The sequence below is a fragment of the Cupressus sempervirens genome, chromosome 3, assembly GCF_028749045.1.
Source record: "Cupressus sempervirens isolate cs-2001-9-10 chromosome 3, ASM2874904v1, whole genome shotgun sequence".
Classification (NCBI taxonomy): domain Eukaryota; kingdom Viridiplantae; phylum Streptophyta; class Pinopsida; order Cupressales; family Cupressaceae; genus Cupressus; species Cupressus sempervirens.
Window position 1 is genome coordinate 291183081 of NC_143120.1, and position 72089 is coordinate 291255169.

The window sequence follows — 72089 nt, forward strand, 5'->3', positions numbered from 1 at the left end:
AAGCTTCTAGACATTTACATAGGAATCTCCAATATACTCTATCATATTCCTTTTTGATGTCTAGTTTGATCAACATAATTGGTTTTTTGTTGACTTGGAGAGAGTGTATCACTTCTTGTACTATAATGATTCCATCATAAATACCAAGGACGAAAATAATTTAATTCACACTAATAAGGTTAGGTAAGAGCAACTGAAGCTAGTTAGCCAAAGTCTTGATAAGCAATTTGTATAGTGTATTACAGAGTGATATAGGTTGAAAGTCATCAAAAGACTCTGCTTTATCTTTTTTAGGGATGAGAGTAATAAAGGTATTATTTATTTCTCTCAAAATTTTACCCAAGTTCCTAACTCCTAGAGCATTTGTTATGTCGTCCCCTAAAAATCCGAGTATTTATGAAAGAAGGCTACTGTGAAGCCATCAAGCCCACGCAATTACTTGCATAAGATTTAGTGTTGTATAAATTACTTGCATAATCTACTTTTGCATTAGCTTTTTGTTTTTCTCCTCAGATAAGTTTGGGAATAGAGGCTAAAATATCCTTCATGGCCCTAAGGTTGGAGCTTTCTGTATTATTATAGATGTAATCAAAATATGAGATGGTTGTTGACCTAATAATTTCTTAAGGTTCCCTAATTTGACCTTTAACATCTCTAATGGATGTTATATGGTTAATCATTTTCCTTTGTTTAGTACTATTGTGAAAAAACTTGGTGTTCTTGTCCCCTGCCTCTAACAAGGTTTCCCTAGAATTCTTCCTCTAGAAGAGTTCATCTTAGCTAGGACATTGTCATATTATTCCATGAGCTTCTTCACTTCAAAGAATTCAGGTAAACCATTCCCATGTTCCAAAACCTCTTGGGTGAGTTTGTCCTCAAAGATATTGCCACAGAACTTTCAGTTCCATTATTTCAATTTTCATTTAATAATCTTCAACATACTAACCACCTAAAAATGTTTGGAGCCAAATACTTTGGTTCAATTCCACCATTGCTTAATCAAATTATGGCATTTATCATCCATAAGCCACATTTGTTCGAACTTAAAAGGACAGTTGCTTGGTCTTCCATCCTTAATATTTTTTAGCTCAGCAGGGAAGTGGTTTGATCCTAAAACAAATTTAACTACAGAAACGAATGAAATAGATAAGGCAAATAAATCCCCATGAATGAAGAACCTATCTAGCTTTTCAGCAATACTAATAAAACCCTTCCTCCTATTATTATAGGTGAAGGAATCTGAGGAGCATTCAATTTCAATAGAATAACCCTATGTACCTAAACCACAAAATCTTTGAATGTTGAGGAGAGATGGATGCTACCACCTTATTTCTCTGAAGATCTACGAATAGCATTAAAATCTCCTAAAATAGAAATCTCTAACGCCCCTAGACTAATCTTATATTCCATTTCCTTCCACACCCTTAATTTATCCTGGTTGCTTGTTGTACCATAAATGTTATAAAGTCTAAAAGGGACATCAAATCTAATTCCCTTTACCAACCCACACATCCAATTCCTGTGATACTCCAAGGAAGATATTGAAACATTCCTAGGATCCCACCAAATAGCAAGGTCCCTACCCCCTGAGGCATCATGTGCCAGAGAGTCCTTAATTTCCTTCCAACCCAAAGGTCTTCTAAATGTATCTATCTCTTCCTTAGCTAGTTTGGTTTCTTGGATAAGGATGATGTCTTCTCTAGTCGATAGGATACAGTGTTTTAAAAGACATTATTTGCTAGGTGCATTGAGGCCCCAAATAATCTAGGTTATGATATTCATGATGATGTGGGAAGGATCTTCCCCTTCCCATCATCAAAATAAACATTTTAACTTGGATTGCCCACGATTTGCTCCATCTCTAGATCTAAGCTCCTGAAGATATTTACGACCACACTTCTTTAAGGATTTGGAACAATCCAAGTTGGTTTGGCTTGGTTGGTGGTGTTAGCATGAATGTTGATGATACTACATTGGGGGAGTATCCTGAGCATTGGAGAGTATTTATATGTTGCATTCATGACTGTGTTTGTCATTGATGTCAACATAGCATTGTTTTTGTAAAGACTGGTAGAATAGCAAATAGAGATCTTGATGGTATGGACAATTGTTTGATTGTTTGGTCATGCACAGTTATGGACATGTACAGCACGGTGTCCTGATGACATGGTTAAGTGCGCAGAGTCTAAGTTGATGGCGTATGGAAGTTGTACCTAATTTACAGAGAACAATTCGGAGACAAAGTATTGGGAAAGCAATTCCTGATGATTGTTGTCTATCTCACATCCTAGATGTAATGAAGTGATGCACAATCAGGCACTGACAGAGGACAATCAAGTGATGATGTCATTGAGTGTGCAAGCCTTAGTATCACACGTGTGAAGTTATACATTGTGAGCCGACAGTGGTATTGTAATTAAATTAATTATCTTATTTTAATTAATTGAGAAAGCCTCAAGGTCGATTCAAGGAATTATTATGAAGATATGGTATAAAGGAAAGATGGTACACAAATCAGCGTTGCATTGCGCTCTATCTCTGTGAGTCCTTACAACTCCATGACCATACTTTACAGCTACCACTTCCCAAAAGTCAGACCTAGGCACAACTTATTACAACCTTCTTCTCACCCTTAGCTCTGGCTCGAGGTGTGAAGGGACCATACAATATCCCTAACACAGGTCATTCTAGATCTGTGAGACCCATAGGGGATCTCTCCACCAGCGACACTCCTCTCGTAGCACTCAGCTTCATCACAGGGCCTTTGGTAGCCGCACAGCTTAGTCAATGTTGGACTTTTTCCTTGTGAGGATAAATACCTAATCTTTTATGTGATGTTTCTTGCTTTCTTCTTCTTTTGTTGTACTTGTTCTTTTTTGGACACCGTTTGGTGCTCCGTTTGTCTACTTTCTTCTTAGTTTAAGCTTCCAGTCCCATAAAGCCACATGGTGGTCTTTTGTTGGACATTAATAAAATGATCTTATCTTATTTACAAGTGACTTCCTAACTCTCTTCTTATTTTTAACAATTCTTGGTGTTTCTAATCACACTGTTATTGCTGCCAATCTCAACTGAAACTTTGGTGCCTCATTTTGTCTATCAAGTATAAGATCTACCCTTTTGTTCTCCTCCACCTAGTTCATACCTCAAGTCTTCTTCCATTGATTTGTTGAAGTGTGACATGTCATCATAATTTTATACTTATATGATCTATGAATGTAGGTCGGTGTTTGTTACTTAAAGATTTTCATTTTCTACTAAACCTTCCTTTATGAGTGCAATTTGATCATTTTATTTTCTTGGGCTATTTTTATTGTTTAAATGTATATCCTTGGGAGTTTGACATAAATCATGTCCATCATTTACCACACAATCTACTTTGCCTTTTTTTGTCGCAAGATTATTTGATCCCATTAATCATTGTAAAATAAGGAAATGTCCCCTATTACTTTGTCGATTGTGTTCACATTCTCTTTCACTTCTTCAATGAAGTTGTTCTATTGTTGAAAAATTTTACACTATACTAGCCTTTCTAAATCTTCTTCAATGTTATCAATCTAGATTTCCAACTGAACTTTGGTTATTCCTTTGATATCATTAATGAGATTTTGTATTGCTTCAACCATTGCACTTTTCTTCATTTGTAGTTAACCCATATTTCTACTATGTTATCGAAAGGGTCGAGTGAGACTGGACTAACCTTTCTAAATCTTCTTCAATGTTATCAATCTAAATTTCTAATTGAACTTTGGTTATTCCTTTGATATCATTAATGAGATTTTTTAGTGCTTCAACCATTGCACTTTTCTTCATTTGTAGTTAACCCCTATTTCTACTATGTTATTGAAAGGGTCGAGTGTGACGTGTGTGTGTGTGTGTGTGTGTGTGTGTGTGTGTGTGCGCGTGTGTGTGTGTGCGCGCGCGCGTGTGTGTGTGTGTATTCTTTGTCTTCCTCAACAATTTCCCCTTGGTCAATATCTCACTGTGGGGCATATATTTAGTCAATATCTCACTGTGGAGCATATATTTGACTAGCTAATCAAGCTTGGTCTTCCTCAACAATTTCCCCTTCTCTCTCTTTCATGTGTGTGTGTGTGTGTGTGTGTGTGTGTGTGTGTGTGTGAGAGAGAGAGAGAGAGAGAGAGAGAGAGAGAGAGAGAGTGTGTGCGTGTGTATATATTCTTTGTCTTCCTCAACAATTTCCCCTTGGTCAATATCTCACTGTGGAGCATATATTTAGTCAATATCTCACTGTGGAGCGTATATTTGACTAGCTAATCAAACTTGGTCTTCCTCAACAATTTCCCCTTCTCTCTCTTTCATGTTATTGATTTCCTTTTGTTTAGTCCATGTTGTGTTGTCAATGGATACATCTTATGCAATTTTGAGGTTTTGTGAACAAAGATTATCGTGTCTATATCAATGTTGTTCCTATCTTCCTCCTATAATACTATGTTTTGATTTTATCCTTCATAGAGTTCAAGAGAGAGTAAATAGATGGATTTGTTGGTAATTATTTTAATAGGTTCAATCTTTACTAATATTAACCCTGGGATTAATTAGAAGTTTAACCTCATTAGAATCTAAAGCATTGATTTCCAACCCTTAAAAAAAAACCTAATGCATGACCTATCCATTTGAAAATTTGCCTATGTATTAATTCTATAGCAAGATTCTTAATCAATATCCATGTTGATGTTAACTGTTGGTTTAAACTAGCTCCAAAAAAATTGGGCTTCCAATTCATGAATTTAACACTATACCCTTTGTAAAAACACATTGATCCAATTAAAAGTTCATTTCTAATATTTCTATCTTTACATTGAATGTAACACACATTGATAGCTATGGAAGACCTTATGTGATTAACTAACAGTTTAATGTTAGAATATGATTTTTACAAATAAGGTCAGCATTTTTATTGGCAAATAAGGGGGTTCCAAGTTCATGCACAGGTACTTTTAACTTCCTAGATTTTAATTGTTGCATTATTAAGTTCAACTACTCCAGTTGTTCAAGACCCACAAATTGTTCCAAATAGAGCTCAAAATTTTATGGAATATGTTCTCGAATTTGTTCAAGACTTGGCTAGAACTCAAATTGGCGAAGAAGAATATGGTCCTTGGGTTTCTTTTATAGAAACCATGTTTCTATTTATCTTTGTTTCTAATAAGGAGGGTGCTCTTTTCCCCTGGGGAATTTTTCAATTAGCTCATAGGAAATTAGCCACGCCTACAAATGATATTAATACTACAGTAGGTTCATTATATTGTACAGTCTATAAGTAATATTTTCACAAACGTGCATTGTCCATTTCAAATCCTCTCACTCATAAGATTAACCACTATGACCATCACTAATTCAATGGGTTAGAAGATGGCAATCTCCAATGTAACATTTGTACATATGTGAAAAGCCCTTTCCATGTCAAAATGATTTCATCTAGGTATAAAACACCTCTCTTTGAATCAAGGATTGTACCATCCCAACAAGCATATAGAGAATATCAATATACTATTGGAGAAACTAGAACACATTATGTTCAAATTTGGCAATGTAAAGAAGATCAATGAACCAAGAGCTTATTCTCTTTTGAGAAAAAGGAAATAGTAATTCAACCACAACAAGCTGAAAACATCAAAAGGAATTTTTGATAACAATTGTCACCAAAGATCTCAATAAGTACCAAATGTCATTTAAGTGTACCTTGACATTGAAAAGGGATCAAAATGGTAAGGAAATTATACCTTTCGTGAAAGCTAATTATTTGATTTTGTCTAACCCATATCAAGAACTTTACGAAAAAAAATAGTTCATCTTTTGTGGAATGGTTGATAAGGACAAGCACCATTCCATTTCCAAGTCATGTTATGTATGTTCCAAAGAAAGATGAACACGGAAATGAGATAGCTGAAAAATGTTTAGTCGCTAATTATAAGCCTTTAAATGCTTGTCTAGAAAGCAATCAGCATCCACTATTAAGCATAGATTATATATGGCAGAGAATCCAAGGATTACATCTATTGAGAATTGAGGACAAGATCAATACAAATCATTTTTTTCTATTCCACAAGGCCTCTATGAGTGGAATGTGTTAGAAAGGCCACGGTTGTCGTTGCACCAGAAGATCGACCTGTTAATGCCCAATACAACCAATAGTCTTATAGAACCACATGAGGTAGAAAAGCCATGTCACGAACCCTGCGAGGGATGTTGGCCCACTGCCAACAATCCCCCTCCCAGCGTCACTCATTGTGGCTTGCAGGTGTCAAACCTATGACCAAGCTCTAATACCAATTGTTAGAAAAGTCAGGGTTGCCACCAGATCGACCTGTTAATGCTTGATAAAACCAATAGCCCTATAGAACCACAAGAGGCAGTTAAACCATGTCACGAACACTGCGAAGGATGATGGCCCACTACCAACAAGATGTCCTACTATTCAGTATAAAAACACCATCAATAATTCAAGGTATCATGGATAAGATTTGTGCTCATCATGCTAAACTTATTCAGCCTTATATTGATGATATCTTGATTTTCAATCAAGATCATGGATCTCATTTCGAGCATCTCAAGAATTTTTTGTCAATCCTTCAAACTAATGGTACATGTCTAAATTTTGATTAAGTCGGTAGGCAGAAGTTTGATCTTTATGGGTACTACAATAAAGTAAAATAGAAAAATCCATGTACAAAGACATTTTCTTGAAGCAACCCAAAAGGTTGACATAAAAGATTTTATTAAAGAACTTTGCAACAATTTCTTGGTCTTATCATTTACATTGCATGATACTTTAAGAACATTGTTGAAGCTAGAAAAGAACTTAATAAAGATCTTGAGAAACAATGCACCTCCTTGGTATGATGTGCATAATGAAGTCATTCAACAAATAAAACAACAATGATAAAATCTTTCTCAACTCATAATTCCCAGCAATAGACAAACCAAGAGGATATTATACAAGAACTTAATTGGGTTGCTTTGGGATTGCCAAAACTCAATTTCATTCAATATGCAACCCACAATAGGTTATTTTAGACAAAATCAATTGGGGAGAAGAAATAGAACAACAACAACAAAATCCACAGCGTATCGCAAATTTGAACCATATTCAACATTATCTCCTTATAGAGAGAGATTAATCACAAGAACATGTAATTCATTTTTTAATTGCATGTTCAAATATAATGCCTATAGACATCCTAGAGTAAACAATTGTATGAAGATTGTACAAGAGTTTTTGTTGAAGAATTTACTCATGCACAAGAAGAAGCCCAACACAATGTGATAATGATCAAAGAATGCAAAGAATAAAACAACTTCATTAGTAACATTTTATGGCAAAATAACTTGGAAGATTTCACACTCCTCTTGTATAAGGAACAATGGGATAATCACTTTGAAGCACCATGGAAGTTATTAACAAACTCAATCATCCAATGATTCCCTTGTCAATGTATTGATAAGAGATAAAAGCATATTTACAACACATGGTTACTAGTGCTACATCATTCGAGTGGTCAACTCAAAATCTAAGCAACACATATTCCTAGGCAAGAAAGTTGGATACAAACTAATGCATTAAAAATTATTTCAAGGTAGCCTTCCTAATTACCATCGGCTACAACTAACTACTTGAAATTATAGGCGTTTGTATATAATCAACTTTTTGGCATAAATAGGAATATGTTTGCTTTCCATGGTCCAACACATTTAAAAGAAGGCACTACATAATTTCGTAATCTTCATCAATAGGAAATCTAATTCAATCTTCCCAACATACCAAACGAAGTCTCAACCATATATTAGCAATCTTGATCAACCTCACGCACATGTTTACATGATTTGAAGAATACTCTAGAAGGAAGAAACACTAGAAGAACATTTAGACAGAGTTGCATAGCACATCACTAATGAATACATATGATGAACACTGTAACTAAGTAAAATACACCAAAACATCCTAGACTAGCATATTGATTGTAGTCCGGAGGAAAAATTGGGTGTAAACACAACTACTATTCAAATGGCTTAGCCCAAGACTTGAATAGGGTCCATGGTTACTTGCTCCAAGGTTAAATAAAAGAAAAAACACCATACTCTCTTTTGGGTTTAAAAAGACATGTGGCATGGCGTGACACTACGTCCAAGATGTCTATCTTGGACTCCTTGGTTAGACCTACTATCCTTTATGGTTTAATCATCTGGGGGCCCTCCCTCTTGATCACCCAATGGGCTTTGATGGAGAGAGTCCAGACTCTCTTTCTGCGACACCTCATCATTGGTCAACCGATTACTCCTACCTGTATTATCTTAGCCGAGTTCAATGCTCATCCCTTTAGACTCTACACAAAATTTCATCTAGCTTGGTTACTTCACAGACTTGGGGTTTTGCAAACTCTATAGATGGCAAATATAGTTATTTGTACGTGGCTTATTGTTCCTCAGCTTTGATTGATGCCTCAAATCCAACTAGTCGTGCTCGTTGTCGGTATGCTCAATTATCTAGGCTCCTTATCACTATTGGTATTGATATTGATCACCTTCCCCCTTTTTAGTATTCATTGGACACACCCACTCATCTCCTTCCCCCACAATCGGAGTTGAACGAGATTACCAAGATAGACATCTTCAGGGAAGTATATCCAAGTGACTTGGGTCGACCCACCAAGGGGTCTCCGTCCTCGTATGGCCTTCTCTACAAAGCACTTATCGACAACTAGGATGATATCATTGTTTGTCCTTACTACTCTTTTCGACAACGGCCCCAAGCCTTACCTATACAATTGGGTTCCTTCAGAGCGAGTTCTCACCAGCTCCAAAATTAGACAGATCATCAGACCAGCAAAGTTGAGAAGTTTTGTCAGTGTTGTGACATGGATGCAATCGAAAACAAGATACATTTTATATTCTATTGTCCCATATACTATGAGATTAGAGGGAGGTTCCATTGTTTATTCAAAGTGCAAGTCCTTGTCCTCCTTTTTCAGGTATGAGGACCAACGATGCCTTGCTCTTAATCTAAGGGAGGCTTTCTAGTTTTCAAGATTTCACCCTTCAGGAGCTACCCGCCCCTAGGTTTGTGACTCTTCATCTGCTTATCATTTATTTTTTCACTTTAGTTACCTCTCCTAGGGAAACCAAGCGGCCTTGATGCTCATCCACGGATATTCACACGAAATCAAGGAGACCATTTGCACCACCAGCAACTATGTACCTCCTCTCTCCAGCATCAAGCTCGGATTTCTCTACACACAACTAGTTATCCTTTTATCGTGAGCTACTTTTCCACAATTATGAACTAGTTTTGCGGTTTTGTAACCACCCTTTCGTTGTTTTTCCTCTTTCTTTTCTTCTTGCTCTGCTTGTTTTCATTTTTGTTTGGTTGTACTCGAACACTGTTTGGTGATCTTGCTACCTTCTAGCCCCTATTGTATTCTCAATCCCCTATTTGTGGTCTCATGTTGGACATTAATAAATTAACTTGGCTTATCTTATCCTATCTTCACATTTGTCTATCTTTATGCCATCATGTATTATCATTTATAATTCCCTAGTGTGGATATTGTACAAGATCCCTTGATTATAGGGCTTATGGATAAAAGCCAAAACTCAATGTTCTATAGACATATTTCAAATGCCTTTTCATAGCGATTAGATCAGCCCAAACTCTCCAATAGCACAAAGTCCTTAGAAAGTCAAAGTTTGTTTCAATAACACAATGTAGAGAGTATGCTCTCATCTTTCTAAGAGAATCAAAAATCAAATCCCTTGTATAAATATTGTTTGTAATTAATTTAAGCATTCACACTACAAGGTTTATATTTCACAACATATGATTTAAATGATGATTATTTGTTCGTTGTTGCTATAATGGGTTGCCCTTCACTATTTTCCTTTAATTGCAACCTAGGTCTCTCATATAATAGGATTCCCTAGTAGTTTTCCCTTAATCACATAGCAACAGGGTACCTCTATCACGAGTCTCCCTTAACATGTTCCAGCAATAAGGTGCCCTAACAATTCTCTCTTAATTGTAGCCCTCAAAATGTGCTAGCAATAAGGGGGCCTTAGTGGTTCTTACCAAATTGCAATGTAGTAGACTATCCTTATACTGGTTTTTCCTTACTATCACTTCCATAAGGTGTCCTAGTGATTCTCCCTTAACGATTATTAGCTCAAAAGTATAGCCAGAATTGTGTAAGTCTTGAACGTTTAACAACTTAAAGCCAGAAAGAAAATGTAAATATGCAATAAAGACTACAATATTTAAATGGATGATTCTATTGAAAACGTAAATATGCAATAAAGACTACAATATTTCAACTTATCTCGCAAGTTGAAATAGGGGAAGAACAACTAAATCAAAAGAAAGAAGTTAATGACTAATAAACATATGACCAAGGACTAGAAGATGATTATATGTTGCATATAAAGAGGAGATTATTAAAATTGAGAAGTTATTTAATGGTACAACAAAGAATGTTGCAACAATAGATAATGAAAAGGACCAAGGCAGTGTGAAGGCAATGGTAAAATGATGGAAGGCCACAAATGAAGAAGATGAACATGTAATGAAAACTCGAGTAATGGATGAGCAAGAACTAAAGTTCAATAATGTTGAATTTATTTTTCTTTAAGTAAAAGGATAAAAGTAATACAATGCAATTACATTTTAGCATATGTTTGTTGTGTGTTGAGTGTTTGGTGGAGGTGGTCATTTTTTGGTGAACAAGATTGCACAAACGAGAGGAACATAGATCCATAATTTTAAAAAAGGTGGAAAGAAGACATTTTGTGGAGGAGATTAGCAAGTGTTCTAAGTGCTAGAAGAGGTGAAGGAAGAACACATTAATGTAGGTAAAGCAATAGTAGTTTGTTGTAGGTTGATACCAACCTAGAATAGTAGTTTGACTTCTTAAGCTCATTTTATGAGCCTCTACTCCCAATTTTTTTATCTGACATGTATGATACAAGAGCAACATAAATTCATCCCTTGATGTTCAATTCTAGCCCTACAAAATAGGTTGTCAAATACAACCATACTACATATCTAGTTGGTATTTTCTCTCCCCTTTTCTATAGGGAAATGGTTCCAAAATGTGGAGATTGAAGAAGAGAAGTGTAGTGCTACATGTTAGAGGAAAGAGGGAAAAGTTGAAAGGGGGGACATCATGGGAGCTCAGGAAAGTAAGGAACACAGCCAAGAAAGAGGTGAGGTTACAAAGAGAGGGGAGCAAGTGATTTCCATAAGAAAAAAGACACCACCTTATAAATAATGTTACTTGTCAATGTTAGGGACAAAGAATGGGCGAAGTCCCATAATGTGATGTTGGTAAAAAGGTTGTGTTTGTAGGAAAGTCTACTAAGTGAAGTGTTGATTACTCTACTTACTTGTGATACTTGTGAAAAAACAGTCTAAGACAATTATTTAATATCCAATATTTGTTTTTTATTAAGGAAAACAGGTTTTGACGGGTTCCTAAAAACTTTTTACAAATCATAAAATTTTCAATGAAGCCCAAACCAAACAAACCAACAATCCAAAGGTGAAACAAGTCAACAACCAATATGTTGTGACCAAGGTGGCCACGCGGAAATCAACCACCCTCATAAACAAGTTTTTAACAAGCACCTGAAACCCCATGGTAAAAAGGAGCTTAAACAATAAGACCCTTACCATGTCTGACAATAAAAAACATAAGGCCAAAAGTACCAGGAGAACCAGAAATGGGGCAGCCACAACCTCAAGCTTTCCCTTTTGCTTCTGTCTTATGAGATCGTAATACCATTTCAAAAGGAGTGGAAGGCTTGACCATTTTACCTTTTACTTTGATCCATCCATCCTCCACCAAACCAGCAGCCTTCTGTCATGCAAAAGTCATCAATATCTAGTATTTGTTATTATTAAATATTATCAACAAACACAAAATTAAGAAGATTTTATAGATGTAAAAATCAAACAAAATTATGACTAACATTTTGGGCTAAGAAATACACTCTATCTTTATGAGATTCAAAACCATTCCTCTCTTCCTCAATGCAAGAAAGTCAATGTTATGAGACCCTTATCATTTCATGGGATAATACAATTACTCCATATAATAAGAGGTAGTTTTTGCCAACCGTTCCAAACTTCGTTCATGTCTAAAACCGTTCAACAAAATCGTGATAAGTTTATTCTCTTCTAGTTAAACAATGAGGTAGTTACATAGGAAAACCACTTATAACACAAAATATCCTCTAATCAATTAAGATAAAATATATAAGAAAAGAGAGCTATGATGTTTGTATATAGAAAATTTAAAACTCTAAAAAAGGCTTTGCATGCAAAATTAGTTAGCAAAATACTTGCAAAGGTAAATCTAAAATATACAAAGATATTATAAGTACTAAATTTAAACTACTTATATAGATTAGACAAAACTAAAATCCCAAAAGAAGACTTCTATCTAAAATTTCACCTCAAACTATGAAGGGCTAACCAGTAATATCCCCACTTAGGAAATTAAAACAATAGGAAGATCCTATTTGGGATGAGATTTGTATGAGAAATATGGTTCTAATACATTTATCAAAAATGGGTGAGAACAGCTATATATTAAAACTTATTAAGACACACATGACGAACTATTTATGAGAGTTAATTATGAGGGATTTTAGGAGAGGCATTGGAATAGACTCCAAGGCTTACTCATTTAAGCGAATAAAAAAATCATTGTTAAAGAAGGTTTAACTATGGAAACTATGCCCTAAGATAGAGCAAGAACTAGGTTTGAAGATGTAAATTTAACAATAAAAAAAAAAAGTAAAAAATTAGAAATATTAAATCACAAATGAATTGTTCAGCAAATTTGGGGCTTGAAAATGTAGGGCAATCAGGGTATGTAACCTAGTTTTGAGGGTGCCTACTATAGATAACCCAAACAAATGCAAAAAAAGATGTCTCACTAATCATCTTCGTAATATTTTGTTTAAAAAAATGTCAAACTATGTGGCTAACCTACAATCTCCATGTTGTTTTACCTTTTCAAGTTTTGAATACATCTCCAATCTTTTTCTTATGTTTGACATCATACATCAATCCCTAGCTAGGTATAACATACCCAATAATGATGATGTATATAGGAGAGCTTGCTCTGAAAGGTGCTAAATTTGATGTAAGTCTTGCCCTCGCAAGTGCTAAATTTGATGTAAGACATTGAAATGAAAATGGCATGCCCTTGTGAATCCTCAAATGTTGCCTTTAAGTTGTGTGATTCAAAAAATGACGATGTGATGATTGATTATATACCTAACCTCACTAAAAGTGCAGATAATTTCAAAGAAGGCCAACATTGTCGACCCTTATGACTAAGCTATGGAGAAGAATATCACAACGCTATATCCTAGTCAATAAGGAGTATAACACAAACCACCAACTCCAAACTCAAAATCCAAGTGCAATCAAATTAAGGATATAATTGAGAAAGCACATTCATAAATGAGCATGAAATATTACAATACAAATCAACACATTATAAAGATATCCTTGATTTTTTTCAAATTTTGGTCTTATCTTCATGGCAAGTCTTTGATATTGTATTTTGTATTAAAACTAGCACAATATTTTAACACATAAATGACAATTAAAAATAAATTAAACAAGTCAGAAACAACCTAACACTACACCTTTCTCATTTACACCCATATTCATGCCACAAAAAATGTTTATGCTTTTGGATCCCCATTAATTGATGAAGTTACTCTCTCACAAGTCAAGTTGTCATTGCTCTCTATTTATCACTTGTCTTTGTTGCCCCTAAATGATAAAAAAGAGCACACCCTTGAATTAAATGCATTGTATAACAAGTGTTTGATATGGTCCCACACAGAGGCATATTACAACAATAGATAAGCTCCTATTATTAGTTAATGGTAATCTATTTGTAATACTACTATAAATATTAGAATGTTTCTATTATTTAGTTTGTTGTAATTCTCTGTTAGCTTTTTTAGCTATATTTTAGCTAGAATAGACTGTTTCTATTCTTTACAATCATTTCCTAAGGAAACATCTTTTTATTCTTTTGAATATATCTCTCGTTTTATTCTTTTGTATATATTGACCACTCAGAGTCTATTAATATTAAGCAAATATTTACCAATTCGTTTGTAATAAGACATTCCAAGAGATCTAGCACCCAATATAGCCTTGTCATTTCCTAAGGGTAGTTATTTGACTACATAAAAGAATATTCAATTGTCCAAATATTAATTAATTAAGATGTACACTAAAATAAGATGTCCAAAACCAAGAGGGTTACCCATGAAGAACAACACAAGGAAAATGGATATGGCCCTATAACTAGTTAGGCTAGAACAAATTGCAATATTTGCTCTACTCGATATTTAAATCGAGAGAGAGGACCTTCTCTAGATATGAAGCGCTCATGGGTAATAATTGGCCACTTGTTCATTTCCCTAAAGATTTGAACTATATTATTAACTTTATTCCAACAAGATAGGGGAGAATTATAGGTTTGAAAGCAAAAGAGTTAGTGTGGATTAAACCAACTACTAGATAGGAATCTATTACCAGTGACCCTCTTGAATTACCCAAAATTATTAAATGGAGGCCAACTAATCAAAGGAAGTAAACAATGTTGAACATATCTATTTGAACACAATTAGTTGATATGCATGCCCACCTTATGTAAGAGCTAACAAATCCAAATAGTGGATAGTGTGATTCAATCCTTATTCCTCAATATTATTAATTCGCTATAACAACTGTGAAATAATGAATTCAATCAAGGAATAGAGCCAACCCTTTATTTTAATTCATATCTTAACCACCACCATTGCAACGATTTGAGGGTTGTAAGTAAAATTAGAGGTGATCAAACATAATCTCATTGCATTTAAAAATTTGTTATTCCTACAAGGATGTAGCTTGAGAACAACAATGAATTGACGTCCCATCAATCCTTATTTCCAAAAGAATTATAAGAGGGTACTATAGTGCTAAATGAGTCATATTATCATCCACTTGTCAATATACCTCAGTGTAGATGCCTAATTAGGCCCTCTTCAAGAACTAAAATACTAAAATTAGACACTCCCCAAGCATTTACTAGCAAATTATTCCTCAATATCATCAAACCTCAACAAAAAAAAATTGTTGACTAATACTGGGATAATTGATAATGGCATAGAACAAAAGAGTTTCCTTAGTGGGAGTGATCAAAATGACTTAATATACAACAAAAGAAGTTGTAGAAAAGAAAGGTGGGTTGCCAACAATAACCAAAAATGAGAGCTTCCTTATTGGGAGAGATCAAAATGACTTAATATACAACAAAAGTTGTAAAGAAAGGTGTGCTACCAACAACCAAAAATGACTCCCTTTGAAAATGTGTGGGTACTCAAGCGAACCAATGCACCCTTAAGGGGTCATCTACTACCATTATCAAGAAATAAACCACATTGAAGAACAACCATCATGTCCAAGTTCTAGCTACCCACAAAGCAAATCACAATACAAATAATAAGGCCCTAGGTGTGAGGAAGGACTACAATTGATCATTAAATATTGACCTTCACAAAGACAATAGTTCCTCATTATTTAAAAGAAAGATTGTCTTTTCCAAACAAAGCCCAAATTTTCAACTTACACAACAAAGATAATGTTTAAAATTTCAACAAACAAATAAGTTGAAGCATGACTAATCTTCACAAAAGAATATTGCTTGGTGCCAACCTCAAGAGCACATTAGCATTACATCCTCATAAGATGCGTCTTAGAAAAAAATGTAAACAATTAGCATCCATGTTGTAAATCTATCCTCATTTGGTCCAACTACTTGGCAAAAAAATATCTATGGGAAGGCATATGTGTGTTACCAACTCTAAAAACATGTCAAATAACTACCACTATCCACCAATGGCGACATAACAAGTCATTACCTAATTAATGAATTTAGGAACATGATGTTGAATATGCAATGTCTGTAATGTCATTCACAAACACTACATATATTTTTACTTAAGTCTACCCTTATAATTAGGCCCTCACTTTTCCCAACAAAACTACATAACATCACATCTCACCCTTTCTACTAGCATGGCAAGTTAAACAATAACATATTGTTATTTTCCACTTGTAACAAACCTCTCTTGATTAAGGTTTTGCCTCATGAAGTTCAACAACTTACATCTAAACCTAGTAAAACCTTCCATTTTTAATTAATTTGTTGAAACAAGTTTTTCATGATTATATTTTTGTTACACTTCTTCCCTCAATATTTCCAACTCACCATGCTAAGCTTACAACTCCTCATACATCCACCATTGCTTTCATCGAGTTCAATAGTGTCACTCGCAGCGTCTAACAATCTTGAGCTAGGATATTTAGGTCTCAAACGTTCAAAAGCTATTTGCAAACTTGCAGCTTCATAACCCTAAAGAATAGTGGTTGATATGTTTGATATAACAACATCTCTTCTTTGATCTACCTCAATGTACTTTGCATTAAATTTTTCATTGATTCAATGGACAAGTAATAAATGTAACACTATTTAGTTAATAGCACCTCTTGGCAAAAATCTCATAATTGTTTTTAAAAGATCATTTTCAATAGTCTTCATGGACAATTTGAACCTTCTGAAACAATTATAGTCCACGAACAATATACAAATTTTACAAAATTCTCCAAGTCATTTAACATGACCACATTTCTTCTTATCGTTGTTGATATATTCCTTCTTGGAATGCCTAGATTTTGAAGCACTCACAAAACTGGAATTACATGCACTCAAATTTGTAAAATACTATGCTAAGTTTTTAATAAGAAAAATAGGTTTTGAAGGGAGCCTAAAACCCTTTACAAATCATAAAACTTTCAAAGAAGCCCAAACCAAACAAAACTACAATCCAAAGGTGAAAAAGGTCACCCAACAGGACACAATGACCAAAGTGGCATCGCAAATAACACAGTACTCATCAACCACACAAATAGGTTTTGAACGAGCACCTGAAACCCCATGGTAAAAAAGAAGAATAGACAATAGGTCCCTTACCATGTCAAACAACAAGCCAAAAGCGCCAAGAAAACCAAATAAAGGGGCAACCACAATCAAGCTTTCCCTTTCATTCCCAACTTTTGAGAACGTAATGCCATATCAAAAAGAGTGGAGGGCCTAACCGTTTTACCTTTCAGTGTGGTCCATCCCTCCTCCACCAAACCAATTGCCCTCTGCCCTGCAAAGTCAACAACACCACAACCATCCCCTAAAACCCCCGCAACCTGGGAATGAACCACATCAGAAGAATCAACGTCCAAAGATGGGCAGCAAAATCCAGAGACGAGGCCACAGGTGTGGCAACAATCAAATCGCCAGACAAAATCCGAAAGAAGGTGATCAGAAGAGGCCACCATCGTAGGGATAGTCATGTCATTAGAAACAACAGTCGAGTCTGCCACCACTATGTCCTAAGAAGAGTCGCCACTCCCATTAGAAGAATCTTTCTCAACCGTGTAGTGATCATCCAAGACCCCCTTCCACCAAGGAGACTTCTTCGGTCTAGATTTTTCAAGAGCAACGAGCAGCAAGAGGGTTGGTCTTGTGGCATATCCTGCATCGGAAGAGGATGTCCTCATAATCAAAAGGTTGAATCCAAGGGCCATGCAAAGATTTCAACGTAATCATTTCAAGGAGTCCCTTGGAGACATCAATCTCAACCAAGATGCAAGCATACATCATCCTAAACACATTGGAAGATGTAGTATCTACCATCAAGAAGTCCCCAAGGGCTTCCCCCACTGCCTCCAAGACAGAATCCACCCAAAGGTGAAGGGGGAGATGCAACAGCATGACCCACAAAGGAATCTTATTTAAAGATTTCATCGCCGAGTCAAACTCCTTATACCAAGGTTTAGCCATCAAAAGAAACTTCTCCCTCCACGAGAAACCACGACGCAAGATTGCCTTTCTGTCTTCTAAAGTTTCAAATTTCACAATGAAAAAACCCCTTGTCACAGGGTATATCTGAGTTGTACTTGAAATGAAGGGCTTCAAACACAAGTGATCCAGGCATGCAGCTCCAACCAAGAGGGCCAAGAACCCTTAAAACAAAAGATAGCAGCATTGGACAAGATATCATCCACATAAACAAAGACCTCAGCAACAATATCGACCACAAAATCAATCATTATCGAGTTACTAATTGCAACTGACACAACATCACACGGCCCTAGACCCACAGCTTGACCACCAAGACCAACCTCATAAGCAACCACATCAACATAAGAAATAGCCAAACTACCCATAACTACTGGGGAACAAATATCCCTACTAGGATCAAGAGAAGCCCTAGCTCGAAAAGCAGCAAAAGTCAAAGCAAAAGCCCTAGCTTGCAAAGTAGCAAAAGCTAGAGTCGGGACGGAAGCCAAAGCCACTGCCATAAAGTCGAACGAGATGCAGGAGTCGAAGTCGAACACGGGAGCCGAAGCCAAACGCAAGAGCCAAAGCCGTTTTAAAAATTTATTGACCCTTGGTTGTAAGCACTACAAGCAAAAAGCCCCACTATTTCACCAAGGGTCAATATTTTGCTACAATTGTTAGAAAGTAACAATTCAAATGATAAGTTAGGTTCAGCACTACATTATTTATTCAGATCTCTTTCTCATTTCTTTTTTTTTATCTCTTACTGTCTCATTCACACCTTCTCACTTTCACTTTCCACTTAAGTCTTCTTTGATCTTCTCTCTGCTCTTCTTGGTCTCCTTGCTTCTTTTATCTTCTTATTTTCCTTCAATAATTTGTATCCATTCAACATTCAACCATTGACTTCATCAGCAAATTTTATTAATCCTTGGTTGTAAGCACTATAGGCAAAAAGCCCCACTATTTCACCAAGGGCCAATGGAAAACATTCTCAATTAAGATCCACAATAGAGAATGGCCTTATCGGGACTTGAACCTTGGTTGTAGGCCCTACAGGCAAGAAGGCCCACCATTTCACCAAAGGGACAAGCTTGAAAAACTATGCTATGTTGTGATGAGATAAAAGTTCAAGATCTTCTAACTATCAAAGAATCATGGGGTGGGAGTTGTATGGCAATTATAAACATTGTGAGCATCTCCTTGACTTCTACTTGAACTTGGCCATGGTGGTGAAACATAATAAAAAATGGTCTCTTTTTGGGATATACGAACTACTTGACTTTAGATAACATTCTTTATCAAACTTTTAGGAAAGAGACTCACCACTGCATCCAATTCATACATTTGATGTATTGAAAATCTAGGTTAAAAAATCAAACTTATGCTCGATGTTCTTCCCGTGGGTTTTACCGCTCTCTACAAGGTCGTTCCTATCTCATTTTCAGTAGGATTAAATTAAAAAAACTAAAATTTTTATCCAACAAATTATTTACGCTTTCCCAAAGAATCCGATTTTTCCAGCTGTATTGTATTTTAGTAATTTTAACTACTGAAGTTTGATATAAATTCAAAATTTAAAGCATCATGCTTCTTGATTTTCAACATAACACTTTCTATACATGTTCAGATTTTTGTTCCAGTTTCATTATGAAATTGTAGGTATTTCCAACTGCTACAATCAATTTTGTTGACTTTGTATTAATAATATTGGCAATGCACATTTGAGATTTCACACCCCTTGAGGATTTTGGAAGGTTAGGTAAGAATTTCCCCATCAAGTTGTATGTAATTAAAAGTAGAAGCAACAGGACAACAAAAAAGAGATTACCAAGCATTTCAGAAGATTTTATGGATTAGAAACACCTAAAAAATTGCCCCCCTCCAACTAGGCGGAGCATATGGAGTCCTATCCTTAAGAATTACTCGGCCTATTCAATACCAGACCACTGCAACAAAGCAGGCATCAATCAACAGAAATATAAATGTTGTAGATATGCAAAATCTATAGTTTAAGTTTTGAAGTGTAAGGTTGACCAAAATTAATTTACAAATTTCAATTCCACCAAAAAAATTGGAACTGGTCAGCATGACGACAACCTGTATGCCAGTACAGAGGCCATCAAAACAAACAAGTAATGTATTTATGTTAACCATAAATATTTAGAAGGATATGGCTATCGCAAAAAAATGTAAAAAGCTTTGCTCAATATCTGTGAAAATCTGAACTTGAAGTGATACTTGAGGAACATGAGCAAGAAGTATTGGAGAAACAAGGAAAAATGTCATAAAGCTGTCAAGAATTGTTCCTTAGTAGTGAGTTCCAATGCATGGCATATAAATTATGGATAAAGACTATATACCAGGTTCAAAAGCTTCAATTACTTCCAATGATTAAAAATTGTACAGAATTCTGGGAAAAAAGGGTCACATCTTTAAAATCGGAAGTTCACACAACATCAAATAAAAAAATTGCCGTCAGAAATAATCTTATCTCCAGACACATGGGATGGTTCCAGATTATTCAGAAAATTCAGATGTAGGTTTCCGCTTTCAGGCATAACATTTCTTGAGTTTCCATTGCTCAATCATTTAACTGGTTAGGAATTCATATTTGTGAACAAATTTACATAGCCACCTATCAGATAGCTCCTTAATTCTAATGCTTAGGTCATACTTGTTAATCACATAAAATAATCTCTACTTTTGTAGCTCCTTAATTCTAATGCTTAGGTCATACTTAATTGTTAATCACATAAAATAATTTCTACTTTTGTTGATCATTCCAAATCTGTTTGGGAATTAATTTTTTTGATCATGCTAGATTTGTTTGATTTCATCTTAACTTAAAAATTTCTAACACAATTAACTTATTTTCCTGGACTGGTGATTTTTTTGACCTCTGGAAACAATTGAATTTTTTCAACCTGGTAACTTTTTTGTCAACATCAGGCTTCAAGGAGCAGGGTGATTGTCATAAAAGCTTCAAGGAAAAGAAACCTGATGTTGACTACATAATTATTAAATTCAAAAAATTCAATAGTTTCTGAAGGTCAAAAAATAAATTAAATCAAGCATATCCAAAAGAATTCATATCCATAAGGACCCGTTTGGCAGTGGGAATTAGACTGGAACAGCCATATGTAAATTCCAAAATTTCTAATCCTCCATTTGGGTGCACCAAATCAGACCTGAGAATAGGAATACGTATTCCCATTTTGGCACAAAAATGAGCATTTGCAATTCCACCTAAATAGGTCGAATTGGAATACATATTCCTATTCCAGTTTTACTTTTTCATAGTTGATGAAAATTTCATGTCCATGTCCATGCCCATGAGCACAGCCAACGGGAGCCCCGTAGTCATGGAAAATGGCCAATTTTGAGAAGGGGTTTCGCTCTTGCACAAATTATTACTGGATCAGAGACATCGATTTTGAATACTAAGATCGCATGCTAAAACCTCAAGTCTGCGTAGGGATTTGAAACATTGTATGACCTTGCTAACAAGGAAAATCATGAGGAATTCAGACATCCTCTGCCGTTTTCTCTTCATAATCTGACTCGTACACAATGTGATCATGAAAAAAATCTCAGAATGCAATCGTATGGTTTCAGATCGCTTTATCGACATTGTTAGTATGCTATTCAAACTCCAATTTCGATTTTGTCTAACCAAACAGATAATAGGTATACATATTCCTATTTTCTATTCTACAATAACTATTCCAGAATAACATTCCTATTTCCCCCTATTCCTATTCCGGCATCGTTGAATTATGATCCAAAAAACTGGAAAAACATCTGTATGACTAACAAGTAACTATTCCTTAGTCCATTTGAATTGCAGATTTGAGTAAGAATTGGAATTCAAAATTCTCAAAATTCCTAATCCACTGTTTAGGTCTGCAAAATGGGAATTGGAATTCAAGAAAATGTGGATTTGGTATCCCCATTTGGCCCCAAAACAAGAATTCCATCTCCCCTCAAAATACTTGTTATTTGGAGCTCCCATTTTAAATCCCACTTTTTGAAATAAGGATTCCAACTAAAATTAAATTTAATTGGGTCTGACATCCAGATGCCCATTTGGCCGCTTGAAAAAATTAGAAAGATTACTGCAGAAATTCATATAAATACAATTTTTTTAAATTGAAGAAAAAATTTCCACTAACCAATTCATAGACTTACCAATTTTTTACATTTGATTGTAGCTTGCTTCCAAACCCTTGAAATCATCACAAAGAATATGCAAATGCATCGAGTCATCTACTAAAGCTTAATACAAATGTAGATATTTATGAGTCAAACCATGACCTTCCATAAAATTTATGTTGAAATGTTTGGCTAATAAAACAGGTTCAACATGGCACTCTATAATATATAGACCCTGATATCTGTCTGCCTAAGCCATATCAAGAACAGTGAGTAGGGAGACAAATCCCTCATTAATCGCTAGAAAAAATGGACTGAATTTCCAACAATCCTAGTTCCCTCTGTGCTTATTTAATTCAGTTTCTTTAAACATATTACAAAGATAACAGAATTTCCAAATACAATGATATAAACTTTGCAAATAAGATCTACCAAACTAAGTATCTAAAGAAGAACCAATTCAAAGCCAGTCAAGCAATATGCACAGAGAGTGAAATGATTACTAGATTTTACCTCACATGTGATTCCACAGCTAGAAATCATATACAAGTGCGAAGTCCACTCCATGTCCACTTAAACCAGCTGGATCTAACTACTGCAAATTATCATGTTGAGAAAAATATCATAATCAAGGCAAGCCAGACTTGACAATAACCAATTTGCTGAGTGGCCAAATCATTAGAGGCTTTCCACTTATAAGAACAGTAGCATGCGATGTTAAAGGCATACATCAAGATGTAAATAAAAAATTATCCCAAAATAAAAGCTATAAGAAAGCAATATCTACATCACAAGCATAGCAATACAAATATTACCAAATCCACTTATTACATAGCAAAACCATAGTGCAACATCGTAATCATTAGCATATGAATGTACAACGAACAGGAATCTAATGGATATGAAACAAGAGTGAAATTTTGCAGTCAGATGTCATGCCACAAATCTCAATTAAATCAGTTGCACGGGGCACAAAAAGTGAAATTTCTGATGATCAATAAAACCTTGTCAATATTAAATGTAATATGGATGCATTGCAGATTCTCAAACTCCATTATTAGGTAGGCTTATTTAGTCATAACAAATAATGGCCATTATCAATGCATACAGAGATCAACTTCATAGAAGTTTCTTCCAGGTCTCAAATTGCAATCCATGATAACTTATCTTCTTCAGGCTGTTCATTTAACAAACCAATTGTACATGCAAACAAATATACATGTCATGCAGATATTACACTAAACATTCAATAGCTTGAAGAAGCTCAAAACTGTTCTGGCCATATTATTTTATCGGCATAAATGTTTAGTAGATATTACGTTTTTGTAACAATTGCAAACTCAATGGCATTTTACCACTACTAAAATACAACTTTGCTATCATCAATTACAAACATCTGAATATTGAACTCGGGAACAAGCTTCCACAAATTTTACATGAGAAAAGCATATAATAATTGCTTATTACAATAAAGCCATGAAATGAGCATGCCTTGAGCTTTAAAGTTTAATCGCCAGAAAACCGAACTGCATAAAGCTAGCATACAAATCCTGGCAGAATTTCCCAAAAATGATTTCTACCACATTATTGATGATTTAAAGCGGGCTATTTTGAAATTTCTCTTAAAAGAGCAGTTTCCTTTAAATACAAATCCTGGCAGAATTTCCCAAAAATGATTTCTACCACATTATTGACGATTTAAAGCGAGCTATTTTGAAATTTCTCTTAAAAGAGCAGTTTCCTTTAAATACTGCCTTAATATCAACATGTTTTTCATAGACAACAAAAAAAACCAAGACAAGGGTAGCTATTATAACTGTCACTAACATGCATTATGCTGCATGGTAACCAGCAAACTATAGCAAAAGTAAGCATGCTCTAATTGTCTCTGCCATATTGGCTTGGCCATATATAAATCAAACAACCACCTAAACAATTAGCATAACTTAGCTCCAAAATGGTAAACGAGAGCTATTGAATTATCTTAAACGTTTCAAGCATGTCAAACTTTCCTCTCATGTCAGAATCGTGATATATTTTCCAAAATAATAAAGTTGGGTGTAAAAACTACCAAATACCCTTCTCTGTTACCTTTTTACAGCAAATTTTGCTCAAGTTTTCAGGGCTAAACTTGCTCGATCTGTCTCTCTTATATTTGCAAGGCTCATATGTAAATCTAACTAGCATTTCACAACTACTAGTCTAAACTGATAACCACTAACTTAAAATTAATGAACGCACAGTTACTGGGATGATTATTAAGGACAATTTCATCCATGTCAGAATCATGGGCTATTTCTCAAAGCTATAAAGACTATAAATATTAAAAAAAGCATAAGGTCACCCCTTTGCTGCTGCTTCATATAGCAAAGTGTTCTCCAAATTTTCAGGGTTTCCACCAATAGCTAACATGCCAGCAATGATTCCCACAAGAACTAGCATTACGGATAAACAAAAAGATTAAATAGCTGAAATTACCTTGATGTGGATATTTGCCTCGAACCTTCTGTTGTAAATTAAAAAGCAAATAACTTGATCTCCACTTTCACCAGACGTTCTCTTGCACCAAAAACTCTAAGATTAAATACATGAGATGGAAGATCAAAGATATAAAGAAAAGTGATGCCCAAAAATTATTTCCATATCTTTTTCAGTCAGATTCGTGATTGTGGGCCAATGAATCTCTTAATGTCATACAAATACACTGTAATATTTACAAGTGCTTTGAATATGATAAGTATCACACAGAAGCATTTAAGCTACATTTCAGTAACTTAATGATACCATCTAATCTTAACCATAAACATATCTGGTGCATAGTTCACCTGGTTGCCAACACCGTTCAGTGGAGACTTGATCTGATAGACCTGCTTGTGCAGTACATGAAATACCTGAGCACTTCAAGACAGTCCTTCCAAGGCTATCTCACTGGTCTTGAAATGCACTCTCGAAGATTCATCAGAAACACTTTCTATGAATACATCAGAAAACAAACTGCCTTGTTATGCAATGGTTCCTCGTAAAACAGTCATTGGCAACAAAATCAGCCAAACAAGCCACCAATAGCTAGATCACCTTGTTGTGACTCCCTTTTAAGTTGGGCTAATGGATCCGGGCTCTTGCGCAACCTTCTTGATTGTCTGGAAAAAGAATGACAATATAAATGAATAACAATGTTGACATCATTTACGTAATTCAGCTGTAAGCAATGATAAATATTCAACTAAAAAGTCAACTTCCACAAACACCAAAAACAAAAAAATCACATGCACACTAGTTGACACCAACCTGTCATGATCACTTCTGGTAGGATATGTTGGCATAAACTCTTTTGACTTTGCTAAAGGCACCTCTTTAAACCAATCATGGTTTAAGGCCTCCTCAGCAGTTATCCGCTGGAGACACATCCCCAACACAACGGTCAGAGAGGAAAACTAACAAATAACTTAATAATTAACACTGACATGTAAAATTCCACATTTTGGAAGTATTAAATATTACAGCAGTGTTCCATTGTCACCTTGTCAGGATCATAGGTAAGAAGGCGATTAAGAAGATCAAATCCACTCTCAGATAAAGTTGTCTTGCCAGTAAATGATGCTGCTGGAAACTTTTCTCGCAGTTTATTATATCTGGATCAAAGTATCATATTTCTATTTATCATTAGTAAAATACAAAAAACAAAGGCAATGAAATGACAATGTGTGTGTGTGTGTGTGTTAGCTTCTCTGGGAGTTGCCACTTATGCTTTGAATAGGTTACCACAACAAATTGATTCTTCTACAGATGTTTACTAAATACAACCCAATGAACACAATTATTCTACAATATGATAGTAATACTTGCTACTTTGCAATAGCTGTATAAAGATTTAAGATGCTCACGGTTGTTTAACAAATCTGCATTTTGCTCCAGGCAAATTAACAAATTCAGGCCATATCTTCTGATTTGGTGTCCCCAGTGTCCTAAATATCTGCAATAACCATAAAGAGTAAACTTGATAGAATTCTCACAAATGATGTTCGAAACTGAAATGTAACTTGTATAAGACATTTAAGGATCTGAGAATGCATACCTTGTCTACTTGATCTATTTCACTCTTTCCACTAAAAAGAGGCTCTTTCGCCAAAAGCTCAGCCATTATACAGCCCACAGACCACATGTCAACAGCTGTTGAGTACTTCTTGGCTCCCAAAAGAAGCTCGGGTGCTCTGCACAAATTGAAATCACCATTGAACAGTCAATACTTCTGTTTGGGATAAAATATAAAGTATGAAAATAAAGTCTAACAACAAATTATAAGAAGCACTTAATATGTAGATAATCTCTATATTAATTTTATAACAAATCATTGAAAGTGTGTAAAATGTTTATCTTCATGAATCAGAAACAAAATGAAAGACATGGCCCATGATCTAAATCAAAATCTAATAAAACTTACAACATCAAAGTCACCGTACCTGTACCATAAAGTAACCACCAAACTAGTGTAAGTTTTCAAAGGACTGCCATACTGACGAGCCAAACCAAAGTCACAAACCTTCAACTCTCCCTTGTTATTAATTAAGAGATTTGAAGTCTTCAGATCCCTATATAACATAAAGAATTAAGATTGATTATAAAAAAACATGTATATTGTTTATAAAAGATATGTATCTCAGAACTGCCTTGGGGGCAGAAAGCTCAAAGCTAGGTTCCTTTAACTTCATGCATATGGTGAAATAGTGGGCAAATAAAATATCAGTACTGATATCTATATCTATATATATATATATACAACAGAAGGTCCAAAGGGAACCCCAATATTAAACAATTTGCGACAGCTAATCTGCAATGCATGAAGTTCCCCAACAACAATTTCCTTGGAGTCAAAAAACAAAATGTACTCTTCAATAGAGCACGGAATGAAAAGAAAATAATAATACAGTGTCTAGATTGTTGTTAAACCTTAGGCACCCAACTTAAAGCAATGTACAACAAACAAACAAAAAACCAGGGAAAACAATGGCTGATGCCAACAAGCAATAAAAATTTAGTCAAACATAGACTAAAATGCATGAAATAAATATGAGTGGAAAACAAGAACCTGTGCAAAACCCAATTGTCATGGAGATAATTGACACCCTGGAGAAGCTGCAGCATAAGGCATTTGACTTCACTAGTGCTGAAAGGATGTTTCATCATGCAAATAAAATCCTTAAGATCATGCTCCATATACTCCATCACCATAAAGATATTGTCTAATTTGTCATTAACAACTACTTCCTTCACATTAACAACAGAAGGGTGACGCAAAGACAATAACACATTAATTTCTCTTAATGCGGACATAGGGAAACCTTCCCTCTCTCTTTCCATCTTGACCTTCTTTAATGCAACAATTTCTCCAGTCTTCTTATTCCTTGCCCTATACACAATACCATAAGCACCCTCATTAATTTTATTCAATCTTTCAAACTCATCAACACTTCTGCAACCTTGCATCATATCAATTCTTCTTACAGTCACTGCCACGGGAGATAATACTGGAGAATCAGATTCAGAAGGCAACGCTTTATTAGGATATAAACAAGCTTGATCAGCATCTCCATCCAAATCCATTTGATCTTTCTCATCATCAGAAGCTTCAACTTTAAGGTCATGTCTATCATCGGTATCCACAATTTTCAAATCGTGCTCATCATCAGAAACTCCAATTTCATCATTCCACACTGTTTCGCAGCCATGGTGACTGCCATCACTATCAGAGCATGCCGAACTCACCCCTGAACCAGACGATCTCTGTCTTAGCTGGTCATGATTTTCAGGTGACAAAATTTCCCCTGCACTATTGTTTGCAGAAGTCTTAGTTATTCGTTGCTGTCTCTCAGAATAACCAAAGTCTGGAGTCACTCTGCTTCTTTTCAAGTCCGGACTATCAAAATACACATCATCGGCCCATCGAGATGCAGCTATATTTACCGCTAGCATCTCTTCCGTATATAATTCAGGGCTCTTGGCAATCAATAACTCTCCTTCCATAGCATTTGAAGATTGGTTTACACTAGATAAAATCTTACCATTAACGTCAAAACAATTTATAACACTGGTATCATAAGAAGGTTTTACACTAAGATGTGAAGGAAGCTTTATCCTAGGGCTTAAAAAATAATTTCCGACTTTATTGGCAGAAAACATTGCACTAGACTCAAAAGAAATTTTTGAACTATTGTCTGAAGAAGCTTTTACTTTATTATCTGAAATAATCTTCAGACTAGGGCTTGAAGAAGCTCTTTTACCGGGTTTCGAAGAAAGCTTCGCCCTCTTAGGGTTTGGACTCTGTAAATCATCATCAGCATCATCCCAGCACGATGCCGAAATATTCTGCAACGACTTGCCGTCTTCTGGGCTCTCCTGGATCTGGCCGGGCTCGAACTCATCATCCATGGAAATTGGAGCCTGCTGCGCTACATCCCTTCCATTATTGCACGAATATTTTCTCTTACTTGCCTCAATTTCTGCATCCCATAAATACTCACTTTTATCCTGCGGCTTTTTGACCTCGCCGTGAAAATCTATCAATTCTTCGCCCCGATCAACACTCGAAATCTCCCCGGGCTCTCTCTCTGAACCGCTACCCCACGAATTACTCCGGCTGGAGGTACGGCTTCCGTAGTTACCCCGATCTCCGCAGCCCTTCCCCCTAGAGATCTCGCTCCCCCGAACCTTCGCTAGGTTTTTTAGGGCTTCAACCTTGTTGAGCGTTTTGTGGTTCCTGTGGTGCGAACAATATGCTCCAGATCGAGCAGGGTTCGAATCCCCATCCACACACCTAAACAGGGATCGGGACCGGGAGGAACCATGGTGAACCCTCACAGACGCCATTAAAATGATTGATACTTTCCTATTTTTATTTTTTCCTTTGATATAACAATCGAATTGAACCAAAGAATTTTCACCGACAATTTTGCTGCTGTTTCCCAAAAAAATTAGAAATTATAATCGGCTGTTTCTTTCCTGAATCCCTCACCGCTCAGAATACTCGATGTCAATGCCCACGGATCGGCCCTCTACAAAATGTGGCTGGAACCATTTTCGTCCAAATATTAAACGTAAAAGCCCAAATTAGTTTCTTGGTCGAAAAGTTGTTTCAATGCAAAGGAAATAGGATACGGTTCTCGCCTTTTATTCAAATAAATAGGACTATGGGGTCGATTTAAAACGTTGATTTTATTGTACTAATGGCTATGGTGGGATTTACAACGTTGTTTTTATGTACTTTTTATTTAGTCCATGACACTATTTTAGTATCTTCCCTTTGGGAGAGAATTTTTCAGTCCAAAATTTTAGCCCTTTTCTTGGATATTTTAATTTTCTTCGCCATAGAAAACACTTCAAATTTTTTCACTTAATTTTTTTTTAATAGAAAAAGAAAATATTATAAAATCTGAAAAAAAAAAATTTAATAGAAAAAGAAAATATTATAAAATCTAAAATAGAAATTACCTTATTTACTCCTATTCGTATTCTTCTTTTTTTGTTTTATATTTGTTTTTTTTTCCGTTTAATATCAAATTTTAAGCCTTTCTTTTGTTTCTTGTGAATTGGCTTCCTTGAATTTTATGCTCCTAATCCTAGAAAAGTTTGATACTAAAGTGAACGTTTGGTTGAATAACAGAGAAAGTGTGACTACCTTAAGGTAGAGGAAAATTACGCGATGGCAATCTTGGTGATGGCGAAGTCTTCGCACAATACGCTAAATCAATATGGGAACTTTACCATGATGAAGAAAGGGCCAGTGATTATTTTCAACAAGTTGTACAAGTTGCTCTGATAGAGAGGTAAATTTCCTTGCTGACTTCATCTCGTTCTCTACCTAATTGTTGTAAGAGCCTTGTTGGTTGGCTCAAGAACTATGTTGGACAAATGTGCCTTGTTTTTTGTTTTTTGTTTTTTTGGAAATTTTGCTTTAAAAAAAAAAAGGCTTCTTTTTTTAAAAAAATAATTTTGAATGTGTGTGTGTGTGTGTGTGTGTGTGTGTGTGTGTGTGTGTGTGTGTGTGTGTGTGTGTGTGTGTGTGTGTGTGTGTGTGTGTGTGTGTGTGTGTGTGTGTGTGTGTGTGTGTTTTGGAATATAAGAAATGCTCGTACAAATAACATGAAAATCCTAACACAATAATTATGAATTGCAATTATGAGATTTATAATTATCACAAACAAGTTTAATTAGCAATTTAGTTTCTATGAACCTACTTGAATGTTGGTGTTGGATAACACGTGCAATTGGTACCAATTTCGCATGCCAATGCTCTGGAACATTGAATGCGGGTCTTAATGGATTAGACTTTACAATAGTAAATTAAAGGCTCCTCGTAATAGAAGATTGTTACTCTGAAAAAACTCACATCACCCCTTTAACACATATTGTACTAAACTAAAGTTAAATGTAGGTTTGAATGTTCAACTTGTAACTCCTTAAATGCCTATAATAACAATAGTTGTAGCAGAAATTATGGTAGGAGAAATGACGCCAAACTTAGTAAGCTCCCTTGATATAAATCACAACAAATATTGAGATAGTTTGGTATACCTCCACACTAAACTTATTAATTAGAATTGTAAAACTAAATCTCAGAAAAGAAGACACAATTCACTAGTATATTCACTAGCTCAAGTGGTGAAACTCTTAAAGATTTCTCAAATTTCAGAACATGTAAATACAAGAGGATGGTTGTTTTGCAATGGGAATTCCTTTTTTATAATAGAAGAAAGTGTGACTTCTTCCATACACCAAACACCATAGAGCTTCATTGACACAATTTTTACTGATGAAGCTTCAACTCAAACCCTTAAATTAGAACTATGAAATAATAAAGTTATTTGTTGAGCTAGGCTTAATTAATAACTTGTAATATGTACCTCATTAAATAAACCCAATCAATCATTGAAGGAGCCAAGTCATCAGGTGTTTCAACTACACTACTAAAAATAGAAACTATGCCAGTTTAAACTTACTATAAATAGCAAGTCACTCCACTAAGACCCTCAAAACATAGTGTAATCTCATGAGGATCGCAATGATAAACTCGCATCACCAAGCTAATACAACCTACTAAATTCTTAGTTCAACTCTTCCTAATGGAAGACAATATGTAGGGATGCAACATCAAGTACGCCATATCTCCCACCTAAAAGAACGAGCAGTCCTCCTCTCATCACCACACTTCTTTTGTTGTTTTGTGTGCCCTCTAAATGTTATCTCTCAGAGTCCTTATGACATATTGATTGTCCTATAATAACTCTCTAGCACTAGGTACCTGTTGTCGTTGAATAGCAAATCCATGAAGCCGAGGGGATCATACACGTACAAGGCTCTAAAAGGGGACATCTAAATAGAGATGTGGTGAGTGGAATTATAAAAATGTTGACATAAATATATTCACTTTAGTCAATCTCATTATTATGTCGATACATAATTATATATATAGCCCTCCACCCTTTTATTAACAATTTGAGGTTGACCATTAGTCTAAGGATGGTAACTAGTGCTCAGAGTCAACTCTATCCCACACAAGTTGAACAAACCCTACCAAAAGCAATTCATAAAATGGTTATCCCAGTCATTTATAATACTCTGGGGTAAATCGTGCAATCTGGAAATATCCTAGTGGGATAACTCAACAATCTGTATAGTTGAAAATGTAATAGTGTTGGGAAAGAAGTGTGCATATTTGGTGAGGCAATCCACCACTACCTAGTTATAGTCTCTATCTTAGGCTTTTAGCAAGCCCACAATAAAATCCATATATAAATATTTACACTTGCTCTCAGGAATGGGAAGTGGTTGCAACAACGTGGCTGGATAGGTAATGCTCATATTTGTTCTACTAACAAATAAAGCACTCTTTGACATACTATTGCACATCTAACGTCAAGCCCTTCCAATGGAAGCTCTCTTGAATATTTCTATAGTTCTTAAAGAACCCAAGATGTCCAACCAATGGAGAATCATGAAAGGCCCACAATATAATTTGTCGCACACTATCATGGGACCAAATAAATCATCCCCTTGTAAATGATCAACTCATTTGCATGGGTATATCTATTGTCATGAATATTGTCATTGATAATACCAGTTGCCCACTGATCCTTAACATACTCTAAAATGACAAAGTGTCTCCAATCCTCAAATATCTTTGTAATCACACTCAAGTGGGGTCTCTGCGAGAGCATGTCAGCAATTACAGTATGTGTACCCTGAATTAAGAAATGTCAAAGTCATATGATTGAAGTTTACCGACTCACTTTTGTTACCTCTCATTAAGATCTTATTGTCTAAGGAAATGATTCAAGCTATTATGATGTGTTTTGATGTAGAATTTTATACCAAGTGAGACCTAAATTTGGCCAATGTATGCATAATGGATACAATCTCCTTATCATAAAAATTGAATGATCTCTTAGGACCCTTGAGCTTCCTTCCTCAAATGCAATGGGATGGTGATCTTGGGAAAGAATGACACTAATTCCCTTACCTAAGGCATCTCTCAAATGGCCTCAAAATGTCTAGAAATGCTAATACTGGGCATGATGTCATAAATTTCTTAAACTGCTCAAAGCACTCTTGTGCCTAAGTACTTCACTCAAATTCATCCTTATGGGGAATATCAGTAAGGGCGCTACATGACAAGAGAATCCTACTACAAATTTGTAGTGGTATGCACACAACCCAATGAAACCTCTAAGTTGTGTTAGGTTCTCTATTGTAGGTCAATTCAATATATTACATACCTTATCAGGATCCATGCGAGCTCTATCTCCACTAATAATATGCACAAGATAGAGCAACTATATCATGCCTAATGTGCATTTGGACTCCTTGGCACACAGGAAGACCTATAAAGAATGTTCATTACTATAACCAAGTATGATATGTGATCATCCCATGTCTTACTATAAACAAGTATATCATCAAAAATACTATAAAAAATCTCTACATCTGACTATGGACGACTCTATTCAATATGGATTCAAATGTAGTTAGCGTATTAATCAAACCACTTGCATGACTAAGAACTCAAAGTGACCATAGCGACATTCAAATATTGTCTTCTCCACATCTTGTTAGCATAATTGTCAAAAAGACTAAGGAACAAGACCAGTAGAGCTTGTCAATGTGACCAATTATGATCTAGTTGTCATTAATTTCAAAGATCAAGACAAAGTATCAACCAATGCAAGGTTGTGATTAGTGAGGTAGAGTGAACACATGAGTATAACTCCTATCTAAATATGTGACTAGGAAATATGGCAAGGACATGATAGGTGAAGAGAATCATGAGGTAAATCCTACTTATATAACTTCAGGCTAAGTATGTAAGCACACAAAGTAACTAGTCAAGATGATGTGATTGGTGATCGTGAAGATAGGTTGGAACCAAGTTAGTTGGATAGAGTATAGGGGTAAGATACATGTGGCTGACACGTCAAAAAGTAGGTGGATCATACCTAAGATCGCAATTAATGAAGTTGGTATTGTCACATCAAGAAGAAACAAAATAATACAAATTTGAATTATTTCCAATAGAGCAAGCTATCAAAATCATAGAGTATCTGTGACTTTTGTTCATACAAGGTACATCTCGTAAGAATGATGTGAGACTGTGATAGGAGTAAAAGCTAGACATTGGAAGGAGAATTTAAATTTTGAATTCTTCGATTAGGATTTTTATAAAATAAAGAGAAGATCGTATAAAAGACTTTCATTTTGAAAGAACAACTTAGATTATAGATTGAAAAGCAAAAAAGCTAGAGAGTTGACCTAACTATAATCTCAAGAAGAGCAAGGTAAAGTATAAGGGTCAAGAGTATAGTGTAAATAGAAACTATGTTGAAGAGAGTTGGTGAACCAAAAAATATGGTGACAAAGCATGTTGAAGCTACCAAATTTGAGCTCCAAAGTGATTGTTCTAATTTTTAAAGCCAAGGAAGAAGTGGAGTAAATTATAGACAGGTCCAAGAGCATAAAAGTGATCTACATTAACCTAAGTAAAGTAGTTATTTTGTATAGGTCAATCTTACTATTGTTCTCTTACCATTGTAAAAAAAACTCTCATCGAGGGTGAACTTTGACAAGTTCTCTATATTAAATATCTTAATAGAGTGGCATTTCATATTATATTTTAAGTCCTTTAACTAGGTTGCTCTTAACTAGTCAAATATTCAAACTGTTTTATATCAAATTTCTTGACTGGGTGACACTTAACAATGTCATTATAATATTTTGATAGAGACAAGCTCAAGTGACCAAGTGTACTTTGGAAGGGTGAGAACTTTGTGAAGATTGTCTCGCACACCATGGTTTTCACCCTATTTAGGTTTCCACAAGATAAATATTTGTGTTATATAATGCTACTTGTGTGTTAATTTTTTTGTTTAATTTTGATCGGTTAAGTTTAGTCATAGATTTTAGCATATTGGTGTAAGGTAAGATTTGTAAAGGTCTAAATTTTATATATATATATATATATATATATATATATATATATATATATATATATATATATATATATATATATATTGATTCACCCCTCTCTTAGTATATTCATCAATGAACATACCAACAATTGGTATCAAATCCTAGTCCTCTGAAAGCTAAAGTTTAATAACTCAGGGAAAAGGATCAAAATGATGAATAGAGAAAACTCAGGGAAAACTATGTCCTATGGTGTGGGAAGATGAAGTTGCATCTTATAACACTAGGCGATGCATACTAGAAGCATGTTAAAATCAAGTACGTCTAGCTTGCACCACCACTCGATGAAAATCAAACAAAAGAGAAGGACGTTCATATTGCTAACGTGGAGGTATTAATAAGTATGCTTTCATATGTTGAGTAAATTTATGTAGAAGACCTTGAGACTACTTATGAAATTTGGTAGAAGGTCAAAACTTTCTATGGAGGAGATAAGCACATCTAGAAGGCAAAGGTCAATAGCCTAAGAGGAAAATATGATGACATGAGGATGTAGGAAGGAGATAACATCGAGAAATATAGAAAGAGAATAAAGGGCATGGTGACTAGCATAAGAGATGTTGGAGGCATACTGGAAGAAGACAATGTAGTGAGAAAAATACTAAGGACTCTGCAAACTCACTATGTCATAAAGATCTCATTCATTCAAGAACTAAGATCATTGGAGAAAGGTGATGTATCTCTTAATGCCTTGATATGAAAGTTGATGACATTCAAGCTAAGTACCTTGACAATACTCAACCCAATAGTGAAGTTGCATTCAAAGATTAAAGTTACACCTAGTGCACCCAAAAGGGGAAAGGAAGTGGAAAGAACCTCTATATACAAAAAGTGCCTTGAAGGTCTCTTCATTGAGGAAGCTTAGCAAGAAGAGTTGGAGGCTTTGTTTGCAAAATGACTACCTAAAGGTAAGGGGAAGTACAAAAGTAAACCCCCTTTCAAATGTTTTAACTATAGTAAGATAGCTCATATAGTTGTGAGAGGTCTTGAGCCCATTGCGAAGGAAAATAGCAAGAGATGGAAAATATTCAAAGGAAAATATAAGAAGCATTGCTACATTATTGAAGAAGGGGTGACTAATTAGGAGTGAACCTATTTTGATGAGGAAGAAGAGATAACATTCATTGTTATAAAAGGAAGAATAGGTGGAGAGAGCCCTAATATCAAGCACCAACCACAATAAAAATTGGATCATAAATACTGGTTTTTTTTATCACATGATTAATGATAGAAGCAAGTTCCATGAAGTGGAAGAGTATAATAGAGGAATGGTAAGATTCGATAATGACTCCATGTGTATGGTAATAGGTAAGGGTACCACACCCTCAAATGATTCCACTGACTATGAAGATGTTTATCTAGTGGAAGGCCTAAAATATAACCTTTTAAGTGTATCTGAACTGAACAATAAAGGTTATAGGTACAAGTTTAACAAAGGGTCCAACAAGATGCTTAACAAGGTAGGTAAACTGCTAGCTACAAGTAAATAAAACATAGGTGATCTATTTTACCTCAATAGTTTTATAAATAATTATTTAGTAGCTAAGTTTGAGAATAGTTGGTTATGGAATAGAAGGTCATGCCATGTAAATTTTGATAGCATTATTAAGGTAAGAAGGAAGAAATGTGTAACATGATTGCCTTCGATCACTAAACCTGACAATGTCATGTGTAAAGATTGTCAACTTAGGAAGTTGGCTAGTTCTAGTTTATCTAGTAAGTCATTTTATTCAAAATAAATATTAGAATTAGTGCACTCTAACTTATGCGGTCCTGTGAGGAATAAGAGTGTATTTGGTGATACTTATTTCATGTTATTCATAGATGATTTTTCTAGGATGATGTGGATAATCTATTTGAAGGAAAAGTCATAAGCTTTTCACATATTCAAGGTTTTCAAAGCCAAATTAGAAAGGGAGACTAGTAATGTAGTGAAGTGCTCAAGATCTGAATGAGGAGGTGAGTTCACCTTACAAGAGTTTGATAGCTACTACAAGGAATACATGATCAAGAGGTAGATGTTAGCCCCTAGGACACCACAACATAAAGGTGTTGCACAAAGAATAAGTTGGACAATCATAGACTATGTTAGGACATATTAATGATTCATAATAATGCACACAAGTCTACTAGAGAGAAGTTGTGAGCACAACCATGTACACCTTGAAATATGATACAAGTGAAGAAGGGCACAAACAGAACACCTTATGAGCTATGGTTTGGATACTTACCCTCGACGAGTTATTTCATTAAAAAAGAAGCAAGTGTTACATGTAAAGAGACATGTAGCAAGGAAAGTTTGAACCCAAAAGTGATGAAGGTACATTTTTGGGATACTCTATAAAGAGCAAGGCTTATTGGTGTTTGAATACTTGAACAAGATATTAATAATATACCAAATGGATATTTTTTTTGGCACTTTGATATGTTTTTGATGTTGTATTTATGATAGGTTTGTAATTGATGTCAACATATACATGTTTGGCTATGTGATAGACATGGTTTTTGTACATCGCAGTAACACATTTGATCAATGAGGTTTGGACATGGAAAGTTATGCTATGAAGGATTATATTCATATTTAGGGATATGTTTAAGTGTTTCATCTATGTTTGTGCATGTCATATAAAGAATTGGATCAATTTTAATTGATTTAGTGAAGATTGGTTGCAGGCAAGTATGCAAGAAACAAGTTACTTGTAAATTGGTAGTATCTGACAAGTGAGATGAAATGAACTCAGGTGACATTAGATCATGGTTGAAGAAATGTTTATGACGATATGTTCATGTTAGCATATGCTAGAGATTATTATGTTAGCATGTACTAGAGAAGTGTTACGTGTGATATGTTCACTAGCATTCGACTGTTGTATTGGATTTATTTTGGAAGTTGTAAAGTGTATTGTAGAGTATGGAACTTAATTATAATATCTTAATGTGTTCCTATATTACTCATTGTACATTGGGAAATCCATCACATGACGAATCAATTATTTTTTAGGACAAGGTATAGGGGAAAGGTTGTTTCCTTGGTTGTATGTATCACATTGTATTATATTGTTGTAGATGTGGTCAAAGGATATGAATATAATAAGAGAGAGATAGAGGATAATGTTGATATTGTCTTGAGAACTTCAACGGAACTATATTAGCAAAGAGGTTATTGTATTGGTCAATTCACCACTTGGATGTGTTATCCTAAAGATCTATTTTGTAACAATATTGAAGCAATTTGGACTATGGATTTAGTTGTCTTAATTATTGCCCCTAAAAGGTGTAGAATCTTTTAATAGTGATTCAAAGTCTCTTAAAAAGGACTAAATATACCAATTGCATCAAAATTCACTCCTAATAGGGTTATATCCTCTTAGGAGGAACTTTTATATTAGTGCATCATATTGTGAGTTCCATCTCCACTAGAGTTTTCCCTTTGATCAAGGGTTTCCCTAGTTAACAAATAATCGTGCCATTGAGTATGTTCCATTTCATGTCATTAGTCATATGTATTATTGGTTACTAGAGTTGGATTAGATAAGTTAAGTTTAATTTTGATTAATCATACATTAATTCACCCCCCTCCCTCTCTTAGTTGTATTGGCAGAGTTTACTTTATAACAATTGGTATAAGATCTTCAAGTCCTTGATCGGGAAGCTTTATAGATTAAGGAGATCCATGAAATTTAGGAAGGAAAGTATGAAGTTTTATGGAGAGAACTATGATAGTTGGATGGATAAAATGAAGACTCACTTGCTATGGACGTGAATTGATTATTGGATGATCACAAAGGATAGGAAGACATATAAGGAAGAGAAAGATATAATCTTCTTGCTCTCATGAGGAAAGGGTAGTATTTATGTAAAATATATATACTAAGGAATAATTGGTCTTCGAACTATGAGAATGAGATTTTTTTGAGGTAAATAGTCTACATCTTTCTCGTGACATTTGGACAAGGCTAGAAGCACTTTATGAAGGAGATGTACATGTAAAGAGTTATAGATTGCAAAATTGTAAAACTATGCTAGAAAGTGCAAAGATGTATGATTATGAATCAATTAGGGATTTTTCTTAAAAAATCACCAAGATGAGATATGATACGAAATTTTGAGATCTTTAATTCATGCTTATGAGAATAAATTGTTAGCTATTGAAGAAATTATACCAGTCATTCCAAACTTTATTAGAGAAACACTAATTGGAGAGTTGCAAGCACATGAATCTAGATTGAAACAACTTTAACTAGGTCTAATATTGCTTTAATAGATAGTGTTCAAAACAATAAAAGAGTACTAACCAAAAGTGTGATTATTCTAAAGCAACAAATATAAGTAATGAAGAAAAGAAGATTGATGAAGCCCTTTCACTAATTGTAAAGAGGGAATCTAAATGTAAGAAATATTTTTTCTTGTTGGCATTGCAAACAAGAGCTCTATAGAGCTAGAGTCTCACCTTATGTTAAAACTAAATCAAGATAATTTATTAAGAAATGAGTTTCTACTTAGTACATTCCATAGCTAAAATGGCAAAGTGATACATTAAAAATTGTACCATGAAAAAGGTTAAGTTATTGTTAAAATAATTATTAAAAATATATAATTATAAAAATCTAAATATTCTTGATATTTCACATAACTATATGTTCATTTAGTTACAATTGCATAAATCTATAAAATATTTTAAAATGTATAAATATAAATATATAAAAAATATAGATATAAATATGTATAAATATTTTTAAACTTTGATTATTAAAAAATAAATAATTAAATATTTTTTTTTTAAATATTAAAATTCTATTCAATTATTTATTGTTTGCATATTTCTTATTACTATTATTTAAAATCAAATTGTCCAACATTATAAAATCATAACTTTCAAGAAGATTATTAAAAAACATTAGAAATCTACAAAGATTTTTTTAGTTTTACTTATTTCTTATTGGTTGTATAATACATTTTTTGAGTCTTTGAATGGAAAATTAAAAAACCACTAGAAAAAATATGAATAGCCAATGACAAAAGAGATATATTTAAAAAAAATAAAAATAGAACCAGGCATTACAATTGTGGCTTAATATTATCGAGTGCAAGAAAATAAATAGTAAGAATTGGAAGTGAAAACATAAGTCTCCACCTATATAGGCGGGACTAATAATTTGGTCATTTTTAATATCAATGTCCTAAGAGAGAAAAGAAAGTTAAACCTAGAAATCCCTAAAAGTCAAAAATTCCAAAGGATTTTTTTAATGTTAATGATGATGATGATGAGTTTGATTTCAAAGAGATAAGATTTCTAGATAGTGATTATGGAGATGACATAGGATTTTTTTATATAAAGGAAGAATGTCATAGTTAAGAGGGTAAAGAACAAGTATCTCATGTGGAAAAGAAAAAGTTTGATTGGATCATAGATAGTGGATGCTCACATCATATGACAAGTGATGGTGGTTGAATTTAATAATGATGAAGGTAAATTAGTAAGAGTGGGAAATAATTTTAGGATCTATAACACTTGATGAAAGAACTAACATTGAGAAGGTCTATTTTTTGATAGACCTTTTGAGTGTTGGACAACTAGTTGACAAGGGATATCTCTTTCAATTCATTAAGAAGATTTGTGCAATCAAAGACAAGAATGGTAAACTAAATGGAAGATGTACACAAACTATAGGTAATGTATTTTAATTGAATCCTATTGGGATAAGTTGCTTGATTGTTAAAATTGATCATGGTTGGTTGTGGCATAAGAGATTTTGTCATATAAACTTTGATAACATTGTGAAGATTAGTAACATTAATGCAATAAGAGATTTATCAAGTATTATGAAACCTTCTAGCATGGTTTTCAAGGAATTTGTGATGGTTAAATAGTAGAAGAATTAATTTCTAAAAAAGTTATTCACTACATCAAAGAAATTAGAGATTGATCATAAAGATTTGCGTGAACCTACAAGAACTAGAGCATTACACGGTGAGAGGATTAACAATAAAGTGTTTGAGATCTAATAGAGGAGGAAAATTTTTATCAAGTCAATTCAGTAATTTTTTGTAAATATAGTGGAATCAAAAACAACTTTCATCTCCTAAAACACCACAACTGAACAGCACAACAAAAATAAGGAATGGATCAGTATGTGAAGTAGCTAGAGAAATCATGCTTGAAGGAAATGTGGCATATACCTATTGGCAAGAAGTAGTTACTATAATAGTACGTACTATGAATAGAGTCCAAATTAGAAAAGGTACTGGTAAGAGACCCTGTGAACTTTGGTTTGGGAAACACCTAGTATGAAATATTTTAGAATCTTTGGAAGAAAATGTTACATCAAAAGAGAAGATGGCATAGGAAAGATTGATACTATAAGTTATGAGGGTATATTTATTAGTTATTCATTGAAGAGAAAAGCATACAAATGTCACAGTTAGAGATTGAGAATAATAGTTCAAAATGCAAATGTTAGAGTTTATAAGAAATTTAGGGTACAAGATAAAATACTTGATTAAATGATTATGATGATGAAGCAAACACAAGTAAAAGCCCTAAAAATTAGAATGTAGAACAAGAACTATTTTATGAGATAGATAACAAATTGTGTAGGTAAAAGTTTGTAAACCTAGAGATGAACCTAAACAAGATCCTAGAGAAGAGCAAAGGACACCAGAACATAGGACAAAAAAATATATTGCAAGAAATACATTTGAAGCACAAACAAAGGAAGAATGACAAAGAATGAGGAAAATGAATAAATTTTTTGATCTCACAAGTTGAACCTATGACTATAGACGAGGCATATAAAGATGAATATTGGATGAAGGTTATGTGAGAAGAACTTGATCAAATAGAAAAGAACAAGACTTGAGAATTGGTCCCTAGACACAAAGATAAGAATGTTATTGGCTTAAAGTGGGTATTTAGGAACAAGACGAAGTAGTAAGAAATAAAACATGATTGGTTTTGTTGTCACAAAAGTTTGCACCCTTGTCCAAAGTTTTTACCTAAGGACAACCTTGTGAAACATGGAAACAACCTCCAAGCTGTGGGACTTAAACTGCGACGTTGAGTCTCCGAAGAAGGTTGGCTTCCTTTACTATTAGGGTGCACCTAACTACACTTGGAGAGGAAAAGGGAGAAGGAGTGCGTGAAGTCAAATCTACTTACTCTAACCTAAGGGGTGATGCACCAAAATAGAGTGTTTGAACCAATCTCCGTCCATACGTGCACACTTGAACTATGATGACATCAAATTTATATAGATCCAAACTCATTTTAATCAATCACATACAGATCAAAAAACCCAAATAAATGACACAAGGAAGATGAGATTCACTTATATACCATTCATAGGTTAAAGAGATACAATCATGCAAGATAGCAAATATCCACAATACACTAATGAGAGGCAAATAGGTCTTGCACATTACATCAATGGCTCAAGGAGATAAGGCAGAATGCCATATAGTTCAAAGGCAAAGGGGATTTATAGTAGCATGCTCGAGCAATGCTAGAGAAATAGAGAGGGTCCGACCTTAAAAAAAATTCAAAAACTATCTTTATAGCTCAGGTATAACTGAGATATTTTTTTTCCTAAACCAAACTCAACCACTACCATTTAAGATTGCAGAGAAAAATCATATAGATTTGGAGAAAATTTGATCTTGGCATAGATTCAAATGTAAGAAAATTAAATATTTCACACAAAACAGAGCCCTAAGAAGATAGAAACGATGTCATTAATCATTCTGACCTGGTAGATGGATAAAACTAGAGGTGGTGGAGTGTTTTTCTTCATTGTTTCTAATCTTGCATTCATTTGAGAGTGGTTTGAATCGATCATGAAGATCAGATCATGCAAGAAACTATTCATCCCTGGCTTCTAGCTTTACAAATCAATGAGGTCAACAGGCCAACTAAGTCCTACAAGCAAGATGAGCCACGTGGGCCAGTAGTCTTTTATCTTTCTACCACCTTGCAAGGTCTTCACGGGTTTGACCATCTGAACCAACTAACTATGCCACCTCCTTAACTTAACCTTTGACGGTTTATAATATTATCAGTTCTAACTGCGATGTCAACCTAGCTGCATTTGCCTTACTAGGCCTACCAAGGCACATGGTGAATCCTTGCTATGTCACTATAGCTAAAGGTCGAGCAACTTCCCATAGTGACATAACGAGAGGTGTTGATCTTCCTTCATCTAACGGCCCCAAAAAATCATCAATCCTGATGGTGTACCAACCAATAGAAACATGATCCTTTGCCAACATGTCTGACACTTCATCCACATCACACTGCAACCCACAAAAGAGAATGGCCCACCATACCACATCAACTCATCGCTTTGTTGTTATGAATAAATATCGAGCAACTTCCTATAGTGACAAAGTGACCACCCTTGATCTATTCGCATCAGATGGTAGGAGGTAGAAACTGAGAACATGTGGGTCAACCTTTTGAAAATTGTCATTACTTTCAACCAACCAAAAGCCTTCCGTATGCCAACTTGGTTCGACTCACCACCCTGTCACCCTGTAGCCCGCCAAAGGACTCAGACCCACATAGACACGTGGTGTGACATCGCTATGTCGCATGAAATAAATCCCTCGCATCTCTGCATAGTGACAAAGTGACCACTAGGGATGATAAAAGATCTGACGGTGAGGAAGTTGTGGGCCCGTAAAAACATTGAAGTGTGCAATCACTTAGGAATAAGGAAATACATTAAAGTTTTATTTTGTTTATTCTTGTATTTCCATTGGCATTTATAATTTCAAAAGTGGGAAGTGACCGTTGGGTGGCTGTAGACATTTGAATTCAAACATTTGGCAGGGAGGTAAATATGGTTAACAATTTTCAAAGGATACTAACAAAATGAGGAATTTATTTTGAAGAAACTTTTGCCCATGTTGCAAGACTTGAAGCAATAAGAATTTTCTTAGAATATACATCTAATAAAAACTTCAAGGTATATTAGATGGATGTTATGTCAACATTTTTTATTGCCAAACTTGAGGAAGAAGTTTACATTGAACAACCTAATGGTTTTCCTCTTATTGAAGAAAAAGACATGGTTCGTAGACTAAAAAATACATTATATGGATTGAAACAAGCTTTTCGAGTATGGTATTTAAGATTGGACAAGCAATTGATAATCTTGGGATTCTAGAAAGGTAATGCAGACATAAACATGTAATTGAGGAAGAATTATGTTAGTTTATTGATTATTATAGTATTTGTTGATGATATTATCTTTGGAGGCAATGATGAGGGCAATGAGAAATATTCTAAGGAAATGAAGAATAAATTTGAGATGTCTATGATTGATGAAATGAAATATTTCTTGGGATCACAGATAAATTAGAGTAAGGATGGAATTTCAATATCACAAACCAAGTATCTTAAGGATCTATTGACAACATTTGGAGTAGAAAAATGTAAGCCAGTTGGAACACCTATGGGTACAAGATGTATACTATCAAGTAACGATGAGTCTCCTAGTGTAATGAAAACAAGGTATAGATAAATGATTGGATGGTTGCAATATATAACCCATACAAGGCCAGATATAGAAAATGCAATTGGAATTGTTATAACATTTCAAGAAAATTCTAAAGAGACTCACTTACTAGAAGTAAAAAGAATATTCAAATATATGAAGGGTACATTAGATTTTGGGTTATGGTATGATAGATCAAATGATTTCACTCTATTTACATACGCTACTACAGATTGGGTGGGTAATGTGGATAAGAGGAAGAGTACTAGTAGTGGTGCATTCTTCTTGAATGGAAGATTGGTTTCATGGATAAGAAAGAAAAATGATTACATTTCGCAATCTACAATAGAAGCAGAGTATGACAACAAATTATTTTTGTAATATGATAATTTGGACTAAACAAATATTGAATGATATAGGTATTGAATATCAAGAAATTATTTTTATTCATTGTGACAAGAGAAGCATAATAAGCATGTTAAAGAATCTAGTTTTACATTCAAAGACAAAATACATTACTACAAAGTATCATTTTCTGAGAGAGAAGGTTATAGAAAATAAAATCAGATTGGAGTATGTTAGTACAAGGGAACAAATATCAAATATATTTACCAAACCTTTGGCTAAGGATTCTTTTGAGTACCTTAGAGCCATGCTTGGTGTTATATTACCACTTGATTCAAAGTAATTTATGTAGGATTGCATAATCCAGTACAAGTAGAGCACTATTCATTCTAGATTGGATGCTTGATGCTTCTCCTTTGGGGGAGTAGTTATTTTGGGTAGGGTTAATCAAGAACTCTTATGTAATTTTTTGGTACAATAGTGTCTATTGACACTTGGTATTTGTAGATTGGTTTGATAGATAAATTATGAGAGCACTTCAAATTCTTATATTGGTGTATTGATACCTTTGTCATTAATGTTAATCGGGTAGATTAATACATGAAAAAATCTTATATGTATGGTGAAGAGTAACACCCATGTGGGAGATCATGCCAAATAATTGATGTTAATAGGGAGTATTCAATATGTTACATGTAGTAGATGTTTGATAGTTGGAGAGATTGTTCAAAAAGTATAATTTCTTTTATTGGGTTTGATGGTTTTTCATCATATGTTTCCAATTAAAAAGGGGGATATTGTTGATAATATACCAAAGGGAGAGTTTTTTTGGCACTTAAATATGTTATTTGTGTTGTATTGATGATAATTTTGTCCTTGATGTCAACACTTGTGCATTTGGATATGTGATAGACATAATTTATGTACATTGTATTGGCAGATTTGATTAGTGAGATTTGGATATGGTTAGTTAAGTTATGTGGAATTATATTAATATTCAGGGATATGTTCACATGCTACATCTATGTTTGTGCATGTTAATATGAAGGATTGGATCAGTTGTAGCTGATTTAGTGAAGACTGGTTATAGGCCAGTATACATAAAATTGGCTACTTGTAAATTGGTAGTATTTGACAAGTGAGATGGAATGGAGGTAAGATAACTAATATTATGTTTGGATACATGTTCATGATGTTATGTTCATGTTATTATATGTTAGAGATTATTCTGTGGAAGTTGTTGAAGTGTTACGTGTGATATGTTAATTGGCAACTGGCTCTTGTACTAGGATTTATTTTGGAAGTTGTAAAGTCCATTGTAGCATGTGGAACTTAATTGTAATATCTTACTGAGGTCCTATATTACTCATTGTGTATTGGGAAAGTCCTAGGTTAAATCAATTAGTTTTTAGGACAAGGTATGAAGGAAAGGTTGTTTCCTTGGTTGTATGTATCACATTGTATTGTATTGATGTAGATGTGGTTAGGGGATGCAAATTTTATAAAAGTAAAGCAAAAGATGAAGTCGATATTGGATTGAGAACTTGAAAGGAACTATATTGGAAAAGAAGTCATTGTCTTGGTCAACCCATTACTTTGATATATTATCCTAAAGATCTATTTTGTAATAGTGTTGAATCAATTGGACAATGGGCTCATCTATCTTCCTTATTGCTCTTAACAGATCTAGAATATTTTAACAAGGATTCAGAGTCTCCTAATAGGGAATAAATGTACTAATTTTTATTGAAATTATCTCCTGATAGGGTCATATCCTCTTACAAGGAACTTTTATATCAGCACATTATATTATGGGTTCCACCCCCACCAACATTTTCCCTTTGATCAAGGGTTTCACTAGTTAACAAATCATTGTAACACTGTGTATGCTCTATCTCTTAGCATTGTTCATATTATTGGTTATTGAATCTATATTTGGTAAGTTAAGTTTGATTAAGCATACAACTCATTCACCCCTGCCAGCCCCCCCCATTATGGGTTCCACCCCCACCAACATTTTCCCTTTGATCAAGGGTTTCACTAGTTAACAAATCATTGTGCCACTATGTATGCTCTATCTCTTAACATTGTTCATATTATTAGTTATTGAATCTGTATTTGATAAGTTAAGTTAAAGTTTGATTAAGCATACAACTTATTCACCCCTCGCCGCCCCCCTCCCCACCCAACTCTTAGTTGTATTGGTGGATTTTACTTTCTAACACAAACAAGATTATGGAATCTAATAATGTGAAGGTAGATGAGTGCTCAAAACTAAATGAAGAAGTAAAGAGGAACTAGAATATTACAATAAATTTGTATATTCTCCATTGATAGAGTCAAAGATAAAGGAACTGATAGAGGTTGTACAAGAGCAAGCACAAGCTTAGGCAGAAACAATTTAGCTTGAAGAGAAAGTAGTTGAAACAGTTGGAGAAGAATCGATGCTAGAAAAATATTAAGGAGGTGCCACTCAACATATTAGATCATTTGAGTCAAGGAGGTTGGAGTAATGATAAGAAGGGAGGCAAGAGAGACAATTTATGTACTCTTGCATGTTCAACCAGGTGACAAGGCAAGCCTTAAAGGATCAAGACTGAAGAAAGGCCACGAAGGAAGAGATTGACCAAATAGTGAAGAATGGAATATGGACCTTGGTGGACTAACCAAAGGACAAAAATATGATTGGCACAAAGTGGGTATTTAGAAATAAAATGAATGAAGATGGAGAGGTGATCAAGAACAAAGCTAGACTCATCTACAAAGGATATGTACAAGAAGAAGGCTATTGAGAAAGCTTTGCACTAGTGGAAAATTTAGAGGGAGTCAAAAAACTCCTAGCCTTCAAGGAATATAAGAAATTTAAAGTGTACCATATGGATGTAAAATCTACATTTTTGAATAGAGTATCAGAGGAAGAAGCATATATACAATAACTAGAAGGGTTTGAGACTAAAGAACACAAGGATCAAGTCTAAAAGCTAAATAAATCCTTGTATGGACTAAAATAGGCACCAAGAAAGTGGTATGTGAGTTTGTACTCATACTTAATTAAAATTATATTTGTAAGAACAAGTGACAACAACAAAATCTACTCGAATAAGGAGACAAGAGTTAGATTGTTGATTGGAGAGATATTTGTAGATGACATAATCTTTTGAGGACATGACAAGATGGGCATAGAGTTTGAAAAGGTATTGAAGAAGGAATTTGAGATTTCCATGATTGAGGAAATCGAGTTCTTCATTGGATACAAGTATCCCAAGTAAAGGGAGGAATCTCCATAAGACAGATGAAGTATGTGAGGGATATTCTAAAGATGTTTGGTTTGAAAGAGGCCAAACCAATGGGAACCCAAATGGTGATTAGTTGTAAATCATCAAAGCAGGATGGGATCTCAGAAGTAAATGAGACTTTTTACTGATCTATGGTTGGTAAAATGCAGTATGTAATACACAACAGATCCAACATTATTCAAGTTGTTTTGATAGTGGCTAGATTCTCAACCAATCCAAAGGAATCAAACTTAGTTAATGTGAAAAGAAGACTCAGATACCTAAAGGGTACAACAAAGTATGGTCTATGGTATCCCCAAAAGGGTAACTTTGAGCTCAATTTCTTTACCAATGTCGGTTGGGTTGGGAACATAGATGATAGAAAAGAGCATGACTAGTGGTGAATTCTTTCTTGGAAGAAGATTGGTGGCATGGGCCAACAAGAAGTAGAATTGCATATCTCAATCAATGGCTAAAATAGAGTATGTAGTAGTAATAATAAACTCCATATAGGTTGTTTGGATCAAATAACTACTTGAAGGATTTCGAGAAAAAGTAGAGGAACAAGTGGTTATCAGCTATGACAACACAATTAAAATAAACATATCAAAGAACTTAGTTATGTAGTCAAAGACAAATCACATATCAATAAAATATCATTTTATTAGGAATAAAGTGCAAGAGAAAGAGGTAAGGTTGGAATATGTACCAATCAATTGTATTATTGAGATAATGGGTGTTGCGCACACTGCATAATATTGTTATATTGCATTATTTTATTTTATTATGTAATGTTGCACCTAAGAGCACTTAGATGGACATGCAATGTGTAGAGATTCCCATGGGATATACTTGATGAGTTGTATTGTAACATTGTGATAATATTTGATGTAATTATTTAATATTGGGGAAAAAATATTGTGTTCAATATTAAATGCGAGTCAACAGGGGTTTGATAGCACATAGTTCTAACACATGGTTTATGTAATACAACTTTGTGGCTTTGTAGGATTTGATACTATATAAGAAGTCACAAGGGTAGTTGTAGAGACAAGACAAAATGAAAAAAAGAAGAAGACAAGAGTTAAGCAAGACAAGGCTTGATAGGTTAGCCAAGGGAGTATTTGTTAAGGTTGGAAGCATGGCATGAGATGTATGGATTCATGCTTATTCACATGGATTTCTTGGTTGTGGCTATGACTTTGAAGGCTTCCATGGTTGTATTGCAATAATGTTTTTGTTGAATAATACATGGTGATGGATGCTTTTGGAGGCTGAGTTTTTTCCTCAACGAGTGTTTCTCAAGGTATATCTTGTGTCACATTTTTGTGGGTATGTTATCTATTCTCTTTCATATGGATTTCAATTACTTATTCATTTCAAATCTATTATGGGTTATGTGGAAATGGTTATATTTTTTGTTGCAACTTTCCGTACAAGTGGTATCTAAGCTATGGTTGTGTATTTGTAACCCTAGATTGAATCCATGAGAATGCATGTGAGGATAAAAGAAATGACAAGACTTATGGATTTTGTAAGTTGTTTATTATAGATCTGAGGGTTTTGGATTTTCTGTTATGATGGGATGTTAGTAGATTTTGGGTATGTGAAATTGTTGGTCAAAAGGATTTATTTGGATGTTTCGTTTACATGAGAGTTTTTGTTTTTTGTTTTTTTTGGGAGGGGCGGAGGGGGGTGTGTGGGGGAGCTTACATAAATGATCTCTTGGGCAAAAATAGACCTCACTATTGGATGTGGGTTAGCTTTTCCATAAATTTAGATATATAATATGCCCTAGTTTGGGCATGTTGATAGAAAAATACAAAGGTTTTTTAGTTGCAACCCATTATGTGTTAGAAATATATATATGATAGGCTAAGTTACTAAGAGGGGAGGGGTAAATTAGTAACCAATAAAACTTAGTCTTTTATCTCACCAATTAATTATTCATGTGAATTTTGATCTAATTGCATGAATGAAAAACTGAAAGCATTAAAATATTCATAACACTTTGACACACAATATGGTGACCTAGAAACCTTCCAAATAGAAAGTAAAACTGGGGTGGGGATGACACCCATAAGCTTTAGTGATACAGTATAAAGTTGGCCTGTTAAGGCTTACAATGATCACTTCTGATGATCTGCCCTATTAGGAGCAATAAGGACTACTAGGTCCACCTTGCAAAAGGATTTAGAAACATACAATGAAGTATGCACTTAGTAAAGAGATTTACAAAAGTTTTTTAAGTCTACCTTTTGAAAAGATTTAATTGATCCACCTATTAGGATGAAACCGTGGCTGATCTCTGATTTGCAACTTGGTTTGTTGAATGAGATTCCTCTGAGTGTAATGATCACCTTCATGACAGATGAATCTTTGTTGCTCCTTATACTATTGTAGCCTTTTTACTTCACACTTTTTCTCTTCAAATTTGCATTATATTTCTTGTTATATATTCTTGTTTTGGATGTGATAAAATGTATTACATATATACCAATCCAAATTATAATTCAACAAACTCAGCTACAATGCAGGTTTACACAAAATACGCAAAGTCAGCCCAACTACAGGAACTCAGGTTCTGAAGACTAGCTTGGTGAGGTTCTGATACTCGACATCCATTGTCAATGCTCGACATCATCATGCATTTGGTAAATGTAGAAGCTCAGTCCATACTGATCACTTCCAAGTAGTCAGAACTCAGTCTGCACCAGTGACTTGATGAATACTGTGAAACTCGACATATAAACTAAATCACTTGATTCATATTGTATAGCTTGGTCAATGCTATCACAAAAAGCTCGATATAAATTGAATCACTTGGTTAACACTAAGTGACTCGATCAACACTAGATTCACATCACTGTAACTGCAAACTCGGTAAGCACTGTACAACTCAGTTTACACTAAGGAACTTGGTAAACACTAAGAAGCTCAATTTATACTACTGATCACCATCATGGTAGAAACTGCTCAACGAAACTAAATACTATTTCTTGAATTCGGTAGCAACTATAGAACTCGGTAAAAACCTAAAATTCTTGGTTAACACTGTCAACTATACAATAAGCTTAGTAGATACTTATAATCTGAATAAGTGTGTGTCATTAAAAAAAAACTTGACTATAATGTCAACAATCTCCCCCTTTTTGGTTTATGGTTTAAGTCTCTGCCTGTTGGTACTCCTGTTCTATTTGTCTGTTTTTGTTACTGGCTGGTAATGTGTTGGTTACTAGCCTTTTGACTGTTAAGGGCCGACCCCCTTATTTTTGGTCACTTTTAATTTCAAAAACAATCTCCCCCTTTGGCATTAGTGACAAAAACACTTATCAATCAAAATTGAATTCTCAAAAAATCTTTATTCTCCAACTTGTGTCTCCAACTCAGTAAAGTATACTATTTTTGAGATTTTTCAAAATTGCTTTTGTAAGAGATGTTTCTCTGAATATCTGTACTTATATAATATGATAATGCTCCCCCATATATATGTATACAATATACTTTTCATCTTCTCACATATTCTCCCCTTTTACATATGCTATACCCATTTTCTCCCCCTTTATATATGCTTTATATATATCTTCTCCCCTTTTTTGACATTAATGCCAAAGGTGTAATCTATATACTATACAGTAATGCCAAAATGTGACAAGAAATCTGAATGTATCTTTAGAATTAGTGCCATTGTCTTGTCCCAATTTTCTTGCAACACCTTGCATGTGTGCAATGCAACTTGAACTTCTGTTGAAAGTTCTATCATGTGGTCCACAATAGAGAAGTTGTTGTTATGGATGAGTGTTTTAGAATGTGCAATATGTTTTTGCAATACATTTATGTTTAGGAGAATCATGCCCTATATGTCTACCAGTGTAGCTCTTATCCTGACTTCTTCTCTTAGTAATTCTACCTGCATATCAGTTGAGAATCAGATCTTTGTGTAGTGAGCAGAGCAGTAACTTAGGTCAAGTTGCAACTGTTATGCATTTGCCTTCAGATCTTCATCAATTTTAGAAAGTTTATCTTTAATTTCTTTGGTGAAATTTGAAGTATCACAAATTTTACCAAATAACGAAGTCACATTGTTGCAAAAGGTCTCCAATGAGCCTAGAATAATAGACATGTGTACTTGATGAATTGCAATCTTTTGAGCAATTAGCTCCAATACCTTATTCTCAAATTTCTTCTCTACTCTTTGCAACGATTTCTCCTATCCATTCAAATCTTCATTGAATTTTTGGACTACCTCTGCTAACAGAGCCAAAATTGGTTGAGAAGTGTCAACCTCTATGCCGATTGCCTCTGCTAGAATATTCTTTGCATCTTCAAGCACTTGAAATTCTTTATTCCTTTCTTCTCTAAGCCTCTGTTTCTTAGCTTTCTTTTGAAGAAGTTCTCTAATGATGTGCATTTGATTAGGCTTAAGATTGGAGATATCCTAATTTGGGATAACTATCTCCTCATCAAGATCAATTTCTTCTTCCTTCTCTATGCCTTTACTTGGAAATTTTATACTCGGTTGAGGCTTGGTCTCAATTGTCCTTGTACTTATTAATTGCATGCTTAAAATGGAAATAATGGTAGAAATAGTAGGACTAGCAGACAAAGTAGATACTGCACTTATTGAAGAAATACCTTGTGTAACCAAAACTGATGGAGGAGGAAGTGTTGATTGCTTGGTAGATGAAGTGCTTATCACTTCTGTTAATTAAATACTAAGCTAAGCAAGTGCAAAAATTGATTGATTGCTTGTACTTGCAATGTTTGACACAATCAATTTTGCAGTACCTTTCTCTGAGCTTGATGTTTTCAATGCTTTACTCAGAGAATGAGGAAGTGAGGCTATGACCGCTGCTACAATCTTCTTTGAGCCAGTCTCCTCAATGTTCTAAACTTCAGGTAGATCTTCCTCGATAGCATCTTGTTCCTATTCCTCATCATCTATATTGTCATTATTTGTTTCCTCTTCATCATTATTTCCTTCTTCTTCCTTGTCATCATCATCATCCTTGTCACTGACATTAACAAAAAAATCAATCTTCTTATGAAGATTATAGATGTTCTTCCATGTGTTGGTAGCATTCTTCACTACATGTTCAATGACATTGATTAATATCAGACAAGTGTTAAACTTCAAGGTAAGTTTCTCTTCATTATGCTTGATGGACTTATTAACTTCTTTATAATTCAAGCTTGGTATGAGTTGCCTTAGGCTCTGTTCATGGATGTGTTTAGCAATTTTCTTGGCTTGTTCCCATCTTGGCTTAACTTTCTCCATCAATTCACTAGGAATCTACTAAACAAAGTGGTCTGGAGAATATTTCCATTTTCCCATCTTAGACATAACCATGTCTTTAATTTGCTTCTGCTCCTCTACATTTCTTATTTCATACCTTAGTGATTTGAAATTTTCCATACTGGCTCTAGTGTCAATTTCCTTCAACTTTTCTTGGAATGAGGGTGGTGGCCTTTTGAAGATTACATCTCCTCCTTGTTTCTTCCTAGATGCCCTCCTTGTAAACACTACAGTAGATGGTTTTGCAAGTTTGGTTATAATAACCTTACCTTTCTTCTTTGCTGGCTCTTCTTCCTCTGACCTCTCTTCATCTTTCGCTTCATCTTCCTCAATGTCATCACCTTTTCCTTTAGTCAATAGAAGAGTGAAGCTAGTTTTCAATTTTGAAATCCTCTTCTTTCCTTTGTTGACCACCCGAGGGAGTTTTATTTCAAGTTCTATTCTTGCTTTTGCTTCATCCAAAGTGCCAAAGTATGTAGCTTTTGGGTCAACAAGCTCATTTAATAGTGCTTCAATAATGTCCTTGGTTTCATCAATGTTAACCTCATAACCTAGAGGCTTGACCCATACAATTCTCGGTCTCACTACTTGTATATACACTTTATCACTATCAACCATGAAACAAATATCATCTTTGTAGTCATCAACAAGTTTATTAGGTATCCTGAATCTATTATTCATCTTATCCTTAAATGCATCAAAGTAATTATCCATAATACTAACATAGTTTTCTCCCATTTCTAATATATATTCATTAATTTGGTAAAGAACAATTACATCCTTCCTCCATACGACTGTACCTTTTTATGGGAAAAACTTTTGCACATAAAAAAATAGACAAGAGTGAACCAAACTTACAAGGATTGTTCTTTGAAGTTCTTATGCTTTCCATGTTTTTGTTAAACTAATTCAACATCAACTTGGCAAGGTCAAATGACAAATTATTCATTACCACTTTGTACGTGAGATCCACAACTTCGCATGATACACTATTGAGTCTGCTTGTCATTACAGTCAAGTTTTTTATTAGTGACACACACTTATTCAGATTGTAAGTATCTATCAAGCTTATTGTATAGTTAACAATGTTAACCAAGTATTTAAGGCTTTACCAAGTTCTATAGTTGCTACTGAGTTCAAGGAACAATATTCAATTTGCACTAGGCAATTTCTACCATTATGGTGATCAACAGTGTGAACTGAGATTCTTAGTATTTACTGAGTTCCTCAGTGCAAACAAAGTTGTACAGTACTTACTGAGTTCATAGTTATAGTGATGTGAATCTAGTGTTGACAGAGTCACTTAGTGTTAACCAAGTGATTCAGTTTATACCAAGCTCATTGTGATAGAATTGATTGAGCTATGCAGTATGAATCAAGTGATTCAATTTATATATTGAGTTTCGCAGTATTCACCGAGTCACCAGTGCATACTAAGTTCAGACTACTTGGAAGTGATCAGTATGGACCGAGCTTCTACATCTACCGAATGCATGACAATGTCGAGCATTGACAGTGGATGCCAAGTCTCAGAACCTCATTGAGCTAGTCTTCAGAACCCAAGTTCCTACAGTTGGGCCGACTTTGTGTATTTTGTGTAAATTTGCATTGTAGCCAACTTTGTTGAATTATAATTTGGATTGGTATATATGTAATACATTTTATCACATCCAAAAGAAGAATATATAACAAGAAATATAATGAAAATTTGAAGAGCAAAATTGTGAAGTAAAAAGGCTACAAAAATATACGGAGCAACAAAGATTCATCTATCACAAGAAGGTGATCACTACACTCAAAGGAGTCTCATTCAACAAACAAGTTGCTGATCAGAGATCAGCCACTGTTTCATCCTAATAGGTGGATCAGTTTAATCCTTTCACAAGGTAGACTTAACAGTCTTTTGTAAATCTCTTTACTGAGTGCATACTTCATTGTATGTTTCTAAATCCTTTTGCAAGGTGGACCTAGTAGTCCTTATTGCTCCTAACAAGGTAGATCATCATAAGTGATCATTGTAAGCCTTAACATGCCAACTTTATATTGTAGTACTAAAGCTTGTGGGTATCATCCCCACCCCAATTTTTCTTTCTATTTGGAAGGTTTCTGGGTCACCATATTGTGTGTCAAAGTGTTATTAATGTTTTAATGCTTTTAGTTTTTCATGCATGCAATTAGATCAGAATTCACATGAAGAATTAATTGGTGAGATAAAGGATTAAATTTTTATTGGTTATTGATTCACCCCTCCCCTCTTAGTAACTTATCATATCATATATATATTTCCAACATTATAGCCATCAAATTTAATCCTGTCAAAACTTTTGTCACACAAAAAAATTGCAGTGAAAATGGTAAAAAGCTCATCTTGGTAAAATAATCGTAACTTTCTCGCAGGATATTGAATTTCAAACTTCTTACAGTTTTTGGAAAGATAATCCAAAGAATTATAACTTGGTGTAGGTTTGATTTTATGATTTTGCATTTTTTTAAGGTTTTAAAAGCCTGAAATTCATATGTTGTTTATTTTGAGCACATATTTGGGCATAACTTGGGCATACCAATTAGGATTTTGGACTTCAAATAGTCAGTTGAAAGCTCTTGGAGAGCTCTCACTAGTACATTATAGGTCAAATTTTGACCTAAATTTTTGACCAACATATGAAGAGACTTGTGTTAGAATGAATGTTGATGCTATGGGGGAGCACTGCAGAACATTGATATGTGTATTTATAACTATGTTTGCCATTGATGACAACATAGTAATAAGTTTGTAAAAGACTGACAGAGCAACACATTTTGATTTCTGTATTGAGAACATTACATTACTTATTTTAATGATGCACAATTACCAACACATACTATAGTATGTATTTGTGAGAAGGGTAAGTGCGCAGAACCTGAATCAACAGTGTACAAAAGTTATGATTGATTCACAGAGAACCATATGGAAACAAAGTATTATGAAAGTAATTCCTATTGTATGACTACTACATTAAATTACAATTATAGTGAAGGGTTGTGCAGTTAACTGGAGATAGTATACCAACTGCTGATGACGTAAGAGAGTACACATGTATGGAAGTCGCATGAGTGAAAGTTTGTGTATAACTGAGCCAACAACATTAATTAAATATGTATTTCATTTAATTAACATATGGAAATTTGACTCAAGGATTTATTATTGAGCATGGTATAAAGGAAAGATGTTTTCCATGTTTTACAAATGGTGAGCAGAGAAGACTTGTGAATTACTGAGCAACAAAGTGATACAAAAGCAGAGTGACCTACCTATGCGTATAAGTGATCTTAAGGGTTATTGTTACCGAGTTCACAATTCCAGATTTGATTGCATGATTTGAAGGTGAAGGAGTCTGATGTACTAGACAAAGGAAGAAGTGAAATCTTGTTACACATCTATTATTCTAAAAGGAATAGTATCGAGGTTAATTGGACAGTGGGTTCATTGATTTGATCCTGAAGTTGGTTAGATAGTGGGTTCAACTGCATTCCACAACTCCTAACAGGGTTGGAATCTCCTAATAGGGATTAAAAGTCTCCTAAAAGGGACTCTTTATACTAAATGTTGTAATAAACTCCTAATAGGGTCCATCCTCTAACAAGGAATATTCATATTAGTACATAATTTTGTGGGCATCATTCCTACCGGGGTTTTCCCTCTAATCAAGGGTTTCCCTAGTCAACATATTTGGTGTAATTATTTATGTGCATCTCTTTATGGTTGTTGTTTACTTTGGTTGAATGGTCAAGATTTTTAAGAGGATAAATGTTTTAAATTGTCATATAACCCCCTCTCAGCTATATTGATGGACTATTGTTTCTAACAACTTGTTAAGTACCTTTTTTTTGGTTTTTATGCCCAATTTGGTCAAATTTTGACCAACTCAGGTTTAAATAAGATAATAGAAAACTTTGTTTGTTACTTGTTTATTTCATTTTCATGTGCTATTGGATCTATTGGTGTTGAGCATCTGGTGTGTGACAAGCATTATTTATCATTCATGGGCGGGCTAGGGATTTATGGCTATGGGAGCTAAATATTCATTTCTCATGGGAGCAAGGTTTAACGAGGTTTAATGAGGATTATGGGAGCTATTGCTTGAACTTGTCCCTTCAAGCAACTCATACTTAGTTGAAGAGTTAGATAAGTGTTTTTTAGAAATGTTATTGAATATTTTTAGCTGTAGTAATAAAAACATATCTCGTGGGAGGTATGTGGGCTTCTAACAGCACATATATCTTTGATGCCCTAGTTCTAGCTTGTCCAAATCTGACCACCTTAATTCAAGCAATAAATCTCTCCATAGTTTTTGGAAATCACAGGAATGACAATATCATTTCCCTCAATTGCCTCTCTAATATCACTACTTTCCTCATCCTTCTTGACTCTGCATATACAAGTTGACCCACTGTACCCTTCCCAATCTAGGGCCTTTCCATAACTCTATCAAGTAATTATTGGAGGCTATTTTTAGCTCTACTTTAGAAAAAATTACAACATTTTTTCTTCCTCCCATTGCAGCAATACATTGCTACATCTCAACACCCTTGTTCTCTATAAAATTCTTGTTGCCAACATATCTTAACCGCCGCCTCCTCATGCACCAAAATAGTCTGCAAGTGACAAATGAGACTCCAAAAAATGAAGAAATAGAACTTGTCGAACCATTGAGCAAAAAATTCTTAATATTAATTTTTGGGTTAGAAATTTTTATTCGTATTATAGATCTTAGTAGAACTATAAAACTAATCCAGGTACCTATAATTGCAGATCTTAGAAAATTATTTGAGCTTGGTGGTCAGCATCATGTCCCATTTTTGAAGCCATCTCCCCTATGATTTTTTGCACATGAACAATTGTAAGTGCTAGGCAGACTATGACACATACCCCCCTGTGATGTTCCAACGCATTCATTCAAGTCAACTTCCTTGCATTCATCCACGTTTGTACATATATTATTGTTATCATCAAGAGAGAGGAAATATTTTTACGTAGTCCACTACAAAGTATGATCTATATATGCTTATAGTAATATAGGAACATTAAGCAAAATTTAAAAGGCAACAATAATAGAAAATACCACGATGATAGGAGATGAAACTAAGTTTGTATAGTGACATTTAATTAGTAATCTAAAGTGTCACAAATTTACTGCTCATCATATGCCACTCAAAAGTGAAAAGATAACCAATACATGCTTGGAGATCATAAAGGTACTGAAATTGGAAAGTAGAAAGTATGAAGATCAATATACCTGTACAACTGGTGTCTTTAGAGTACCCACTCCCTTGATAGCTGTCAAAGTATTTGCATGCATGGGCTCCCTCCATTGCGTTTAAACTTATTGTTTTTATGTCCAAGAAAACCTCTAATAAAATGATGATTAAAAGGATCCTATGTAGTCTATTCCAAAGAAACACAATACGAGGGATGACTTAAACATAATTACATCTCAATTATTACAAGAAAAATATAAAAGATATAATCAAAGCTTTGTGTAATAAATATGAATAGAAAATCTATTGTGATGTGGAGCCTAATTAGACTTTGAGATTTATTTGACACAGATTTCTTCCCATATTATTTCTACGGTGATTTGGAGACAACGCCCCTCTAGGATCTTGGGGTAGTGCCCCAGGTGCCTCCGAAGCCAAAAATGACCTTATATTGTAAAAGACATTGGTTACTATTTTTCTATTATTCTAGCCCTAATTTTGTAAGTGGCAAAAAGCTTGTATAAAAGAGGCTTAGGGTTAGGGATTTCATAATGTAATGGTGATATTATAGTTTCTTGTGGCCATATTGAGTTGTAAGGGATTGCAGATTGTAATCACTAGATAATAATAACACTGGACTTGTTGTTGGTGGACATAGCCTAAAAATTAGGTGAACCATGTTAAATCTTGGTGTCTTGTGTTCTCTTATGTGCAATCTATTATTTTTTGATATTAGGTATATTTGCATGTAATTGTTATTTTTGTCTGAGGTTAATCCTAACAAGTGGTATCAGAGCTAGACGATCGTAATTTTTTTTTTTTAGCGATCCTTTGCAAGAAGGTTTCACAGTTGAGTGGGAGTAATGATAGACAAGGGTAAGTTGAGGGTTGACAGGTTTAATGAGCAAAACTTTCAGTTTTGGAAGATGCAAATGGAGGACTATCTCTATCAAAAGGATTTATGGAAGTCATTGGAAGGAAAAATGAAAAACCAAGAAACTATGACAAATGAGGAATGAGAGATTTTAGATAGAAAGGCACTTGGAAGCATTTAGTTATCCTTCGCACCATCAGTGACATTTAACATGACATAAGAAAAGACAATGAAAGAGTTGATGGAAACCCAATTGAAATTGTATGAAAAGCCCTCCGCTTCAAATAAGGTATTTCTCATGAAGCATTTATTTAATATGAAAATGGCAGAAGGTGGATTTGTTGCAAATCATTTAAATGAGTTTAATATTGTTATCTTCTATGGGTATTAATTTTGATGAAGAAATTAGGGCTTTATTGATTTTGTGTTCTTTGCCTGAAAACTAGAATAGCTTGGTAATGGTTGTGAGTAACTTTATTTCTAGATCTAATACCCTAAAATATGATGATTTGATTGGTGTTATTTTGAGTGAAGAAACTTGTAGGAAAATCTTAGGTGGATCTACATCAAGAAGTGCTTTGAACACACAAAGTAGAGGTAGAATGACTGAGAGAGGAAATAATTCTAAAATTTGTGAGAAATCAAGAGGAAAGTCAAAGGGGAAGAGGTCTCAATTCAAAGGACCAAGAGATTGTTGGTACTATGATAAAATAGGGCATAAGAAGAAAGATTGCTAGACTCAAAAGAACAATGAAGAAGATAAACCAGGGAACAAGGAGGCAAATGTGGTAAGTAACAAATTCGAAGATGATGCTTTGCTTCTATCTTTAGAAAGTATTGATGATTCATGGGTTTTATATTTTGGCGATTCATTTCATGCTACACTTCATAGAGGTTATTTCATTAATTATGTCCAAGGGGATTTTGGGCTTCTTTATTTGGAGAATAATGAACCCTGTCAGATTGTTGGAAAGGATGAAGTTAAGATAAAGTTGTAGAATGGGAATCATTGGCCACTACAAGAGGTAAGACATGTTCCAAGGCTGAGTAGAAATTTAATTTCAGTAGGGAAACTTAGTGATGAGGGTTGTCTAATTACTTTTAATGACAAAAATTGGAACGTTTGAAAAAGGTTCCCTTATAGTAGCAAAAGGTATGAAAGTAGGCACCTTATATTTCTGTACAGGTCATATTGTTCCTTCTAATTTGATTATTTCAAAGAAAAATGAATGTTGAGTAACAGTTGCTATAGTTGAGCAGGGAGAACAAATAGCTGCTGTAGATTCTAATACAATGTTGTGGCACAATAGACCTGGGCACATGAGTGAGAAAGGTATGAAAGTACTTCATTCAAAGCAAGTTTTACCAAGTTTGAAATGTGTCAATTTGGATTTATGTGAAAGTTGTGTGTATAGAAAACAAAAGAGAGTGAGTTTTGTGAAGACTGGGAAGGAAAATAAAAGTAAGAGATTAGAGCTTGTGCATATAGATGTATGGGTACCAGCCCAGGTATCTTCCCTTAGTGGCTCTCATTATTATGTTACATTTATTGATGATGCAACTAGAAAAGTATGGGTTTTTTTCTTCAAACATAAATATGATGTATTTCAAACTTTTAAGAAATAAAAATGCTTAGTTGAAAATGAGACTGGTAAGAAATTAAAATGTCTCAGATCTGATAATGATGGTGAGTATTACAGTCATGAATTTGAAGATTATTGCTCCACTAATGGTATTCGTAGACAAAAAATTGTTCCAAGGACTCCACAGGAAAATGGAGTGGTTGAACGCATGAACAAGACTATAATGGAGCGTGAAAGAAGTATGAGGTTGCATGTAGGGTTGCCCTTAAAAATGTGGGAAGAGGCTATCAATATTGATGTATATTTGATTAATAGAGGTCCCTCTACTCCTTTGGGCTATGGTATTCTAGAGGAAGCATGGACTGGTAAGAAGGTGAGTTATTTTTTTCTCAAAACCTTCGATTGCGAAGCATTTGCTCATATAGATTTTGAAAATAGAACCACGCTGGAAGCTAAGTCAAAGAAATGTGTATTTGTTGGATATGACATTAATCAATTTGGTTATAGGCTTTGAGATTTTGAAAATCATAAAATGGTAAGAAGCAGGGGTGTCATATTCAATGAGAAAGTGTTGTACATAGATCATTTACAACAACATGAGAAGAAAGAAGATGATTATGTAGTGTTGGATGCTACTCCAAAAGTTGATGTTCTAGCAATTCTTCATGATCTAAAATAATTGTAACATTAAATACCACACCCTAGTGAATGTTAGACAATCAACAAGGCTAAGTAGACCTCCAAAAAGAATTTTTTTGTAACACTCCACTTAGGAACCCAAAAGAAAAAAACCTAATATGTTACAAAGTTTACTGAACTATTTAAAAAAAAAGTTTAAACAATATCAAAGTAACAATAATGCGAAAGCAATATGTACATACACATCAAGAACATGCAATTAATTACAAATACAGTTTCAATTTCTCAAAGGTTCCTTCACGTTGAGTCACATTTAAGAAAGTTTTCTTAATAAGTTTAATTCTCAATTACAATGTCCATAATCATAAAATAAATAAACACATACATAGTCATATAAGCAAATGCATAAGTACAACTAATAATATGAGAGCACATCTAATGAATAACATCCACTGCACATGTCATAGGTTATGCGAAAATAGATGCAAATACATCAATATAAAATACAATATCCTAAAGGATCTCAAACCACATGATACATAAATACATCAAATGAATAGAAATCTTCAAGATAAGAGGAAGAATGATAATGGTACCACTGTATCAAGGAGCATCCAACATCTATCAATCTGAGGGGGACCCAAATGGTAAGAATACACTACCTCCCAACTACATGGTCACTTAATCAGGCTCCCACTCCCACCGTGCAGGAGAGATAATGTACAATCCACACACAGATAATCAAATCATAAATAATCCTAGGCAAAGAATCTTGATAGTCAAAACTACCTCAAGGGTAACACAAACTACTCAAGAAGAAGAGTTAACTAAAATTGAAAGGACACTTATTCTAGTACTAACATCTCATACCAAGTCAACATACAAATACCAAGACAAAAAATATACAACCACCTCAAAATCAATGTCAAGTGTCACAAGCACAATGACCAACAAATAACAACCCTCATCAATAAAAGTAAACTACCAATCACTAACTCCAACAATAAAAACACCACCAATGAATAACTGATCATTCATTAATAAAAATCAATTGTCAACAATGAATTACATCCAATCAAAGAGTAACAACTCACAATAAATGTACCACAAAAGTAATATCCAACAAGTATACCACTAGAGGCAAATATTAAAAAACCACGAAGGAGACTATGGCTACATACTGTGGAGTGTCATCACATGAGCCAACTCTAAGGTTATCTTGGCAGTTTTTCAAGACCTCGACCCCCTAGTGACTCTATGCAGAACCAAAATACCCTCTCGTGAAGATGAGAAAACTAGTCATACCTCTTGAGGTACCATATTCATCTCATCTTTAGTCTATACAAGCACTCAAGGCATGGACAATGAAAAATCTCTAACTTACCTTTTTAATGTATCTCAAGGAAAAGGGCTAGGCAAGATATTTTAATTACTATGTTTCACTTGTTACGCAACTTACAATGAGTTACCCTGATAGCCACTTTGGGCTCCAACCTCCATTGCAAGCCACTCCCATAGACATGCACCTAGACTACCTTCCTAAAAATCACAAACCATAATAGTGTCCCATACCACAATAGTAATATTAATCGAGTTTGGTTTCTTAACATTCAACCCAAAAAATAACATTGGTTCTCAAAATTCAAGTTCTCATTAATGCTTAATAACATAAAGCTCATAAAACATAAATCTCAATTCAAATCATAAAGCTCATCATGACACCTAGTCAAATAATCATAAAAAAAAATTTAAAAATGCCTCTAGTGCACATCCTAACTTGGCCAACTAAACAACCCACAAAGAAAAACCATCACAAAAATAAACATCATAAGACTATAAATAGAATATTAGAAGACACATAGTTTTCAATCACATGATTTAACTCCACCAATTTCTCTTGTTTAGTTTGGGTCATAAGGATGTGTTTAGAAATGAGGTAAGAATATACATGTTAATATAAATTGTTATGCTGATATATTTATTTAAATCAATAAGTATTTAAATATCCAATCTTTTTGTGCATATAAAATATAATGCAATATTATCATGTTATTAATTTAAATAATCTTACATCATAAATGATTTAATTAATAACATAAATGTATATTATTATATTATATACTAATATCAATTTCATTTCTAAAATATTAATTTGACTTCTATTTAAGTCTAATATTAATATTTACTTTTTCTTTAATTCATAATGCAACGAGAGATAAAATTATAAATTTAAGTTAATTATTTATAATTTCTCTCATAAAGTCAAATAGTTATTAACTAAATGATTACGAAGTTAACTCCACCACAACTTCTCTTAAAATATAATAAAATTATAAATATTTATTTATTAACTTCTTTCTTGCATTAATAATTATAAAATCATTTATATGCAACTAAGAGTTTAAATAGACTTAAAGAATCAATAATGATAACATCCACTTAAACTAAATGAATAATATTTATTTAATTTTAAAAATTAATAAATTATTTATTTATTTATTTTTAATTAATCAATTATTTTTAAAAATAAATAAATCTAAAAATTAAATTATATAAAATAAAAATACATGTGCAATTAGTAAATTCGAATGTCTTTGATCTCTCAAATCATGCAACCATACTATACTTTGCTTTCTATTTTTAGCATATTTGTTTTCACATGCAACCCTACTATACTTAGCTTTCTATTTTTAGCATATTTATTTTCACATGCATGTAACTATACTATATTTAGCTTTCTATTTTTGACATATTTGTTTTCACATGCATGTATAAGTTTAGTTACAACGTGCTTTCCTCTCAATTAATCTTTAACTTTTTAAATAAATATTGCAATTAAATTATTTTAGATGTAAGAAAAATATTCATCTATATTTAGAAAATTAATGATAATCATATAGTTCTAATGACAAATTTAAAGTTGAAACCCTAATTGTTCAATTTATTATTTTCTTTCAAATTTTGATTATCAAATATTCTCTATATTAGCTAAAGGGGTTTAAAAGAATATAGTCATAATAATTTTCTACAATTTTTCTATAATTTTTCTCAGTCAAGTTTTCTTGATTAAAAAGTTTTCCTTTTTCAAAATCTACAACACAATTCTTTATTCAACAATCAATATAGTAAATTAATAAGTAATATGCAAACACCTAGGACGACATGAAGTAGACAAATCTTTCAATAAAATTATACAATGGGTTTTCAAACCCTACCTCAAAACTACAACTAAAATCTGAGACAATATTTGAATGCATGCAAATCCAAACCCTCTGAAACTTTCAACAATTCTTTTGACCCAAGTTTGAATTTTGCTCCCCAAAACCTCAAAACCACAACTAAAATTTGAGACAATCTGTGAATGCATGCAAATCCAAACCCTCTGAAACTCTCCATAATTCTTTTGATCCAATTTTAAATTTTGCTCTCAAAAATCTGTGTAATTGCAAAATGAGTTCTCCATCTCTGATAAAGAGTTCTCTCCTAAATTGGGGCTTTGATTGTGCAATCACGAGAGAGAACTCACTGATCAATTACTGTTTATTACTTTATTACCTTTTATCTTTTCATGCACAACTCTTTTAGATATTTAATTACAAAATATCTTAATTTAAATAATTAGCTCTCTCTTTAATTAATTTTAAAATTTTTTTTAATAATATATTTATTTATTTCATTAATAACATTATTTAGAGTTTATTATCAAAATAAAACTTCTAAATAATCATCAAATAATTATAATAAAACAATATTAAATCTTTAATATTTTAATTCTATTTTTGTCCAACTTCTTAAATTAAATGTTTTAAATTGAAGTACATATTTAATTAATTAAATATCATCATATTCTAATTTCTCTTTAACCAATTTTCTAAATTTAGACTTCTAAATTAAGACCTTTAAATTAAAGCACATATTTATTAGTTTTTAAATTAATTATATATTCTCATGCTTTAATATTTTCTTTTAATCAAATAATATTTAATTATATGATTAACCCAAACATTATAATTAAATTATTTACCAAATAAATCACATAGCGAAATTCACATAAAAACAACATTACCAAAATAGATTGAAACTCAAAATCAAACAACATAGACAAAGATAGACTCACAACTTTTAAAAATTGTGGAAAGTCAGTTACGAGTCCTCCTTACAAGACAAGTATTTAGGCTATGGCTGGGATTGGACCTGAATATTATCTCCCCATTCTTACCATTGAGTTATTTTGATAGGGCACACTCGTCCTGGCAATTCAGGGAAGTCGATGCCAAGTACCTACATTCTTCGTAAAAGATGAGCATGTACATGTATATAAATATATCTAAACTAAATAAGTAATGGCAGGGAGTGGTACATCGTGTAGATTTTGACTAGTGGGTGACTACGACTCCCTCCCTTAACCACATCAAACATGACAAATAGAAAGATAAAACAGACACACACACCATACATACACATGTATGGGGTAAGTACCATAATAATTATAAGTCGAACATCAAATGCTCATATAAAATAATGCATTGTTATGAATATGAAGTAATCGTCATTAAAGCATCATCTGACATTGTTATGAAAGGAATCACATTTATTAACTATGAGTCATTAAAGCATCATTAATGCATCAATAACTATAATCATTAAACAACACATGAAATATAGTCAACTAAGTAATCATCATTGATATATCTCTAGTCCAAGTTATGAAATAATATCCTTGAAACTAACACATCCATGAAATAGGCATAAAAGAGTAAGGTAAATATAATGAAAAAGTAAACTATGGGTGGGCACTTCATTCTCCTTCCTCGTACTCTATTTACTTACTGATGTTGGTGATCCTGAATGTTATGATGAAGTTGTGTAGGTGGATACAAAGATTTAGTGGGAGTCTACAATGAAAGAAGAAATTGGCTCTTTGTTGAAAAATAAGACATGAGATTTATGCAAGTTGCTTGCAAGTAAAAGGGATTTATAGAATAAATGGGTTTACAAGTTACAAGAAGAGGATGGAGGTAAGAAAAGATTTAAAGCCAGGTTAATTGTAAAAGGATTTGCACAAAAAAAAAGGCATTGATTTTGATGAGATTTTCTCTCATGTTGTTAAAATGACTTCTATTCACATTGTTTTAAGTATTGTGGCTATTGAAGATTTGCATTTGTAGCAGCTTGATGTTAAAACAACCTTTTTTCATGATGATTTGGATGAAGAGATATATATGGAACAACCATAGGGATTTGAGGTCAAAGGTAAGGAGAACTCAATGTGCAAATTGAAGAAAAGTTTATATGACTTGAAGTAAGCACCTTGGTAATGGTATCTGAAATTTGACAGGTTTATGCATGAGCATGGATACACTAGGTGTCATTTAGATCATTGTGTTTATTTTAAGAGGTTTATATGTTGACAATATGCTTATAGCTGGGTCTAACATGGATCACATTAAGGGGTTAAAGGAACAGTTAACACATTTATTTGCTATGAAGGATTTGGGGGCATCAAAACAAATCTTTGGTATGAAGATTTGTAGAGATAGGAAGAATAAGAAATTGTAATTATCTCAAGTTAATTATATTGCAAAGGTGTTGCAATGTTTCTCTATGGAGAATGCTAAAGCTGTCAGTGCCCCTTTACCTGGTCATTTGAAGTTGACTAAAGAGATGTGTCCGAGGATGCAAGAAGAGGAGGATAAGATGACTAAGGTACCTTATGCTTCAGCTAAAGGAAGCTTGATGTATGATATGGTATGTACTAGGCCATATATTGCACATGCAGTGGGAGTTGTTAGCAGGTATACATGAGTCATCCAAGAATTGAGCATTAGAATGTAGTTAAATAGATTCTTAGATATTTGAGAGGAACATCTAGTAAGTGTTCACATTTTGGGGGCTCTACAACTGATTTACATGGATATGTTGACTCAAATTTAGTAGGAGATATTGATACCAGGCGGAGTACTATAGGTCATGTATTTACTCTTGGTGGGGCAACCATGAGCTAGGTTTCTAGGTTACATAAGGTTAATGCTTTATCTACTACAAAGGCAGAGTATGTTGCTACTATAGAGGCAGCCAAGTAGATGATATGGCTTCAGTTATTTATGGAAGAGTTAGGACATCCACAAAGGGATAACTATTTGTTCACAAATAGCCAGAGTGTCATTCATCTTGCAAAGAATTCAGCTTTGCATTTAAAGACCAAATACATACAGTTGTAGTACCATTTTATTCAGTCAGCTTTGGATGATGGCCAGTTAAAGCTGGAGAAGATACATATAGATAGTAATCCAACATATATGTTTATCAAGCTAGTAACAAGGGAGAAGCTGAAATCCTCTCTACTTTGGTTGGTCTTCTAGACTGAACAAAATAAAATAACAGTAAAGTCCAAGGTGGTTTGATATTCTAGTGGGAGCTATAGGTTTAGCAGTGCTATGATCAGTCTCCAAGTGGGAGGTTATTGTTGCGGAGTCTGATCAGTTTCCAAGTGGGAGATTGTTGTGATGTGGAGCCTAATCAGACTTGGAGGTTTATTCAGCATGGTTTTCTCCCCATATTATTTTTATGAGGGTTTGGGGGTAGCACCCCAAGATGGGATCAAGGAGCAGTGCCCCAGGTGTGGTCCCTGTTGTAGTACGGGGTGGGGTTGAGGGAAAATGACCTTATATTGTAAAAGGCATCAGCTACTATTTTTCTATTATTCTAGCCCTAATTTTGTAAGCAGCAAAAAGCTTGTATAAAAGAGGCTTAGGGTTAGGGATTTCATAATGCAATGGTGATATTGTAGCTTCTTGCAACAGTATTGAGTTGTAAAGGATTACAGATTGTAATCACTAGATAATAATAATACTCGACTTGTTGTTGGTGGACTAGCTCAGGGATTAGGTCAACCATGTTAAATCTTGGTGTCTTGTGTTCTCTTATGTGCGATCTATTATTTTATGATATTGGCTATATTTGCATGTAAATGTTATTTCTATCTTAGGTTAATCCTAACACCTAATATCTTGCTTATTAGCTTTGCTCCTTTGCCTTGAATGGAATCTACCTTCATATTTCTTCTATCACATAGTATTTAGATTAATCTCAACCATCTTCCTAACATTCTTCTCATTAACAAGATTACAACCTTCATTACTCAATCCTGTGACCTTATGAATTAGGTTATTATTAATAACAATTTGTGCATCACCTAACCACAACATATCATCATGTACCCTACTCAAAATAATTCGGGTCCATATGTGATTTTCAAATTCTATATATAACATATACTTCACTCTATTTAATCCATCTAGGTGCACATACTCAGACTTCACAATCAAATCATTGTTACACATTTTACCTAAATCTTGATGAATATTATCATCACCAATACTTTCTATCTTACAGTGGATATAACTCCTAATATCCTCAACATGTAACACATTTTTTGGGACTTGCAAAAATGCACCCATTGGTTCATCTAAAAGTGACATAAATGGATGCTTCTTGAAAACAGATTGTGGTCTATCACTCATATCATACACATTCTAACTAGCCATTGAATTGCAACTATGAGTATTGAATAACTGGATTCAAACTCCATAAATACCTTAAAATCATGATTTAGGGCTTTTGCAACTTTTGCTTCACTACATTCACTTCACAATTCAATTCATTGTCAAATCACTCTTTAATTTGCTCAAGACACTTTGCATGAATAAATGGTACACATAATCTTGCTTGTGATCCTTAAATCATTTCAAATCACACTATGCATTAAATGTGTATCTACCACAAATTCAAATACTGTCTTCGTTTACCAGTACGCTTGATCTCTCAATTCTTGCTCACTGCGATCATATCTAGACTTGTGCACTTAACCATAGCCTTCTCTCTATGTCCTTAACCTCTTGTTAACTATGAAACTTCCAAATCTCTCTCTAACATGAGTTCTAGCCAATTGATACATTACCTCTACTGAAACTACTTAATTCAAGTAGGATGAATCACAAACAATTTGTGACTTCAATGTCTTATTAGATGCATCGAAAAACTATCCCTCCAAAATTGTATAAGAGCTTTCTCAATCTTTAGATGTCACAAATGCTTCTTTAAATTCATCAACATGTTCCTTATTTGCTTCCTTCTAACTTTTGTCATTGCTATTATCATTCCTTATGTTATTTATGTTGTTGTTCTTTCTGTTATTAGGATTCCTATTAAAGTTTCTTTTGTCCATTTGTAATATCTCACTGTGTGTTTGAAGTTATTAGATAACTAACATACAAGTTCATTTCTTTTCTGATTAGTTCCATTATGATTCTTTGGTCCTCTACATTTCCTTGCAATGTGTCTAGGTTTGTTACACTTGTAACACATGAACTAGTTCTTCTCTCCATCATTGGATCTATTGTTTGATCTTCCCCTTTCATTACCTGTAGGGTTAGTATTCCTAAACATTCTACTATTTATATTATTACCATCAAACTTAGGTTTCTTACATTCTACTGCCTTATGTCCATAACCATGACAATTATAACAATAGAAATTAGTAATAGGTTTATAAGACTTACATGTGCAATCTCTTTTCATGTGTCCAACTTCATTACATATGAAACATCTAGCTTTGAACTCAAATCTTACTTCTTTGGGTGGTTTATCTTGCTTAGGTTTATCAACTCGCTCTATTTTCTTAGGTTCATCATGTTTCACTGACAAATCAATTAATTCTACTTCCTTTGATACTTCAGTGGATGTGCTTGATTCTACCTTACTCAGATCAGATTCCTTAGGGGATTCAATAACTAGATCTAGTTCTCTTCTAATTTCAACTTTCTTTTTTGATTACTCTCTAATCGGATATCCAAGTCCTACCTTTTCATAAGAAGGTCTTTGTTGAAATATCTGTTGATCTATCTTCTCACTACTGGAATAAAGTTTATCTAACAGTTGCTTAGCCTATGTTAATTATCCTTTCACAATCATATTGTACTCTTCTAATTATGCATGCTCAATCTTGATAGTATCTAGTTCAGATGTAACTTTACTTAACTAGGATCTAAGGTCGGCATTCTTAGTTTTCAGTTCAGGTTCATTCTTGCCACCATTTTTCTTAAGACTTAACTTAAGTTCAACAATTTTCAATTCATGTTTCAATATCTCATTTTCCTTCTGGAGATTTCCTACTTCATCATTGCCAATAGTCTACACAAATGATTCCTTGCTAGATTTCAGATCATCAATCTTATCTTTCAACTTCCCAATAAAAACTTTCTCATCTTCATACCTATCTTTTAGGTTATCTCTTTCTTCAGTAAGAAGGTCAATCTGCTCAAGAGCTTCTTCAAAGTTTTTCTTCAATTGTTCCATATCTTCAAGGATCTTACTCAAGATATTAAACTTCTTCTAAGTAGTTGTGCTTTGATACTAATTGTTAGAAATAGATAATATTGAGAGTGGGGGGCTGAATCAGTATTTTACAAACTTTTGCCCACAACTGAATATTGTTAATTACTTTATAACTTGTATATGAAAGTAAACCAACAATGTTGAAAAATAAAGATAACCACACACATAGAGAACTCATAACACCATTATTTGTTAACCAGGGAAACCCTGGCCAAGGGAAAACCCTAGTGGGGATGATACCCACTAGATGACTCACTAAACAATAGGATCTTGTTAAGGATATTGACCCTGTTAGGAGTCTATGAAGTATATATATTGTCTCAAGTCCCTGTTAGGAGACTAGGCCTTGTTAGAAGCCTCAACCATGTTAGGAGTTTCTTCAACCCTATTAGGAGTTGGTAGAATAGATACAAAGTATGCAAGAAGAGCCCACTGCCCTGACATGCAATTATATAATTCATTTCTTCACAAGAGTAGATATACATATAATAATTTATGTCTATTGTACTTCACACTTGCTCTGATCAAATACTAGATGTAGTTCACATATCATCAATCACAAATCTCTTATAGATAATATAGTGTCGCACACTTCTTTTACTTGTACAACACACTTATCTTCACAAGATAAGATTTTTACTTATACCTCACATCTTCATAATTCTTTGCTTAGTCGGCCTTCATGTCTTCACAAGCTTGACATAATATAAAATAACTTCTGGAATAATATCCACATAGTTAGCTCATCATGACTTAGTAATTATTTCATAACCAAAATAATTCCTAAAGCTTTACAATCCAATTCTTTGTTATGCTCTATTCTATTCTATTAAATACCCATACTAGTATTTCAATCATAACTCACGCCATACTATTCGTACACACCTGCGCACTGGCACACATCATCATGACACTATCATAGAGCTTTCCTTAACTATGCATAAGATAACTCTTGATGAGACATCAATACACATCACATATGTTCTCTGTGCTGCTGCAAACTGTCTAACACTTAGACAATTTTCTATCTCTAAATGCATAAATGAAATGTTGAATACATGTTTCCATAAATGTCAACCATCAATACATCTATCTGACCATATTGCTAATAATATGACATTTTTCATTATTACCAGTTCTCCATCATAGTTCCTAAATTTAACAAACTTATTCATATTATCAATCATATGATGTGAACAACCACTGTTAATTATCCAATTTGACTTCTTTTCAACTTGAGAAACTGTTGAGCTATCATTTTGTACGATGCTTAATAGGAAGAATTCTTGCGAACTCCTTTCCTAAAAAGTCAATCTTGTGAATCAACTCCAAGGTTCTAGGCGATCTTGCGACC

The 72089-nt window shown here is 34.0% G+C and overlaps 1 protein-coding gene across 3 annotated transcripts; it reads right to left on the reverse strand.

Annotated features, from left to right (window-relative positions):
• Positions 1-11575: 11575 nt before the first annotated feature.
• Positions 11576-29251, reverse strand: LOC149566107 (uncharacterized). Of its 3 annotated transcripts, XM_089819537.1 has the most exons (11): positions 27169-29101; positions 26543-26671; positions 26158-26293; positions 25967-26055; positions 25603-25714; positions 25371-25477; positions 25158-25222; positions 24908-25053; positions 24561-24656; positions 22596-22677; positions 11576-11870 (listed from the first exon to the last, which is right to left on the reverse strand). In XM_089819537.1, exons 1-8 carry the CDS (start codon positions 28944-28946, stop codon positions 24983-24985), a joined length of 2487 nt encoding a protein of 828 aa, XP_089675663.1. In that variant the 5' UTR covers positions 28947-29101; the 3' UTR covers positions 11576-11870; positions 22596-22677; positions 24561-24656; positions 24908-24982. The 3 variants fall into 3 exon arrangements, with proteins under 3 accessions (XP_089675663.1, XP_089675664.1, XP_089675662.1); XM_089819538.1 differs by having other exon boundaries at positions 11576-11867; positions 24561-25053; positions 27169-29251; XM_089819536.1 differs by having other exon boundaries at positions 24561-25053; positions 27169-29251.
• Between the last annotated feature and the right edge of the window lie 42838 nt (positions 29252-72089).

Coding starts and splice junctions, on each gene's coding strand:
- LOC149566107 (XM_089819538.1), bottom strand. CDS start 28,946: ATGGCGTCTGTGAGGGTTCACCATGGTTCCTCCCGGTCCCGATCCCTG. Junction 26,056..26,157: donor AAATAGATCAAGTAGACAAG/GTATGCATTCTC, acceptor TGGTTATTGCAG/ATATTTAGGACACTGGGGAC. Junction 25,054..25,157: donor TAAAAGGGAGTCACAACAAG/GTGATCTAGCTA, acceptor ATGTATTCATAG/AAAGTGTTTCTGATGAATCT.